Source organism: Bufo gargarizans, chromosome 3, assembly GCF_014858855.1.
Source record: "Bufo gargarizans isolate SCDJY-AF-19 chromosome 3, ASM1485885v1, whole genome shotgun sequence".
Taxonomy (NCBI): Eukaryota; Metazoa; Chordata; class Amphibia; order Anura; family Bufonidae; genus Bufo; species Bufo gargarizans.
In genome coordinates, this window is record NC_058082.1 from 236,040,774 (window position 1) to 236,112,862 (window position 72,089).

A 72,089-nucleotide genomic window follows, 5' to 3' on the forward strand; every position below is an offset into this window, starting at 1 on the left:
TCCTGGAGAACCGTAAGACGCCCCACCACTCTGGCGAGGGGAAACCCGCTAACCCAGAAACTGGTGAATGCAAGTGACGGTTTTAAGGGATAATACTAGCAGACAGTTTAGAAGGAAGTTGAGCATAGACATATGTCCCCTCTACCCAGTTGACAGGAATTGTCGGAGCCTTTACGGTTCAGTACAGCCAATCCTGGGGAGAGTTCTGCTCTGCCTCCGTCTCAATTAAGTTATAAGAAATGGGTGCAATGCAAGGAAAGGTCCCTCCACCCCTCCGTATGTAGGAGAAACATGTAAGGATTATGTAGCCCGGTGTCTGTGGAACTGATTATTATTTAGTTACTCCCTGGGTGGATAATATGGCAGGATGGACAGAGGGGATGAAGAGTATAAATTCGTTCCCTCGGGAAGGAGCTAATGACACCTTCCATATGGACATGGTAAAAGAGTTATGTTTGGGTGACACTGAAGCTTACCCATATTATGGTCCAGACCCCCAGTGGAACATGCAGTATATGAAGTTGGGAGGGGAAAATTGGCTTACTTATGCACCATATTGGTATGACAGACCAAATAAAAAGGTTAAGAAACAGAAGGCAGAGAACCAGGAGGGATATAAAAAGAAACATGAGTTAGAAAAATAATGCACAAGGGTGTTCACTTCAGAAGCCCCCTCCTCCCTATTTAGGAAATATCCCACAGATATATCCATCCCTTTCAAAAGATGACTTAGATTTACTGGCTGGATATACTGCTACCAACATCCAACCACCTACAGCTCCCCAAGCCACCTCCGCAGTTGCCCAAACCTATGCCTGATCAGAGTGGTCAGGATCCAGCGGCTGGTGCTGTTGGTGATGGGGATGTCATATCTCCCATGCGCCTTAGATCACAAAAGTATTTTCCCAAACCTGAACATATACCTCATCCTGATGAGGACAGTGACCTTGAGGAACAGTTCCCTTTTATGACTGTAGGGGACACCTTGTTAAAGAAACCTATTGAAGTAGATGATATTAATAAGATTGTTAAACACTACCCTAAAACCTCTTCATCTTCATCTGGGACATTTCATTATTTGAAGAGAGCTTGTAAAGGGAGATGTCTGACTCAGGAGGATATGCACCTTATAATAGATGGGAAAGTTGGGCACAATTTCCCCTGGGATTGGAGTAAGGTCCCCTCTAGCACTGTAGAGCCCCCGAATACGCCGGCTGGAAATTATAAATTAAATGCTGAGGCAGGCATAGACACAATGTGGGAAGAAATTAAGTGTGAAATGGAGAGGTGTTTTCAGACTAGGTCCTCGTTGCCGACTGCTGTAGCCTGACTGTAAAATAAATATCAGGAGAGTCTGTTATAGACTTTTGGAAGAGGTTTAATGAAGTTTGGACTCTGGAGGCAGGAATTAGTATTCAGGATAATATGCATTCTATGCTCATTCAGACTTTTCTTACCAATCTACAGCCACATCTTCAGCTTACTGTTAAACAAATGATCTCTGAATGGCCTAGTCTTAATAAAGATCAATTCCAAAATAAGTTAATGAAGAAAGATGCGGCGGGTTGTTTTGAAATGGTAAGACCTAAAGGGGCCCATTACCAAACTCAGGCTAGGAATTGTCCCTCGAATCAGCCCAATAGGGGAAGTGGCAGAAGAAGGGGTAGAGGGCCATGCTCTGGGAGAGGGGGGAATAATAGAAATCATCGTCCTGCAGGTTGCTGGTTTAATTGTGGTAAGACTAACCACTGGATCAGTCGATGCCCTTACCCACTCAGGCAACATGCCCTAAATGATACCCAAGCTCAAGGCACCCAACCATATCCACAAGCTCAGATCCGAGATCTCCCCCCCCCCCACTGCCACAGCCCCAGAATAATACCCCTCGTTTTCCCGTAGCCTGGGGGCAGCAGACATCACAATGAGGATGCCCGAGGGACAGTATTCCCAGCATTCACTCTTATAACAAACCCACTATAAGTAATCACCACTGATTGTGTTAACAATGGAGGGATGTCCTCTCCCTTTTCTTGTGGATTCTGGTGCTACTGGTAGTACTATATGTGAGGATTATTATAGTGGTCCAAGAGAGAATGCTGAGCCCTCTGTGGGAATTAATAGGCTACTAACCAGATCTTATAAAACTCCTCCCCTCTCGATCCAACATCCATACAAGCACCAGTCAATGTTCATACACAGTTTTAGGATCATTCCAAATTGTCCTGTGAATTTATTAGGGAGAGATTTGTTTGTTCTGTTAAGGTTGCAGTTGGGGATTAGCAAGACTGGACACCTACATGTCACATCCTCAGTTATGCCCATTCATGTACCAAAGGGAAATTGTTTTTATATTTGGAATGCAAACCTCAGGATCCGCTACTTGATCCGGTTCCTCCTGAGGTTTGGGCAAATACTGACAAAGATGTTGGCCTTATCTCCTGTACACCATATAAGGCAAGGCTTAAGCCCGGCGCTGCACCTGTTTATATTAAACAATACCCCCTTTCCCCAGAAAAAGAAAAGGGGATTGAGTCTATGTTGATGGAATTCCTAGAGGCAGGGGTTATTGAGGAAATTATTTCCCCCTATAATACACCTATTAACCTAGTGAGAAAGGCTGATAATACCTTTTAAGTTTGTCCAGGGTCTTAGAGCGGTAAATGCACAGATCATACCCATAGCCCCTGTGGTTCAAGACGTACCATCTCTGCTATCGGCTATTCCTGCCCATACAGAGTTTTTCTCTGTTATTGATTTAAAGAATGCATTTTTTTCTGTCCCAGTTGACCAGGAGACACGGCTACTCTTTGCCTTCACATTTAAATTTCGCCAGTATACTTGGTGTAGAATTCCTCAGAGTTATGTAGACTCCTCAGTAGTCTACTCCATTGTCCTCCAAGTTACACTACGCCCTTGGACTGCCCCTCATGGTTCTGTCCTTCTACAATATGTGGACGATCTCCTCATATGTAGTTCTACTCGGGAGGCCTGCCAGTTAGACTGTGTTAGTTTATTACTGTGGTTATGTGAATGTGGTCACAAAGTTTCTAGGAAGAAATTACAATAGTGTATGGAAAGTGTTGAGTATTTAGGCTTTGTTCTCTGTAAAGGTGAGAGGAAAATCAGCCATGCCAGAATTACCGCAGTACTGGGTCTGCCCCACCCACAAACCAAGAAAGACATGTTGACCTTTCTTGGCATGATTGGTTACTGCCGCCAATGGATTGCTGATTGCTCCTACTATGATAATATTCTGAGACAAGCCACTAATACTGATATGCCTGACTTCCTTAAATAGTCTGATGAAATGTTACAAGCTTTTAGTCATTTGAAATGTGCAATGGTTTCAAGTCCTGGTTTGGGCCTACCCGACTATGGCGTGATGTTTCACTTATTTGCCAGGGACAATTGCAAAACCATGGCAGGAGTCCCCGTCCTGTCCCCGCCCTAATGACAACACTTATCATGCAGGATACGCTGTGGTTGAACTCCCTGATGTTATTCTAGAATCGAATCCTTTACTTTTTCAGTCAGCCCAAGCAGCTGAACTGATTGCCCTCACTAGAGCTTGTTGTCTTTCTGAGGGGAGAGATGTAAATGTATACACCGATTCCAAATATGCCTTTTGGGGTTGTACATGATCATGGGATAATCTGGCAGAGGAGAGGCTTCATAGCTGCAGATGGGAGGCAAATCTCCTGGCCACCATCCAATTACCAAGCAAAGTTGCTTGGGGAGCAAAGGCAAACACTGACCTCATTCGGAGAGATTTTTTTATACCAAGTCTTAGATCAAAGGTACAATCTTATATGTCACGGTGTATTATATGTCTCAGAAACAACCCAAATAATTCAAAGGCCCAACACCAGCATCTGAATTATCCGACTTCGCCATTCACTCACTTACAAATTGACTTCACCCATATCCCAAAGACTGGAAGAAAGCAGGAGTATTCCCTTGTAATTGTGGATATGTTCTCTAGATGGCCGGAGGTTTTTCCTACTACCATTGAAACAACACAAATTGTGGTAAAAGTTTTGTTATAAGAGATCATCCCCAGATGGGGGTGTCCTGTTCAAATTGACTCAGATAATGGCCCAGCTTTTGCGTCCAGGGTATGTAAGGAGCTTTCCAAAGCCCTTAGGATTGACTAGAAGTTCCACCTCCCTTATCACCCACAGAGTTCCGGGGTAGTAGAAAGGATGAATAGAACAATTAAAGAAAAAATAAGGAAAATTACTGGAGGCATGTTCACTAATTGGAAAAAGTTCTTGCCTATAGCCCTAGCAGAAATTAGGATGCAGCCTAATAAGAATACTGGTCACTCACCATTTGAGGTCCTAATGGGAAGACCCTTCCCCAACCCTTGGGGTCCAAAGGCCCCCGTGATAGAAAAAGGGGATCTAGAAGTAGTACAGGCAGAATATGTGAGGAAACTTGTAGAAATTTTTGATCAAATTGAACGAGATGTTGCTCGTGCCTCTCCTTTCTCTCCACAGGAACCTACGCATCCTTTCCAACCAGGAGACGTGGTGATAGTCCAGTGCCTGGCAAAAAGACGAAAACAGACTGAGTTCCCGTTTGGACCACCCACCCGAGTGGTAGCAGTCACCAGAACAGCAATTCTCACAGAAGAGGCTCCAATCTGGATTCGCTGAATAAAGAGGGGAGCTCAGAAGAAGTTTCCCTGAAAAGTGCCTTGCCATAGGCTGAAGATGATGACCCCACACTATTCTGGGAGATTTGTTTGTCTGCTGATAATTATTAATCTTTGTGTTTTTCTTGCCAGTCTGGCATATTACTACATGTATTTATCACCCAGAGGAGATGAGTTTCTTCTGCGGTGCACCAAATAATCAGTCAGTATATAAAAGAGCTTCTCCCGTCCCCTTTTATTCTGAACAGAATAGTATAGTCAGGATGGCAAATGCCCTAAATGTTAGTTCATTGTGCCTTAAAGACTTACAGAGCCCATGGGATCTTATACAAACATGTGCTATTGCTGTGCCTACACCCGATGAATCCCTCCTTGGGTGAAGTCTAGTCGATGGCTAACAATGCACAATCTTTTATTCCCTTGTATGACTTCTGTGGGGAGTGTCAGAAATTAGGAAATAGCAGTGATAATATTAGAATAATTACTATTGATGTGACTACAGCAGAGGCTTGTTTTACCTAAATCTCTGAATCATACCTCTATCGCCTTATCAGACATGCTTTTTTTTTGGTACAACATGCCGATTATATATATGTGCATTGTCAATATACCTGGATACATGGTGTCTTTGTTATTCATGACAATTGTATTTTCTAAACAATAATGTACCACTTTTCCAATTTTCTGCCTTCTTTAAAAGAAAAAATCAATAAAAAGAGAATTGAAAAGAAAGAAAAGACATGCTTTTAGATCTACAAGGTGTAAGAGGAGCAGTGCTAGATACTAGATGTCAAGATTTTAAAGGACTGTGTTTAACCACCTCCCGACCGCTGTACGCGTATATGCGTCCGGGAGGTGGTTGCTTTACTCCTCCTGGACGCATATACGCGTCTTCTCGCGAGACGCGAGATTTCCTGTGAACGCGCGCGCACAGGCGCGCGCGCTCACAGGAACGGAAGGTAAGCGAGTGGATCTCCAGCCTGCCAGCGGCGATCGCTCGCTGGCAGGCTGGAGATCCGAATTTTTTAACCCCTACCAGGTATATTAGACGCTGTTTTCATAACAGCGTCTAATATACCTCCTACCTGGTCCTCTGGTGGTCCCTTTTGTTAGGATCGACCACCAGAGGACTCAGGTAGGTCAGTACAGTCCCACCAAACACCACACTACACTACACTACACCCCCCCCCGTCACTTATTAACCCCTTATAAACCCCTGATCACCCATGATCACCCCATATAAACTCCCTGATCACCCCCCTGTCATTGATCACCGCCCTGTCATTGATCACCCCCCTGTCAGGCTCCGTTCAGACGTCCGTATGATTTTTACGGATCCACGGATACATGGATCGGATCCGCAAAAAGCATACGGACGTCTGAATGGAGCCTTACAGGGGGGTGATCAATGACAGGCGGGTGATCACCCATATACACTCCCTGATCACCCCCTGTCATTGATCACCCCCCTGTCATTGATCACCCCCCTGTAAGGCTCCATTTAGACGTCCGCATGATTTTTACGGATCCGATCCATGTATCCATGTATCCGTAAAAATCATGCGGACGTCTGAATGGAGCCTTACAGGGGGGGTGATCAGTGACAGGGGGGTGATCACCCTGATTACCCTGATCACCCCCTGTCATTGATAACCCCCCTGTAAGGCTCCATTCAGACGTCCGCATGCGTTCTGTGGATCCGATCCATGTATCCATGGATCCGTAAAAAATCATGCGGATGTCTGAATGGAGCCTTACAGGGGGGGTGATCAGTGACAGGGGGGTGATCACCCTGATTACCCTGATCACCCCCTGTCATTGATAACCCCCCTGTAAGGCTCCATTCAGACGTCCGCATGCGTTCTGTGGATCCGATCCATGTATCCATGGATCCGTAAAAATCATGCGGACGTCTGAATGGAGCCTTACAGGGGGGGTGATCAGTGACAGGGGGGTGATCACCCTGATTACCCTGATCACCCCCTGTCATTGATAACCCCCCTGTAAGGCTCCATTCAGACGTCCGCATGCGTTCTGTGGATCCGATCCATGTATCCATGGATCCGTAAAAATCATGCGGACATCTGAATGGAGCCTTACAGGGGGGGTGATCAGTGACAGGGGGGTGATCACCCTGATTACCCTGATCACCCCCTGTCATTGATAACCCCCCTGTAAGGCTCCATTCAGACGTCCGCATGCGTTCTGTGGATCCGATCCATGTATCCATGGATCCGTAAAAAATCATGCGGATGTCTGAATGGAGCCTTACAGGGGGGGTGATCAGTGACAGGGGGGTGATCACCCTGATTACCCTGATCACCCCCTGTCATTGATAACCCCCCTGTAAGGCTCCATTCAGACGTCCGCATGCGTTCTGTGGATCCGATCCATGTATCCATGGATCCGTAAAAATCATGCGGACGTCTGAATGGAGCCTTACAGGGGGGGTGATCAGTGACAGGGGGGTGATCACCCTGATTACCCTGATCACCCCCTGTCATTGATAACCCCCCTGTAAGGCTCCATTCAGACGTCCGCATGCGTTCTGTGGATCCGATCCATGTATCCATGGATCCGTAAAAATCATGCGGACATCTGAATGGAGCCTTACAGGGGGGGTGATCAGTGACAGGGGGGTGATCACCCTGATCACCCCCTGTCATTGATAACCCCCCTGTAAGGCTCCATTCAGACGTCCGCATGCGTTCTGTGGATCCGATCCATGTATCCATGGATCCGTAAAAAATCATGCGGATGTCTGAATGGAGCCTTACAGGGGGGGTGATCAGTGACAGGGGGGTGATCACCCTGATTACCCTGATCACCCCCTGTCATTGATAACCCCCCTGTAAGGCTCCATTCAGACGTCCGCATGCGTTCTGTGGATCCGATCCATGTATCCATGGATCCGTAAAAAATCATGCGGATGTCTGAATGGAGCCTTACAGGGGGGGGTGATCAGTGACAGGGGGGTGATCACCCTGATTACCCTGATCACCCCCTGTCATTGATAACCCCCCTGTAAGGCTCCATTCAGACGTCCGCATGCGTTCTGTGGATCCGATCCATGGATCCGTAAAAAATCATGCGGATGTCTGAATGGAGCCTTACAGGGGGGGTGATCAATGACAGGGGGGTGATCAGGGAGTCTATATGGGTGATCACCCCCCTGTCATTGATCACCCCCCTGTCATTGATCACCCCCCCCTGGTAAGGCTCCATTCAGACATTTTTTTTGGCACAAGTTAGCGGAAATTTTTTGTTTGTTTTTGTTTTTTCTTACAAAGTCTCATATTCCACTAACTTGTGTGAAAAAATAAAATCTCACATGGACGCACCATACCCCTCACGGAATCCAAATGCGTAAACATTTTTAGACATTTATATTCCAGACTTCTTCTCACGCTTTAGGGCCCCTAAAAAGCCAGGGCAGTATAAATACCCCACATGTGACCCCATTTCGGAAAGAAGACACCCCAAGGTATTCCGTGAGGGGCATATTGAGTCCATGAAAGATTGAAATTTTTGTCCTAAGTTAGCGGAAAGTGAGACTTTGTGAGAAAAAAACAAAAAAAAAAATCAATATCCGCTAACTTATGCAACTTATGTCTTCTTTCCAAAGTGGGGTCACATGTGGGGTATTTATACTGCCCTGGCTTTTTAGGGGCCCGAAAGTGTGAGAAGAAGTCTGGGATCCAAATGTCTAAAAATGCCCTCCTAAAAGGAATTTGGGCCCCTTTGCGCATCTAGGCTGCAAAAAGGTGTCACACATGTGGTATCGCCGTACTCAGGAGAAGTTGGGGAATGTGTTTTGGGGTGTCATTTTACATATACCCATGCTGGGTGAGAGAAATATCTTGGTCAAATGCCAACTTTGTATAAAAAAATGGGAAAAGTTGTCTTTTGCCAAGATATTTCTCTCACCCAGCATGGGTATATGTAAAATGACCCCCCAAAACACATTGCCCAACTTCTCCTGAGTACGGCGATACCACATGTGTGACACTTTTTTGCAGCCAAGGTGGGCAAAGGGGCACCTTTCGGATTTCGCAGGCCATTTTTTACACATTTTGATTGCAAGGTACTTCTTACACATTTGGGCCCCTAAATTGCCAGGGCAGTATAACTACGCCACAAGTGACCCCATTTTGGAAAGAAGACACCCCAAGGTATTCCGTGGGGGGCACGGCGAGTTCCTAGAATTTTTTATTTTTTGTCACAATTTAGCGGAAAATGATGATTTTTCTTTTTTTTTCTTTTTTCCTTACAAAGTCTCATATTCCACTAACTTGCGACAAAAAATAAAAAATTCTAGGAACTCGCCATGCCCCTCACGGAATACCTTGGGGTGTCTTCTTTCCAAAATGGGGTCACTTGTGGGGTAGTTATACTGCCCTGGCAATTTAGGGGCCCAAATGTGTGAGAAGAACTTTGCAATCAAAATGTGTAAAAAATGCCCTGCAAAATCCGAAAGGTGCACTTTGGAATATGTGCCCCTTTGCCCACCTTGGCAGCAAAAAAGTGTGACACATCTGGTATCGCCGTACTCAGGAGAAGTTGGGCAATGTGTTTTGGGGTGTCATTTTACATATACCCATGCTGGGTGAGAAAAATATCTTGGTCAAATGCCAACTTTGTATAAAAAAATGGGAAAAGTTGTCTTTTGCCAAGATATTTCTCTCACCCAGCATGGGTATATGTAAAATGACACCCCAAATCACATTCCCCAACTTCTCCTGAGTACGGTGATACCAGATGTGTCACACTTTTTTGATGCCAAGGTGGGCAAAGGGGCACATATTCCAAAGTGCACCTTTCGGATTTCACCGGTCATTTTTTACAGATTTTGATTGCAAAGTACTTCTCACACATATGGGCCCCTAAATTGCCAGGGCAGTATAACTACGCCACAAGTGACCCCATTTTGGAAAGAAGACACCCCAGGGTATTCCGTGAGGGGCATGGCGAGTTCCTAGAATTTTTTATTTTTTGTCGCAAGTTAGTGGAATATGAGACTTTGTAAGGAAAAAAGAGGAAAAAAAAAAATCATCATTTTCCGCTAACTTGTGACAAAAAATAAAAAATTCTAGGAACTCGCCATGCCCCTCACGGAATACCTTGGGGTGTCTTCTTTCCAAAATGGGGTCACTTGTGGCGTAGTTATACTGCCCTGGCAATTTAGGGGCCCAAATGTGTGAGAAGTACCTTGCAATCAAAATGTGTAAAAAATGGCCTGCAAAATCCGAAAGGTGCACTTTGGAATGTGTGCCCCTTTGCCCACCTTGGCTGCAAAAAAGTGTGACACATCTGGTATCGCCGTACTCAGGAGAAGTTGGGGAATGTGTTTTGGGGTGTCATTTTACATATACCCATGCTGGATGAGAGAAATATCTTGGCAAAAGACAACTTTTCCCATTTTTTTATACAAAGTTGGCATTTGACCAAGATATTTTTCTCACCCAGCATGGGTATATGTAAAATGACACCCCAAAACACATTCCCCAACTTCTCCTGAGTATGGCGATACCAGATGTGTCACACTTTTTTGCTGCCAAGGTGGGCAAAGGGGCGCATATTCCAAAGTGCACCTTTTGGATTTCACCGGTCATTTTTTACACATTTTGATTGCAAAGTTCTTCTCACACATTTGGGCCCCTAAATTGCCAGGGCAGTATAACTACCCCACAAGTGACCCCATTTTGGAAAGAAGACACCCCAAGGTATTCTGTGAGGGGCATGGTGAGTTCCTAGAATTTTTTATTTTTTGTCGCAAGTTAGTGGAATATGAGACTTTGTAAGAAAAAATAAAAAAAATAAAATCATCATCATTTTCCGCTAACTTGTGACAAAAAATAAAAAGTTCTATGAACTCACTATGCCCATCAGTGAATACCTTAGGGTGTCTACTTTCCGAAATGGGGTCATTTGTGGGGTTTTTCTACTGTTTGGGCATTGTAGAACCTCAGGAAACATGACAGGTGCTCAGAAAGTCAGAGCTGTTTCAAAAAGCGGAAATTCACATTTTTGTACCATAGTTTGTAAATGCTATAACTTTTACCCAAACCATTTTTTTTTGCCCAAACATTTTTTTTTTATCAAAGACATGTAGAACAATAAATTTGGCGAAAAATTTATATATGGATGTCGTTTTTTTTGCAAAATTTTACAGCTGAAAGTGAAAAATGTCATTTTTTTGCAAAAAAATCGTTACATTTTGATTAATAACAAAAAAAGTAAAAATGCCAGCAGCAATGAAATACCACCAAATGAAAGCTCCATTAGTGAGAAGAAAAGGAGGTAAAATTCATTTGGGTGGTAAGTTGCATGACCGAGCGATAAACGGTGAAAGTAGTGTAGTGCCGAAGTGTAAAAAGTGCTCTGGTCATGAAGGGGGTTTCACCTAGCGGGGCTGAAGTGGTTAATTTGTCTGACCATTCCAGATCGATCCATCCCATATTCAAGCATTACATGAAACTGCCAATAATATCAATAAGGATGTTGATTCATCCTCTTGGTGGGACTGGTTATTGAGCTGGCTGCCGGATTTGAGTTGGTTAAGAACATTATTTATCAGTACTATAATTATAATTGCTTCCTTGATTATCATATGTTATTGTATCCAATGTATCCCTTCCCTGATACCGATTTTTTGTGTAATGTGTCCAAAACCCACAAATCCTGGACAATCATATGCAACTTACCTGTCCATGAGAGAAAGAAGATAAGTCATATTCATGACTTAAGAGGGGATTGAAAGGTTAAATATAATAAGCTATATGATCTGTATGAATGAGAGGATGTTGGGCAACATCATACTAGAGGGTGAATGTATTTACATTAGCCTTATTTCCATATAAGTAATTGTTTTTACTCAGCACCATTGTATATGTGAACCCTGTTTCCTGTATGTATGTATGTATGTATGTATGTATAAAAGGCCAAATTGTCAAGATAAAATCAGAGCTGTTTCTAGGACAATACTGTGTGTGTGTGTGTCATTGACATAGCCCTTCAGGAGCCTGTCATTGGGGATGAAGGAGGAATCAGGGTGCATGCAGAAGATTCCTTTCACATACAACTGTCTTTTTTTGAAAGGGTATATACAGTGCTGCCCATAATTATTCATACCCCTGGCAAATTTTGACTTAAAGTTACTTTTATTCAACCAGCAAGTCATTTTTTTACGGGAAATGAGATAGGTGTCTCCCTAAAGATAATAAGACGAAGTACAAGAGGCATTATTGTGAAGAAAATAATAATAATTCTCAGCTTTTATTTACATTTGAGCAAAAAATACAAGATGTTCCACACTGTGGAAAATCTCAGAGGGCTAAGTCGGAAGCCAAAAGTGACACCTGTGCTGGCCAGGAGGATAGTTAGAGAGGGGAAAAAGAACCCAAGGATGACCACCAAGGCCATCCTGGTGAATCTAGGCTCTGCTGGTGGCAATGTCTCAAGGCAGACAATTCAACGGACACTGCACAATGCAGACCAAGGAGGATGCCACTTCTCCAGATACGGCACACAAAAGCTTGCTTGGCCTTTGCAAAAGCTCATCTGGACAAAGAAGTAGACTTCTGGTCTTCTGTGTTATGGTCAGATGAAACAAAAAAATTTTGTTTGGTCACAATGATCTTTCCTTCATTTGGCATAAAAAAGGAGAAGCCTTCAACCCAAAGAACACCATCCTCACTGCCAAACATGGTGGTGGGAACCTAATGCTTTGGGGGTGTTTTTCAGCAAATGGACCAGGGAACCTAATCACAGTAAACGGCACCATGAAAAAAGAGCAATACATGAGGATTCTCAACGACAACATCAGGCAGTCTGCAGAGAAACTTGGCCTTGGGCATCAGTGGACATTTCAGCATGACAATGACCCAAAACACACAGCAAAAGTGGTAAAGAAATGGTTAGCAGACAACAACATTAACGAGTCCAGACTTGAATCCAATTGAGAATCTGTGGAGGGAGCTAAAGATCAGGGTGATGGCAAGAAGACCCTCCAACCTGAAAGATTTGGAGCTCATTGCTAAAGATGCATGGGCAAAAATACCTGTGGAGACCAGCAAAAAGCTGGTCTGCAATTATAGGAAGTGTTTGATTGCTGTAATAGCCAATAAAGGCTTTTCTATTGATTATTGAGAAGGGTATGAATAATTTTGGACTGGACACTTTTTGCTCAAATGTAAAGAAAAGCTGAGAATTTTTTTCCCCCCTACAATAATGCCTCTTGTACATCGTCTTATTATCTTTTGGGAGACACCTATGTAATTTCCCGTCAAAAAATTACTGGTTGAATAAAAGTAACTTTAAGTCAAAAATTTTCAGGGGTATGAATAATTATGGGCAGCAATGTAAGCCCCATCTGGACTACAATAAAGTTGATTCTGATTCTACGAGCTGCTTGTATATACATTGTTGTTTAATTTCAAATGGAGGTTACATAGAGGGGCTGGATTTGCCCACATATGAGCCCTTAGTTGAGTTGATTTCAATAACTATTATTTATTGAACTTTTAAGTCAGTTTATGGTTTATGTATTTAATTAGCAGATGCCACTCTAATAGATCTTGATTTTAAGGATACACCACAGGTTCTCAATAAGATTGAGATCAGGAGATGATGGGTGCCAAACCATGATTTTATCTCCTTTTATACTTCTAGCAACCAAGGAGTCAATTATGTTTTTTGTAACATGGGATGGTACATTGTCCTTCATAAAAATTATTTTATTTCAGGAATATACTGACATACTTAGGAAACCTAAATGGACCTACCAAATCATCACTCTGTCATCTCCTTGCTGTCATCGGAGTCTTGTAGGAGCAGGGTGGCTGTTCACCAGTGTATCATAAGGACATTTTACATAATTAAGTACGGATTGGTTCTGCCCCCTTTTAATTATGTATTTGTAATTCCTTGTAATATAGTGAGTTATTGACAGTTAGATAACATATACAAAGACCCACATGAGAAGGCTGCATTCCTGAGTGATTATCTCAGAGATGTGTACTGCACACTGGAGATCCTTAAGAAGAGGGGATGAAAGCTATAAACCTTTGTGCACAAATACAAATAACTGGAACTCCCCTGAGAACATCATTCGGCTAGGATGTTGTAGGTCACTATCTCTCTCTTGTATCACCATGGGGTGCTGGCCATGGTGACAGGAGTCCCCCCCTCCCCCCCATTTTGTATTGAGTAGGCAGGTGATTATTCTTAATTCTGTATGTGATATGTCTGTTTTACCTAATATTTAGTTACAACTAGTAAATATTTTATAACGTGTAGCATGGTATTCATTGGTGAATAAAACATTGAACATTTGGCTTTATATACAGCCAGGTCCATAAATATTGGAACACCGTTCTAATATGTTTGGACTATACACCACCACAATGGATTTAAAATGAAATAAACAATATGTGCTTTAACTGCAGACTGTCAGCTTTAATTTGAGGGTATTTATATCCAAATCAGGTAAATGGTGTAGGAATTACAACAGTTTTCATATGTGCCTCCCACTTGTTAAGGGTCCAAAAGTAATGAGACAGAATAATCATAAATCAAACTTTAACTTTTTAATACTTGGTTGCAAATCCTTTGCAGTCAATTACGCATAGACATCACCAGACGCTGGGTTTCATCCCTGGTGATGCTCTGCCAGGCCTCTACTGCAACTGTCTTCAGTTCCTGCTTGTTCTTGGGGCATTTTCCCTTCAGTTTTGTCTTCAGCAAGTGAAATACATGCTCAATCGGATTCAGGTCAGGTGATACACTTGGCCATTGCATAACATTCCACTTCTTTCCCTTAAAAAAACTCTTTGGTTGATTTTGCTGTATGTTTTGGTTCATTGTCCATCTGCACTGTGAAGCGCCGTCCATTGAGTTCTGAAGCATTTGGCTAAATATGAGCAGATATTGCCCGAAACACTTCAGAATTCATCCAGCTGCTTTTGTCAGCATTCACATCCTCAATAAATACAAGAAAACCAGTTCCATTGGCAGCCATACATGCCCACGCCATGACACTACCACCACATGCTTCACTGGTGAGGGGGTATGCCTAGGATCATGAGCAGTTCCTTTCCTTCTCCATACTCTTTTCTTCCCATCACTCTGGTACAAGTTGATCTTGGTTTCATCTGTCCATAGGCTGTTGTTCCAGAACTGTGAAGGCTTTTTTAGATGTCATTTGGCAAACTCTAATCTGGCCTTCCTGTTTTTGAAAACCAACAAAGGATGATGGGTCACTTGAGGTACATAGACACATGTAAAACCAAAGTAATCACAAAATGACATAATTTTTATTGAAGATCACATAAAGACATGATTGACACAAGCCACAACACATTTGTGGTAGTGTGCGGTGTACAAACTTGGTTGGTCCGTACTTGATATGTGCCTACTATATTTTGTTGCTTCTCTGCTTTAGTCACTTTTTGTGGTGTGTATCATAACCCGCATGATCAAGTGTGTGTTATATATTTGCAGATGAATTTTGTTATTATGTATTATTGAGCCATAGTAGTTTGGTTTTACTGACCAACCACGATTACTGCACTTGCACTTTTTTCAATATACATCGACGGCCCACCATCGGTCCTCTTGGTTTTTAATATTTTAAATGTGTTGTGGCAATCATGTCTTTATCTGATTTTTCAATAAAAATTATGTCATTTTGTGATTACTTTGGTTTTACATGTGTCTATGTACCTTAAGTGACCCATCATGTTGTTGGTTTTCATGATATGGTCAGGTGTGGGTCCTGAATTTAGATTTTGGGCTATATATATAGGTTTCTTATCACTTCCTGTTTTTGAGGCTCACCAATGGTTTACATCTTGCGGTGAACCCTCTGTATTCACTCTGTACTTGTTTGTTGACTTTGACACACATACACCTACCTCCTGGAGAGTGTTCTGGATGTGAAGGGTGTTTTCTTCACCAGGGAAAGAATTCTTCGGTCATCTACCACAGTTGTTTTCCATGGTCTTTTGGTGTTGCTGAGTTCACCGATGCGTTCCTTCTTTTTACAAATGTTCCAAACAGTTGTTTTGGCCACGCCTACTGTTTTTGCTATGTCTCTGATGGGTTTTTGTTTTTTGAGTGTAATGATGGCTTGCTTCACTGATAGTGACAGCTCTTTTGATCTCATCTTGAGAGTTGACAACAACAGATTCCAAATGCAAATAGCACACTTGAAATGAACTCTGGACCTTTTAATTGGGATAATGAGGGAATAACACACACTTGGCCATGGAACAGCTTAAAAGCCAGTAGTCCCATTACTTTTGGTCCCTTAAAGGGAACCTGTCACCAGGATTTGGGGTATAGAGCTGAGGACATGGGTTGCTAGATGTCCGCTAGCACATCCGCAATACCCAGTCCCCATAGCTCTGTGTGCTTTTATTGTGTTAAAAAAAACAAAACAATTTGATTCATATGCAAATTAACCTGAAATGAGTCAGAGCTTGAAAATATGACTCTTCTCTGGTCACACAAGTAAGATATGACTCTTATGTTAATTTGCATATGTATCAAACAGTTTTTTTTACTCAATAAAAGCACACAGAGCTATGGGGATTGAGTATTGCGGATGTACTAGTGGCCATCCAGCAACCCATGTCCTCAGCTCTATACCCAAAATCCCGGTGACAGGTTCCCTTTAACAAGGGGGAGGCACATATGCAAACTATTGTAATTCCTACACCGTTCACCTGATTTGGATGTAAATACCCTCAAATTAAAGCTGACCAACTGCTGTTAAAGCACATCTTGTTCGTTTCATTTGAAATCCATTATGGTGTTGTATAGAGCCAAAAATGTTAGAATTGTGTCGATGTCCCAATATTTATGGACCTGACTGTATTTCTCTGCCTACTGTGCTTTTCTTTGTGAGCTTTGATTAGGGGTGCTCGAACCACAACTTACAGCCTATAGAGTATCCTGCAGGAAGAGGTTCACGACACTTCAGAGATACCAGCAGTTTCAAATACCTGTTTGCTGCTCAGCAGTGGCATTTTTACATTGATCCTAACAATAATATTAATTTGAAAGAAACTTTCCTTTATAAGCCTTTAAATGAGATAGTATTTGTATGTGCTGTGCATCACATTTTTCACAGTTTGATGATCTCTCTTCAGTTTTTTGTGAAATATCAATTGTTTTTATGCCTTTGTAAGACATTGAACTATTTCATGCTCTTCATCTTCAGAAAAGGTCTTTCTTCCTATCCATATTACGTGAGAACTGTGACTTTCTTAATAATGTTAAACAATCTCTTTTAAAGACTCTCTTTCTGAAGATCGCCTGGCTATCTAATTAACAAACCTGTATGAAACATTTAAAAAGCTATAAGTAAGAAACATCTAAAAAGATATAAGTAATACAAACACTATTTTAAAAACTAAAACCTAAATGCTCATTTTACTAAAATCCTATTAGTAATTAATTTACATAGTCATTTGGATCACAGTATACATGTAGGTTTATAATACTGGTATGCTGAGAATAGTTTCAATTCAAGACACAAACATCTGTAATGCATATTAATCTAAAACATTTATTAAGCACATTTTGACACTATATGGGTGATAGCTGGAGTAATGTAACAATGAATTTGGTGGCCGTGGGTTTGCGATACCCCTCGGTCACCAGCTCATTGTTCCTGGCTGTTATTATTACATCCAAGTATGTCTTAATGTAGGATTACGTTTTAAAAAACGTGTTTTGTAACACTTTATGTAATGCCAACCCCAGTGTGATGTCATGTGTAAGCGCCGTCTCATGACGCTGCTGGTGAGGTCACGCAGACGACGTATGGGACCCGACATTTAAACATTGGCGCTGTTCATGTTACTGGCCCAAAGAAGCACGGAGGTGCAAAACGGAGGGCACCGTACATCCTCACACTGCACCGTATTTCAGTCCGCCTCGAGCTATTTATGTACCCAGCCCTGGAGGAAATAAAGGAAGTTTGCACAGAATGGCGAGTGCCGCCTGTATAAATCTCTTTATATAGTTTATTATTTATGTATTATTTTTTTTATTCTAAGGAAAGGGTGATTTAAATTTTTATATATTTTTTACATTTTTGTAGCCACTCTAGTAGGCTACAATGTCCATTACTTTGCTCTTTTTTTTTTTATTATAGAATATTACTATACTCCCATAGTATAAACCTGGCACCTCTGCAGGCACCATGTTTAAAGACTGCTACAGCACCATACATGTATGGTGCAGGTAGCGAAAGGAGTAATAAAAAAAAAATTAAGAAAGGGAGAACATCTTTTCCTAAAAAATCAGCAACCTAAGAGACTAGAGGGCATTGTATACCAATCTTCTGGGCAATTAGAGCAAATTTAATTTGTGTACAATCGAATCTGACATTTATTTTTTTCAAAATTTGTCAAACGGACAAAACTAATTTCAAGAAATTGATCATCTTTAGCGTATGTATTTGCACTGTATACATATGGAAAAGTCTAATGAGACGAAAAAGAAAAAACAAACTCCCTTCAGTAAATCCACAGAATATTCCAGTGTGTTTTGCTAAAATAACTTGGTCATTTGCATAACTACACAAGCCATAGCCAAGCTGGTCATCAAAAACATGAGGTAAAAATGACATGCTCTGCAGGACCTATGAAAGCACAGTGATGTTTTTTGAACCAATTCTGGAGACCTAGTTATTTACAAATGAGTAAGAAGTCTTCTTAAGCCTGAGGAGTAAGAGCCAGCAGGCCCCAGTTCTGTGCATATCTGCCTATGCAGATACCTCTAACATATAAAGTATTAGTTTTTCCTGCCAATCCCTTTAGAATATAATGGTTTTGCATTGCCTTACTAGAAACCTAATTTACCCAGGTCCAAATAAGGAAAGATCTAAAGTTGAGGATAAGGGGTCATGCACACGAACATATTTTCTTTCCGTGTCCGTTGCTGTTTTTTTTGCTGACCGTATGCGGAACCATTAACTTCAATGGCTCCGCAAAAAAAGAAAATACGGAAGTTACTCAGTGTGCATTACGTTTCCGTATATCCGTATTTCTGTTCCGCAAAAAAATAGAACATGTCCTATTATTGTCCGCATTAAGGACAAGGATAGTACTGTTCTATGAAGGGCCAGCCGTTCCATTCCAAAAAATACAGAATGCACACGGATGTCATCCGTATTTTTGTGCAGACCACAAAATACATACGGTTGTGTGCATGAGCCCTAACTGTGAAAGTGTTTTCACCAGGCAAATCAAATTATTGGGATGAATAAAATAAAAACATCAAAGATAAATTACTTGGGTAATTTAGCAGTTTCCAAGGGTGTTCTGAAGACAGCACTAAAGTACATACACTAATGGAAAATGAAAAAATAAAAATAAATACAACTTTATTTGGATTCTGTAGCAGGGTATGTGTTAAGGCAAGGTTACATTAATATTGGGTGGCATCTCCTCTTGCTGCAATACAGGCTGTCACTCTGGCATGGTAACAATCATACAAATGCTGGATATCCTCCCGTGGTATTTCATTCCAAGCTTTTTCAACTTGGACCCAAAGTTCAGCAAAGGTCGTTAATGACTTCTGCGCATGGAAGATCCATACCCCATCTATTCTCTCTGGGGGAGCGGATCTTGCAATCAAGCTGCCCAGGGCAACTGCTATATACCCGAAAAGCACATTATATGGCTCAGATGTTATCTTGTTGGAACATCACATCTCCTGATTTAAAAAAAAGCAGGACTGGTTCCACAATGTCCTGGACATACCAAGGCCGGTAAGTAACAGCCATGGTAACGTCACAGTGAAAACATTGTGGATGACAGATATTGATCTGGATAGGCCATGAGCTAGTACCATACCTCCTCCTGCTCACAACATGAAGCCTGCAGAGGTCAGCACTGAGACAATATTCTTCTATACTTTTTTTGATCTCCTGCTGTGCCACCAGAACATTGTAGAGCCCTCTTACACAAAGTATTGTTGGCAGAACCCATTGTTTTCAGCATGACCAATGCGCCATACATATTAAAATAGTATGGGGAGCTCCCGACTGTCCCCCAACAGATCATGATTGTAATGTGTGTAAGCATAAGAATCATTTGCTGATTGATGGGAAATTGATTCTTGGGATCATTACAGGTCACAAGAATAAAGGAGTTTTATTATCGTTTAATATACTCTCTATTAATCGCGCAATCAATAGTGAGGCACTGTACAGAGTACCAGCGCACAGACCCCAGTAAATGCTGCAACACAACACATGAACAGAGCATCGAGTAAAGAATATGAAAAAGTTGACGTGCCCCATAGAGAGTTCCCAAAGTTTATTATCAATTGGTGCAAAAGAAAGGCGGGGTGCTCCTTGTGAAATTCAACAGTCAGCAATTTGTCATATTTGACCAATATTACTATTAGCTGCCACATGGGTAGTCCCTTTTAAAAAAAAAAAAAAGTTAGTTGTTGGGTCTTACAGCCTCATTTAGCCCAAGTACTGCCTTACCAATTAAACTCTCTTGGGGTGTGATTCCTCCTTGTGGACACCAACAGCTGGCGTAGGGAGTCTTAGGCTACTTTCACACTAGCATTTTACTTTCCTGGTATTGAGATCCGTCATAGGGGCTCAATACCGTAAAAAAACGCTTCAGTTTTGTCCCAATTCATTGTCAATGTGGACAAAACTGAACTGAACAGAATGCTCCAAAATGCATTCCGTTCCCATACCGGAGATCAAACTGCAACATGTAGTTTGTCTCAGTCCTCGGATGCGGAACAAGACGGATCTGGCATGACCTCAAATGCAAGTCAATGGAGAAGGATCCGTTTTCTGTGCTACAATAGAAAACGGATCCTTCCCACTTTGACTTTTATTGGAGTTCATGATGCACCCATCTTGGCAATGTTAAAGATAATACAACCGGATCCATTTATACCAGATGCAGATGATTGTATTATCAGTAACGGAAGCGTTTTTGCTGAACCCTGTCGGGTCCAGTAAAACCGCTATAGTGAAAGTAGTCTTACCGACAATGCTCCAGCACACCTGGTAGTAACATATACACTGCAAAGCTTGTGACATTTTGCAATAACATAGTCGTATTTATTTTTATGTTTTGTCAAACCTTGAAAATAAAAAAATATATTTAAATGGAACCAAAAGAGAACTAAGTTAAATATAGTTTATTTCTTGCCAGTTGTTGAAAAATGTGTGCTGCAAACACCAGTGACATCTGCACCTTCAACGATTTAATGGAAAGCATTTCAATCACTTGCAAAGATCTTTCCCAAAATAAAAGAATCTTACAGGCAAACAATGGATACTTAAAAATGCATTACTGCATTTCAAGGTGCATGTCCGTCTCGAAGACTTTCAAGACCAGAATAAAAAATAAAATAAATCTGCATGGAGAGAGGTTCTTTTCACCAGAATGTCTGTAGTGCTTTAAAAAGGACATATTTATGGGGGTGTCAATCACATGTGCAAAATACGACATTTGACTGTAATGTCTTTACTTGGAACAAAATACAATAACTCTAGCTGAACAACATAGCGCATTCTGTTCATTTTACTCCACTGCACAAAAATAAAGGGTTAAAAATTATAGATTGAATTGGGAATTTAGGCAGAGCAGAAATGGGAAAGAAAACAAATCTTGTAGGTAAGGAAACATAACATAACATATCTAAACGTGCTAAAATTTGTTACAGCCCAGTGTCCTTCTTCAAAAGCAGCCAATGGGGGGTGGGGGGTGGGGGGAGATTTTTTTGTGTGACATAACACATCCTATTCTGAGCCACAAGAAAGCACTTCTCTGGGATAGTTCATTGTACACATTTTACACTGTGGAGCAAATACAATGAACCTCAGCTCAAATACGATAATTGTAAACCAGAAAACAAATGTACGGTACATTCACACAGCTTCTCACTCTCACAAAAGAAAACTATTCTACCAAACATAAGATGATGCTAGGTTTAGCAGAGTATGGGTGGTTCTTTTTTAATGACCATATGCAATATTGATTTTTCTGCCCTCAAATTGTAAATCCATTGAAATTGTTTCGAACAAAATTAAGCAGGTAATTTGCATTTGTGTGCAGTTGCCCATGCAAATACTTGTGTCAGACCTAAATGAAACGGCGTATCTTCAGCACCTTGTCACGTCAACATTCACTTCACAATGGCCTGTCAGCATCAAGTTTAAAAAATAAAAATAAAGAAAAAATCTTATTAACTTCAGTCAAATTGTTACGCTAAATAGAAACAAGCCAATAACATAGTGAGAACCACGTCAAAAATATTGAGGTCCGTAATCAATGGGAAGCATACCGAAAAACCTGGCTCCCTCAACTGGGTGCAACATGGCTTAATTTCCCAAAACATGACTGTCCCATGTTCAAAGTCTTCATCTTCTGTATTTAGTTACTTCCTCATCCTTTTGGGGGTAATGCAGATGGGTTAGAATTTTTGTTTTGTCAGAAACACAATGGGATGGATGTCAGTCAGCTTCGTAAATGTAAGTGCCCCTTGCTGTCCAGTTCAGGAAGAATGCTTGCAGTAGTTGAGGTTGCCACTTCATGCATGGTCTTACCTTTATCTTGTAGGAATAGAGTCCTGTTGCAATCTACATCGTTCACGTGGTGGAACATGATTGCTGTGTCAGCTGTAGAAATGAATGCCACAAATTACCTTTTCAGTAATTCTCCACACTACAGATCAAGATGGGTTGTCCATACAGTAATCATGTTTCAGATGCAGTCCTCTTGCAAAGCTTTTCTTTGGGTAAACACATGGAAAAAAATTAAAACTTTTATTTAAACCTTTGAGGCTAAAATAGTCATGTCTACCTAAATTACATAAAACCTCTATTGTATATTGCACGCAGAACAGCAAGGGTCATCTTTATCTGGCTGGGCTGCATAGTTCATTTGCCTCACAATTTCTGCAAAGAGCTCATCCACCATAGTTTTACTTTTTGCTGATGTTTCCATGAAAGGACATCCCCAGTCTTCAGCCAAGGCACGTCCTTCGCTGGATGATACCTCACGTTCACTTTCTAAGTCAACTTTGTTGCCAACCAAGATTACTGGCACCTTTTCATATCTGTAAGGAAACAGAAATTACATTGAATGAATATATATAACACTAGAAACACAAATGAGGCATAATGCTCCACTAAGAGCCTGATGTCCAATGTGATGAACACATCTCAAAGATTATTGGCAATATAAGTTGGTAGCAGTGTTGTGACTGGAATAACAGGATACGTTTTTTTCTACTGGTGGTTATTGAAGACTGATGTATCATGGGTCCACCAGAGAAACTTTTACTCATGACTTGGGATCACCTAACACAAGCAGATAAATTGTCCATAACAATGATATATCAATTGGCACTCGTTTACTTTAATCGGGAGGGGACTGAATGAACGATTGCTCTCCAGATTGCTAATTCAAGCTCCTCCTCTCAGTCACATTATATAGGCATAACATCCCATATTCACAAGAGGAGGTGTACCGCACCAAATTTTATGTTAGCATGTGATCAAGGACAAACAAGCCGTTCCCCCTTGTTGGCTAATGGCTGGGTGTGTTTACATGGGTCAATGATCGGAAACAAATGTATAAGCCTCGGCCTATGTAAAAGGGCTTTACTTTCTAGAACAAATGCATTTATAATTTCATTAAAAACTCTTATCATTGCACACAGAACTAATAAACCACAAATGCAAATAATATGCACCATCGTCAGCTCTGTTATCCACTACAGATGTCCAGTACTGTTGAGCCTGGGCCCAATTTTTCAAGAAGGGTTCCACAATAGGATCTTGTGGTAGAACAACATTTTTCAGCGGTTCGTGCACAGTAATAAAGGTTGGGAATAACCTTCATAGCACATTAAATACTTTGCATAGTCCAGCATATCTGGCAGATTGGATTTGACAAAAAGCCATGTAAATACAAAATAAAGTGTCGAGTTAAATGAAATGTCTTTTTTTTTTTTGCCAGTTAAAACCAGATAGAAACACTTCCTTCTTTTCTAAACATGATTATGGGGGCAGCCATCTTCCCCAAGTTGGTATTAACAGCACTTAGAGAATTGCTTTACAGCAGCCTCATGAGCCATAGACTCAATGGACAGGGGGGGGGGGGGACTTCAAATGACTTCTATGGGGGAGTTTTCTGACATGCTTTGTAACCTGGGCATAGGTTAGGAGGGAGCTGAGAAGCTTTGACAATCACCCATTGTGAATGTTGGATCCTGCGTTCTCTGTTTACATAGGTGATGTCATTCTAATCCTGCCTGTAATGATAAGCAGGTAACTGCAGTAAAGTGATCTGTGGCGCCTATTATTAGGCATAGTGGCCAGTGTGAAAACTGCAGGATTTTATTTATAGAAATAGTGTAAAATTAAAAATACCATCACATTCTTTAAAAAAAATATTTTATATAAAAAGGTCATTTTCTAAATATTTCCAGAGCTCGTTCCAATCTGAACAGTGCTGGCAGTCAAATACAGAACTACTAAATTCATTGCGAGCAATTTCTAATCTATTTTGTCAAATGTTATAAGTTGTCAAGAGAATAGCTGTATTTAAAAATTTTTTTAAAAAAAAGTTATTAACCTTTAATTATCCTTTAGTCTCACTAGGGGACGTATTTAGAATGCATTAGTATACCTTGTATATCTGTGCATTATAGTCTATTACTCTCCCTAGATGCTCCAGTCAGTGGTATCTAAGGGATTAAGCAGACAGGATAGGCTTCATCTCAGTGATGCTGTTGGGCTCTGTTCAGTCCCTGCTGCCCACACCAGGATTAATGGTGCAGGCGCCAAGGACTTAACAGACTACGCAGATACAGTGCTCCAGACAAAATAAAAGTGCCTCTGTGTCTCCTGTAGAAATTCACAGCCGTTACACACTGAAATCTGCACGAGTTGGTGTGGAATTTGAACACAAATCATGGGCACCACCGCGTGCAAAAATGCCTGTACTATTAAAATACAGAAATATTTATCCCATACGAAAAAGCTATGAGCAGTTGTCAGAACTTTCTATACTTTTATTCCCCCTCCCTAGTGTCTACTAAGCTATTAGGGGTGTTCATTAGACAGGGCTAGATTTTTGTTTAATATGGTTTTGTTAGTCCTTGGGTAATGTACACGCGATTAGTTTTTAGCTGTGAACAGAGTTTTCTTAAGGTTGGTTTGCTGGCTTCTGCTTAACTGCAGAAACATTGTGCCTGCCTCTGGCCCACCATGCTTGCCAGCGAAGTGTGGCACCTCAGCCAGGCCATAGCCTAGAGTAGGTATCAGCAACCTCCGGCACTCCAGCTGTGGTAAAACCATGACTCCCAAGATGTACACTTGCTTGGCTGTTCTCAGAACTCCATAGAAATTAGTAGATCATGCTGGGAGTCGTAGTTTACCACAGCTGGAATGTCGATCTACTCATTTCTATGGAGTTCTGAGAACAGTCAAGCAAGTGTACATCTTTGGAGTCATGGTTTTACCACAGCTGGGAGTGCCAGAGCTTAGCCATCACAGGCCTAGAGCCTTTGTGCTTACTGGGTGTTAGATCATCTGGCTGCCTGAAAGCTTACATAGAAAACAGTCTACCCTATATCACAGAAATTTTCTAAAAAAACAAAAACCAGTTCTAGCAAAGGTTGGTCATCTTTTTCTGAGGGAAGTCTTTCTGCAGGCATTAAAGGGGTTGTCTCATCTTTGACAATGGGGGCATATCGCTAGGATATGCCCCCATTGTCTTATAGGTGCAGGTCCAACCGCTGGGACCCGCACCTATATCTTGAACGGAGCCCCACAAGGTGGTGTCTGGAGGACTCCGGTCCGGCCACCACCAAGCCACCTCCTCATAAGTGAAAAGGAGCATACCGCGCATGCTCAGCTATTATCGCTGGCGCCATAGAGAATGAACGGAGGGAGGCTGCGCATGTGCCCTCCCTTACTTGCGGGGCTCCATTCTCGATATAGGTGCAGGTCCAAGCGGGACCCGCGCCTATAAGAATGTGGGCATATCCTAGCGATATGCCCCCACTGTCCATGATGAGACAACCCCTTTAAAACGATCTAGGTAATGCCCATCTCCTGGTTGAAAATCTTCTGTTGTAAGAGAGGTATGCAGTATTGGAGGATATTTTACCTTGTCTACTTTGAGTGTTACCACCCACTTCAGTTTAGGTCCCTCCCTAAATTTTATTCAGTGGCATATCTCAGGGATGATATCATGGAGAGGACTAGGAAAACATGCAATTACACTTACTAGTAACTGGGTTTCCTGGAAGTCTCCACAACAGCATATTTCAGGAAACCCAGTTACTGGTAAGCATAACTAAGAGTTATTCACCTCATGTAAGCAGTCTAAATGTTAATGGATGATTTGCCTACATCTATAAAATACAATAGAAATGTATTACCTACATTCTTTTACTAATTAAAAATATATATATTTGTAATTTCTGATTGTAGATTGTTTTTTAAATTTTCTGTCTATGGAGGCAGCCACCTTGTCTGAGGGCATAAAGTAGTGTCAGACATGCAGATTTCAGGTGACACTTTTCAGCTAATATAGACCAGCAGTGCTTAATGCTGGCTGTACACATCAGAGAAAACTCAGGAGCTTCCCGAGTCTCGCTTATTTATGAGTCCATGAGACCTCATAAATATAAAATAACTTTTCCAAGAAAATATTTATTGTGTGCAGTGGACGCCATAATGAAAAAATAAAAATAAAATCTAAATGCCCCCTGCCTGCCCATTTCACCCACACAAATAACTTTTCCCTGTTTTCCCAACACAAGATATGGCAAATTACATGGCGTCATTACAAAATACAACTGCAAAAATGATAATTGACCCAGTTTTGAAAGAGTTAAGGGCTCATGCACATGAACGTATTTTCTTTCAGTGTCTGTTCCGTTTTTTTTTGCAAACCGTTTGTGGAACCATTCAGTTCAATGGATCCACACAAAAAAAACAAAAAACAGAAGTTACTCTGTGTGCATTTTGCTTCCGTATGTCCGTTCCGCAAAAACATAGAACATATCCCATTATTGTCCGCATTACGGACAAGGACTGTACTGTTCTATTAGGGGCCAGCCGTTCCGTAAAATACGGAATGCACACGGACGGCTTCCGTGTTTTTTGTGGACCGCAAAATACATACGCTCGGGTGCATGAGCCCTAAGAGTGTGTCAAGCACCTCTTCCCAGTGATCTTGTGGTGGTGGGGAGATAAAAAATATTATCATATATATATATATATATATATATATATATACACACACACATATACATACATACATACATACATACACACACACACACACACACACACAACCAGGGCATCTTTCTCATGTGGATTCAGCTATGCATTTATCTTCTAGGTTCAAAACTTGTTGATGTAAGATGAATACGGTAGTTTTCTTTGCACTTCTTTTCATGCATGGATCAATGGCCCCAAGTCCATCATGTACCAGTAAGGTAAAGCTAACAAAATATTGCTCAGGGCACGCGTTTGAAAGGATAAACCACATTTTCTTCTCGTTCGCTTTTATTCTGATGCAAAATACATACATGGGATGAAAATCTCCCACATTACTTCATATATATTGTAGCTGACACTAGCACTATATAGGTTGCCGTACAGGCCAACGTACAGCATTTGGGCTATAAGTTTCAATTGAGCCCAAGAAACATCTATATGGAGCTTTATATGTCATCCTATATGTTTATATCGCTTTTTACTTCAACTAAAATCGGGGTCCATGTTCCTTCATTTGAATGAAGTGGGGGGGACTTGCTAGTGTTCTGCCATTCCATTCACCTCTATGGGGCTACTCACAATATAGAACAAAGGACCGGCACTTCACTGATGAACGAATCTGTAGCTTTATTGAAGCATGGAGGAAAACAGCGCTGATGCGACACGTGTTTCGGCTCAAGTGTGAGCCTTTGTCAAGGCTCACACTTGAGCCGAAACACGTGTCGCATCAGCGCTGTTTTCCTCCATGCTTCAATAAAGCTACAGATTCGTTCATCAGTGAAGTGCCGGTCCTTTGTTCTATATTGTGAGTGGGCTTTCATACCCTGGACGCGAGCACCACGACTCTGCTAGAGGAGTGCCGACCGTCTTCAATTTTGCATTCATCTATGGGGCTACTGAGTGCTTGTACTTGGCCATCTAAGGCAGCCCCATAGAATTGGGCCAATACTCCATTCAAAAAAGGTAAACACAGGCACCCATTGGTTGGAAGCCCACAGATCATACACTTATTTCCTATCATGTGGAATAAGTCGCTTTCATGGGCCCCCTCCCCCCCCCCCACACATCATTGGTGGCAGAAGCAGTGCTCCCCCCCCCCCAGTATTGATTATTGGTGGCAGGGGCCCCCTTCCCCCCACATCATTGGTGGCAGCAGCAGTTCCGATCGGAGTCCCAGCAATGTAATGCTGGCGCTCCCATCGGTTACCATGGCAGCCAGGAGTCACGCTACTGAAGTCCTGGCTGCCATGATATGTCAGTGAGCAGCATTATACTCATGTGCGCCGTGGCCGCCAGGCTCTCCTTCTCATAGGTCTGTGCGGCGCATTGCTAATGCTATAGGCATTAGCAATGCGCCGCACAGACAGAAGAAGGAGCGTCCGGAGTATAATGCTGCTCACTGACATATCATGGCAGCCAGGACTTCAGTAGCGTGACTCCTGGCTGCCATGGTAACCGATGGGAGCGCCAGCATTACATTGCTGGGACTCCGATCAGAACTGCCGCTCTGTGGTCATATCGCGGTCCAGCAATATGCACAAAATCCATAACGTGACACAAATTTATATCGCATATCGCCTATACCGCCCACCCCTAGCTGGGTCTACTACTGTCCAACACTCAAATAATGCTGTGAGCACAGGAAAGCAGATCCATGCTGGACTCAGAGCATTATTGATTCCCAGGATGCATTGAGTTCAGGTCAAATGAGCAGCAGTTGGTTGAAGAAATGAGGCTGGCACACAAACCGTGTTTTACAGACTATTTAAAGCCATCTGAAACCTCAGGAGATAGAGGTCCTCATTTAAAGCGATTGCACAGACACCTTGTTGCAAAGCATTTAGTTTTTCGAAAAATTCCTAGCACCTAGCTGTACCAAGGGGATGTGGCTTAGTGGAAACAGAGCATGGCTTAAGACTACACAGCGACGTGTCATGTGACATTTGACCCAATGACTGTCAAGCTGTTATAAAGTGTCACACAACATGCATTTACTGCAAACACTTCTAAAAAATCCAGACCTGATAGATTTTGCGTCTCAGATCACACGCGTCGTTCACTCCACTGACTTTAATGTAAGGTGTGTGCAACACACAACTCGCCTATGACTTGGCCGTCTTTGTACAGCTAAATCACAGTTCTAAAATAGCTGCCCGACAGCAAGTTGCACAACTTTTCTGCGATGCGTCACCATGTAGTCCTAGCCTAACATACATAATTTTTAATCAAAATTATGGCAATAAATTCTGTAGCAAAGTAAGCCAACAAATAGGTGGTATAAAGTTGGGCCAAAGTGTTCTGCCATATACCAAACTTACCATTCAGCATGCCTAAGCTGCAGTGTCTACAGGATTAGTAACTCCGTCCCAGAATGTGTCACTGAGCATTAATGAAAATATATAAATAGCTGGCAACAGTTTAGTCAGCTGAACCTGCGGTGATCAGCTGCTGTTTCTAGTCCTAGCCAATCATTTTACTCGCCCCCTCCCCCAAAGCCATAAACTTTGTTTTTTACGTCATATAGCTGTATGAGGAGTTTTTTTGCAGAACCAGTTGTATTTTTTTTTAAGAAGCATTTCCTAAACATAATTTAAGCAGCTGCCATCCATCTTGCCTAAGCTGGTTTTTATATAATTTAGAGATCTGCTTTACAGCATCCACCATGAGCCATAGACACAATAATCTGGGGGGACCTCATTCACTTCTATGGGTGAGTTTTCTGGGCATGCTCTGTGATCTGTGCAGAGGTCATTGTACAAGGAAAGAATAGATTAGCTTTGACAATCACCTATCGCAAATGGTGAATCCTGTGTTATATGATAAATGTCATTCAAATCTTACAGACCAAGAAGAGGTACCTATTAGGTTCAGTGCCCAGTGCAAAAACCACAGGATTTTTAACATTTTCATAAAAATAGTGTAAGAAGGTACCCAAAATCATCGGGGATGGAAGGTATGTGTCACTGAGGTATTTTATGTGTCAGCAGCAGCTATTGCTAATTGACACCTTGAGATTTAGCATGGCTGTCATAGCTGATCCTGGACTGCTCTTACTGGGAGTAGTCAAAGTGCTGGGTGGGTGACTACTCCCCATGTTCTAGGTCGGGTTTTGCCAGGCATAAAAACCAGCCAGCACTGCCAGGTGTGTGGATTTACCTCCCCTCTCAGGAGTCTGTGTGCTGTGAACTGAGGGCTGTGCTGGGATTTGAGGTTTGAGCCGGGCTGGAGGACCCAGGCCCTCTAAAGGCGAGCAGGCTGCCTATGGACTTGATGAGGCTGAACTGCTAACAGGGTGTGAATTAACACCCAGGAGAAAAGGTGACTTATTGTTTATGGACTTTCCTTGTGTGTGAACAAACACCAAGCCACCTGCGTTTTGTGATACACCTATGTGTGAATAAACACTGCTGTTTGATTCAAGAACTGTGCACTTTGTCTCTATACTGCACCCACTAGTCCTAACTACCAGAGTGAATGCCCATGATAGATACACAGAAAATTAAAAATATCACCAAAAACTCTTCAAAAAATATGTTTAACAAACAGGAATTAAACAATAACTCTTTTTCTAAAGACACATTTCCTCTATCATTCCATATAATGTACTGCAAAACTGTAAAAAACTACTTTTTTGGGTGGAATAGAAAAAATAATTGCCTTCATTATACCATTAAATAATATGGTCTTATTCTGTGGGTCAGTAAAATTACCGTAATCCATTTTTATAGTTTTTTAATGGCACTTTTCAATGACGGAATTCACCGTGTGAGATAAACATGTCTTAATGTTTGGACATTTTCAGATGCGGCAAAAGAAATTTCTTTTTTGTATAATACATGGGAAAATGGCTTTTTAACATGTGCTTTTTTTAATATTCTTTTAAAAAAAAGTTAACTTATTTAGATTATTTTAGTCCCACACTAGGGGACTTGTGTACAAGCGATCAAATGATTGCACATTCTACACCGTAATACTTCTGCATTGCATTGTATTGGCATCATATGAATCCTAACATAGCAGGCTGGATGGGGAGAGGTTGGGGGGGAACAGAGGGGACCCCCTCCCCTCTAACTGCTCAGATGCAATAGACTGTTAAATGTGAGAAATTAGCCTCTCAACTTCTGAGCTCTATACCATAGATACATTGAGGTGCGCAGAGGGGTAAAAACTAAGGGCCAGATTTAAACAGAGTAAACTTAGTCACTAAACATGTATGATAGAAAGGCTTACACTTGCTGTGTATGGGATTGCATACCAGGAGATTGGTCTGTGTGCTCATGCTGACCTCTGTCCACTGCTGAAAGCCCCTGCAATGACTACAAAGCTAGCTGTTCATTCAGTTTGCTGGCCTGCAAACTGGGGGGGGGGGGGGGGGGGGGGGGGGAATCATGTCTTTTGCACGGAGGTTGCAATAATACTTCTAGGACATACATATTTCTACACACAAGACTATCACTTGTTGGGCAAGAGCACCGATGTACTTTCACACTAGCGTTTGTTTTCCGGTATCGAGTTCTGTCCTGGGGAGCAATCCGTTCAGTATGCATCAGTTCAGTCCCTCTTATGTTTGCTGCAGTTTCGTCTCCGGCCAAAAATCCTGAACACTTGCCGGTATGCCGGATCCAGACCCAAGTGTTCCAGCAAAACGGATCCGCTTTTGCGGTCTGCGCATACCTTTAAAAATAAGAAAATAAATACCAGATCCGGTTTTCCGGATGAAAACCGGAAAGACTGATTGGGTATCACAATGCAATTGTGAGACGGATCTGCATTCGTCTCACAAATGCATCCATTTGCGTTCAGATTACCGAATCCGGCAGGCAGTTCCGGCGCCACCCTTTATTCAGTCTGACAAATGCTCATGTTAGATGAATCCCACGCCAAGCAGTGAATGAGCCTAGAAATGTGCTGCTAGTAGGTGCTCCAAAGCGAGTGTGAAAATATAGGCAAGGCTCAATAAGGACTTCACTAAGAACCTTACAATGGCAGGACTGGGAGCCTTCATAAGCATCCCAGCAACCTTAACCAAAGGCCTCGTTCATTCAGTCTTTGCAGGGTTCCTCTTCTAAATGACCTCTCAGATGCTGTGGTCACAATTGACCACAGTATGAGGGGTTAAATGTCCCTGATCAGAGTCATCTCCCATCATGGGCACAACTGTGAAAGGGTCAACTCCTGAGCCAGCACCATAAACTCCATAGATTCTCTGTACTTGTACAGCGGATGTCAGGAAGGGGTTACAGGGGTCATCTGTCATTTCCTCCAAACCAGCAATTGTGATAAAATAAAGGAATATATACCTGCGGTTTTCATCCCCTGATGCAGCTCCGATCCCCCCCGCTGGAGTTTGGCTGCAGTAGTGACGTGCCTGTATACTCCATGTGATCACTGCAGTCATTCAGTGGTCTCTGCGGTGCTGTATATTGCTGAGGCCAGTGACTGGATGCAGTAGTGTCCGGCAACCCTTTTAAAGGGGTTGTGCGCCTTTTAGGTATTCAGGATAGGTAATCAATATCAGATCAGTGGGGGGGCCCAACATCTGACAAACCCCATGATCAGATGGACGCAGCCACCGCAGGAAACATAACAGTGGACAGAGCCGGGAAGCAGAAGGCTACTGAGCAGTGTCCGTGCGGAATTACTGCCGCTCACATTTACATTATTAATATAATTCTAAAATATTTTCTATTTCAATGGTTCATTTCCAAGATCTGATTAATGGCAGCAGAGAGTTTGCTACAATTGTATCAGTTCTCAGAACTGCCTAGACTGAAAACTACAGAAAAAATTAATAAAATCAAGTTGGCAAATAGGGTTGTACCAGTTTTTGGTCTACAGATGTAAATAAGAATGTTTCCATTCACTGACTGCAAGCACACCTTTGAATGTCGAGGAAGTGAAACAAGTTATATGTTTTGCATTATACAATGAAGTCTGGACTGTAAGCTTAGTGCCCCCCCCCCCCAGGCTGCATCTTCCGCTAGCAGCAGTCTGTGGTGACGCAGAGATGTGACACAACAGTGGTCAAGGGAGCGCTAAAACCACCAGAGGGGGATCAAAGTCAGGCTACGTGCACACGGTGTGGGCTGTCTTGCAGAAATTCTGCATGGATTTCTGTTTCTGCACCAGAAAGCACACGTGTTGCTTGCGTATTTTGGCACAGATTTGCCTCAGGTCTCTCTCTTGCACTGAAAAAGCGTTAAATCCTCAAAGAATTGACATGCTGAGGATTTCAAAATCCCCATAGCTAAAAAAGCAGAGTGCACCTGAGCTTGGTCTCATTACTGGCACTATATTAGGCACTGCGTCTTCCAATCTGCAACGTGTGCGGGCATCCAAAAGGCGAGAGGTATTCTGCAGATTTCACATCAACAGGCTGCACCCATCTGCAGAAAACCCCTTTAACTGTGACATTTCCTTAAATGTTTCTTGACATTCCATCATCATAGAGAAGCCAAACCACAGCAGCCATGTAAATATCCACAGCTGATCGGAGGAGAAGAGGTCCTCCATGGCATCTACTACCCTGCAGGACATGCTCAGAAGGTAACAAAGACCCATCCGGAGGCCGATACATGGAGGACAGGCCCAGGGCCCGGACAATGGGGCTGCCAGCTGCAGAGCCCCAATCCCACTGCTGGCACACAGCACCACGCCCTGCACAATGACTGGGCTCCCCAATACCCCGGGACCCCCACCTTTTGACGCGGATGATCTGGTCCCTCATGGGCTTGATGTCCTGGAAGCTCTGCTGGTTCACCAGGCTGTACACCAGGATGAAGCCTTGCCCGTTCTTGATGTACAGATCCCGCATAGATGCGAACTGCTCGGTACCGGCCGTGTCAAGGATCTCCAGCACGGAGGGGGACGAGTCCACCTCGATCTCCTTACGATAGAAGTCCTCAATCGTCGGGTCGTACTTCTCGATGAATGTTCCGGTCACGAACTGCACGGTCAGAGCCGACTTACCGACCCCGCCGCTCCCTAGGACCACCACCTTATACTCGCGCATCGTCCCCCTCCGCTCCCCGGCGGCATGCAACGCTCCTCACACCACGCCGCTTCTCCGCCTCCTCCTCCGTCGTCGCCGCCGCCCCTCTGCAGCGGCTTCCCGAGGCATGGGAAAGAGGCCGGGCTGCTTGGCCCGGTACCCGGAGACCTGCCCCCCCTCCGCCTCTTGCGCCCACTGAGCGGTGCTTATCCGCTAGCCGCCCCCGGCGTATCGCGCCGGCCTTGCAACACCCCTCCTCGCTGAGCTCCGAAGCCTCGCCTCCGGCGCGTCACCTCACACCTGCTATGGCTATTGGCTGCCATGTCTATTTCCATAGCAACTGTGTGTCCTCCCGAACACAAGGAGGGGCCGGCTGACAGGACCAATCCTCGCTTCCTCTTCACGGGAAGATACGACCAGAATAAGAGGTATCCACGGCCGTAGCCAATCGCTGCGTCAGGTTCACCGTCCATTCACAGCGAGCCCCGCCCAGTGACGTCACAACGTCGCTTAGACAAGAGGAAGATGTTGCTGGCTGGGGGCGGTCTCCTTGTGTACACTACTATTGTAATAAACTCTTGCGGGTGGGATGCATGGACATTGGACAAGATGAGGGAGGCTGAGTGATGTCTGCAGAGATCCATCAAGAATGAACCTATCATTCTGCAGTGTGGTGTTTCTGAGTGTATTGGGGTTTTCACTGATCCAATAGACTGCAAGAGGCCTCATGGGTGAAAACATAAATCTAAAAATATCAGACCGGATACTCTAGTGTACATTATGCCATTGGAATACATTGGTTCTATTTCTATCCAAGTGATATCAGTTATAAAAACGGATGCCACTTGGAAAAAAAAATGAGTCGTGTGCTAGGGGATCTTACTGTATGGGAAACCATGCTGCTTTTTTTGTATACAGTAAAAAACACATACTGCAGTATATTTTTCCTAACAGTGGGAGGTAATGGCTGACCCATTGAACTGTATATCTACCCTCTGGCATTCATTGCAACCTTCCATCAAAGGTGTATGTCCCAATCTTTACCTCCAATGGAAGAAAAAAACTAGACATGAACTGAATTATTGAACCCAGTCCACCACCAAGCAGCCATATTACTCTTTCAGGTGGGCAGTCCTAAGTGGTCACTGTCAATAGAATGTCACCTCACCTGGGGACCTCTCCCCATAACAGGTCACTGCTACCAGGTACCAATACAATGATAGGTTCAATAGTGACTGAATAGGAGATTCTAGAAGAAAAAGGAAACCAGCGTCAGAGTGATGATGCTGCTGTGAAGGTATGCATCTGGTCGCGCTTCTGTGAGGGTGTGACAGGTCCTTTACAGTTTATCTGCACGTCATCTCCAGTGTAGCAGCGGTGCAGTGTAATTATAACTACTCATTCTATTCACTTAAATGGAAAATTAACGTGTTTCCTAACCCTAGGAATAAATGTCCACTTTGAGGCCAGAAATCATGGTAACAGTCTCTCCAGACAGGGTCTTTCTCCTCAGAAGGCCCCTTCTCTAGTTCACACTTTGCACCTAACTAGCCCAGTAAGGAGCTGGTCTTGTGTTATAAAGAAATATTTTACTGGCTAGGAAGGGAATGATAGGCCCCACTACCAACCTGCCCACCATTCCATAAAAATCCTGACCTAAAAACAGGACTTACTAAGGCCCCTAGCAAACTACTTATTAGAGATACTCAGCTTTGCTGGATTCCTTATATCTCACCCAGCTTTCCCTGGAAGAGATATATACTTCCTGTAGCCTGGTGCACATACAGTGGATATAAAAAGTCTACACACCCCTGTTAAAATATCAGATTTCTGTGATGTAAAAAAATGAGACAAAGATAAATAATTTCAGAACTTTTTCCACCTTTAAAGGGGTTCTGCACTTTGTTTAAACTGATGATCTATCTTCTGGATAGATCATCAGCTTCTGATCGGCAGGGGTCCGACACCCAGGACGCCCGCTGATAAGCTGTTTGAGAAGGCACCGGCGCTCCAGCAGCGCCACGGCCTTCTCACTGTTTACCGCAGGCCCAGTGACGTCACGACTAGTATCACTGGCCTGTGCGCGGCTAAGCTCCGTTCCCTTGAATGGAGCTGAGCCCGGCCAAGACCAGTTGATGCAAGTCGTGACGTCACAGGGCCTGCGGTAAACAGTGAGAAGGCCTCGGCGCTGCTGGAGCGCCGCTGCCTTCTCAAACAGCTGATCGGCGGGGGTCCCTGGTGTCGGACTCCCGCCGATCAGAAGCTGGAGATCTATCCAGAGGATAGATCATCAGTTTAAACAAAGTGCAGAACCCCTTGAACGTGACCTATAAACTGTACAACTCAATTGAAAAAAAACTGAAATCTTTTAGGTAGAGGGAAGAAAAAATATAAAAATAAAATAATATGGTTGCACACCCTTAAACTAATACTTTGTTGAAGCACCTTTTGATTTTATTACAGCACTCAGTCTTTTTGGGTATGAGTCTATCAGCTTGGCACATTTTGACTTGGCAAGATTTGCCCACTCTTCTTTTCTGTCAGATTGTGAGCATAGGCGTGCGCAGCCTATTGCATTAGGGTGTGCACCCTAAAGCACAAAAACACACGCCCCGCGCACGTGTGTATTTGTGTATTTATGTATGTATGTATATATATGTGTGTGTGTGTGTGTGTATATATATATATATACACACACACACACACACACTGTATATATATAATTATATACACACACACATATACACACAGGCTGGGCCTCACCCTAGCATTGCCGTGACTCCGCCTCTGCGCCTAGGAACAATATATAGGGGGGGGGGGGGGGGAGGGCACATAATATACCACAGTCAAAAATGGGGGCGGGGGGCACTAATAATTTCCACCATATAATCATACTACTGAAAAAAACTAAATAAGTATATATAAATAAGATTACAAAATAGGAGAGTATTGCGGTATGCAGGGGTACCTTTTTATTGTACTATCCTAATACTTAAAAGACAAGCTTTCAAGAGTTTTCCTTTCTTCCTCGGTATTGCTTCATACCTGAGAAAGAGAGAAACACTCTCCAAAACTTTTCTTTAGAGTTTAAAGCAGTTTCAGCACTATAATAAAATAATTTACTTACAAAAGAAGCCATTCAGTCGTCTGCTGTGCCGTCCTCTGCTTGCTTCCGCGGATCTTCCCCTCCTTTCAGTCTCTCCATAGTGCGCAGGTGCCCTGTTATGGGGGATATGTGGATGACACAGTGTTATGGGGGATCTGTGTATGACACACTTATGGGGGATCTGTGGATGACACATTGTTTTGGGGGATCTGTGGATGACACTTTTATGGGGGATCTGTGAATGACACATTTTTATGGGAGATCTGTGAATGACACATTTTTATGGGGGATCTGTGAATGACACACTGTTATGGGGGACCTATGGATGACACACTGTTATGGGGGACCTGTGGATGACACACTGTTATGGGGGACCTGTGGATGACACACTGTTATGGGGGACCTGTGGATGACACACTGTTATGGGGGACCTGTGGATGACACACTGTTATGGGGGATCTGTGTATGACACACTGTTATGGGGGATCTGTGTATGACACACTTATGGGGGATCTGTGGATGACACATTGTTTTGGGGGATCTGTGGATGACACTTTTATGGGGGATCTGTGAATGACACATTTTTATGGGAGATCTGTGAATGACACATTTTTATGGGTGATCTGTGAATGACACACTGTTATGGGGGACCTATGGATGACACACTGTTATGGGGGACCTGTGGATGACACACTGTTATGGGGGACCTGTGGATGACACACTGTTATGGGGGATCTGTGGATGACATATGACTGAGGAGGGCTATCAGGGGACTTTATACAGGGGTAATATAACTGAGGGGTATCAGGGTAAATTATACAGGGGGTAATATAACTAAGGGGTATCAGGGTACACTATACAGGGGTAATATAACTGAGGAGGGCTATCAAGGACATTATACAGGGGTAATATAAGTTATATTTCCTCTGTATAATGTCCCCTGATAGCCCTCCTAAGTTATATTACCCCTGTATAATAATGTCCCCTGATACCCCTTAGTTATATTACCCCTGTATAATAATGTACACTGATACCCCTTAGTTATATTACCCCGCCCTGTATAATTTAACCTGATACCCCTCAGTTATATTATATAACTGAGGGGTATCAGGGTACATTATACAGGGGGTAATATAACTAAGGGGTATCTATCAGGGTACATTATACAGGGGTAATACAAGTGAGCAGGGCTATCAGGGACATAATACAGGGGTGAGGGGTAAGATAAGTTATATTACCCCTGTATAATGTCTGATAGTAGCCTAGCCCTCCTCAGTTATATTGCCCCTCATGTACCCTGATACCCCTAGTTATATTATCCCCTGTATGATTTACCCTGATACCCCTCAGATATATTATATATCTGAGGGGTATCAGGATAATACAGGCGACAAAAGAGGATTCGTAGCACTGTGGGACGGGGGGGGTACATACTACTTTTTTTATATGCCCAGCCCTCACCTCACCAGCTAGCAGACGGCCAGGCGCGCAGGCAGGGTAATAGTATTCAGATGCAGCGTGACGTGACGTCAACTCAGCCTGCGCCGCACAGCACGCACTCCCTCTCTGCCTCTGCCGGGTCCGGGACTCCGCCCCCTATTTGAATACTAGCCACCGCCCTGCCGGCAGCCCACAGCCAGATATTGTAAATGAATCGACAGGGAAATAGGCTGGGGGGCAGTCCGCATGGAGGTGACGAACCTATTAGAGTGTGCCCAGGCACACCCGGCACACCCCGTGCGCACGCCTATGATTGTGAGGGCATCTCCTGTGCACAGCCCTCTTCAGATCACCCCACAGATTTTCAATCGTTTTCAGGTCTGGGCTCTGGCTGGGCCATTCTAAAACTTTAATCTTCTTTTGGTGAAGTCATTCCTTTGTTGATTTGGATGTATGCTTTGGGTCATTGTCATGCTGAAAGATGAAGTTCCTCTTCATGTTCAGCTTTCTAGCAGAAGCCTGAATGTTTTGTGCCAATATTGACTGGTATTTGGAACTGTTCATAATTCCCTCTAGCTTAACTAAGGCTATGTTCACATCTGCGTTCAAGCTCTCAGTTCCTGTAGTCCGTCCGGAAGTTGGAAAAAAAAAATCGAAAAACTTATCTGTTCAACCTCCCATAGAAACTAATTGACAATGTATGCATACGTTTGACTCCGTTAGTTGGTAATACATTCGGAATCCGTTTTTTCAGACGGAAAACAAAATCCTGCTTGCAGGATTTTTTTCTACGTTCAGAAAAGCAGATTCTTGACGGAGCGTCCATTCACGTTCATTGTAGTCAATGAGAAACGGATTGTTAAATTCTTCTTTCGCGGACATAATGTTCCTATAGTACGTTTTTCTTTGTTTCTGAACATGCGCAGAACAAACAGGAACTTCCAAACGAAGACAGGAAAACAAGGGAGTCTCATGTGACAGTCATGTGAGCGCTACTCCTCACCATTTCTGAAAGCTGATGTGCAAGTTGGAGAAAGTGTCAAGAAAAGGGTATGAATTGATGCAATTGAAAAGTATTTACTTTGATCATCTACTGGGGCATGCTATTTGGCTACTGGGGGCTAAAATCTTGAAACTGTGGTTGCTATTAGGCATATGGGGGATGTTATTAGCCTTTTGTGAGATGCTATTACGCTACTGGAGCATGTTATTTGTCTACTGGGGGCAAATATTTTGAAACTGTGGATGCTATAAGGCTACTGGGGAATGCTATAAGGCTACTGGGGAATGCTATAAGGCTACTGGGGGATGCTATAAGGCTACTGGGGGATGCTATAAGGCTACTGGGGGATGCTATAAGGCTACTGGGGAATGCTATAAGGCTACTGGGGGATGCTATAAGGCTACTGGGGAATGCTATAAGGCTACTGGGGAAGGCTATTGGAGGATGCTATTACGCTATTGGGGGATGCTATTTGGCTACTGAGGGGGGTGCTACTAGGCTACTATTTTCTAACTGTCGATGCTATTAGGATACAGTGGAATACAGTTTGGCTACTGGGGGAAGCTATTAGTCTAACCTGGGCTGGATGAGAGTCATGAGGAGCTAATCTGCCGTCTGATTTTGTGTGGGTCATTCACATTGTAGAGTGATCTGAGTTGTGGTCTGGTCTGTTGATGTTGACAAAAGTCGAATTGCAATTGGGGATTGATATAATTTTAAGGACCAGAGGAGCAATTTTGTGTTTTGACTAATCCCTGTTTTAACCCTTGTTGTATCTTCTGCCAATGTGTATGTTGAAATATGTCTATAAGCTCTTGTCTATAATGGTTCTGTAACGTTTTCAGATGTCTTCGCCATCTCCTTCAGTCGAAGTACTCCATCCTTTCAGATGCCGGTAAAAATCTTTAAATAAAAATAAATTATTAATGTTAAAAATAATAAATATGTCTGAACCACAATACATATTTAGATATTTCAGGAACACTCCGACACTGAATCCTCTGCTGGCGAGGAATTGCGTTTTTCTCCTGAACCAATGGAGTCAGTAAGTGTGGAATGTTATATTTAGTTTTTTTGGTTTCTACACATCCATAATTGGCACAATGGATATAAACTCAAAAGGTACATGATTTTCCAACACTGCAAAAGGATAGATAGGCCAATGTATTGGCAACAAGATTTGAAAGAGTGTATATGGGTGATGCATTTTGGTTGCTGCATGGCAGGCAGACGGCAATTTTCAGTGAATCCAAAACTGGGTTTGTTTTTCAGACACAGGAGGGTACACATTCCTTTGAAAATGCGCGAAGTAGACGTCATAACAACGACGATGTGAGTATCTATACTTAGGTTCTCTAAAGTAATCAATTGTCTTTTGTGATAACTATAATATTATTTATTAGGACACAAACAGGCAAAGTGACACTCCATCACCTGTTCAAACAAGAACTTTCAGGCGTGGTGGTCGCGGACAACGTGGGCGTGGCAGTCGTCGTGGATGTGTAGGCCGTGTGAGTAGGCACATGTGCTGTGATGTGAGCTGTCCACACCGCCCCCAGTATACAGTATCTTATATCACCTATAAGATAATGTGGCCCCAAAAAAAAATATTAGAACAAATGACCATGAGGATTGAATACATTACATTGGTTTTACCCAAACAAAAATTTAAGTGTTGCTTATCCCATAATGAACATACCATGCACAGGGGCTACTCTCATATTAAATTAAAAGAAACGACCCGCTCGCAAAGTCTATATCTTTATAGCCCTTCACACCAAAAGACCAAATACAAGGAAACCTTTTTTCAATTTTTTTATTAAAAACAAAGGATGCAGTGGGCAGTGGTGGCACATGCAAAATATTCGTTATACAATTTTTAACAAAAACACTTAAGTGTAGTTGGAATTGCAGGTAGCTTTTTAAGGCAATGATAACATTTGTTTTAAACCAAATAGGGTAGACAGCAAGAATTAGACAAGGAAGATAGGCAATTTCACCCAATCATAAACTGTGAGCTGCTAATAAAGCTAGTAGAAGCAAGGCCAGCTCTATGGGACCAAACAGACCCCAAATACTCGGACCACAACACGACTCTTCGACAATGGCAAGAGATCTATGCCAATGTGGTTCCCACATGGAACGATTTGAGCCGTCAGGCTCAAAATAATTGTGGTATATTAATTTCATTCCTTTTGTTAATTCATTTGGTTTTAGAAGATTTGATAGTGATGTTTCTAATTGGAAAATTATTATAATTGATCTTTATTTTCTAGCTGAAATCATATCAACACGCTGGAGGTCAAAGGTAGGTTTATGCGTGACCTCAATCGTGATCGAACGGCGCCAAGTGGTTCGGGTGCTTCTCGGAGGAAACCTTACCAATATGCACCACATCTTCAATTTCTTCAACGTTGTTTTCAGCTGCGCACGTGAGTTAAATATCCTAAAGGGAAGCAAAAAACAATAATGAATATAGAAATTATACCTTTATTTTCCATATCTATTTTAGGACTCATTCAAGCACACTCCCTCCTGAAGCAGAACCTCTTGAACATGAGGAATCAACCGAACAATTGTCTGGACGATCTACCGATCAAACTTCGTTACCATCTCAGTCACAGGATTCTGCTCTGGAGTCGCGCCGCCGCCAAACTGAGACATGTGCTCAGATTGAAGATACTCGACAGTTCATTTCTTCTGCCTTTGAAAGAGTTTTAAGTAGGCCGAGACCACTTCGAAGACCACATAGAGTCTTTGAGGATCTTGCACTGATCTTTCAAGATTGTTTATTAAAAATAGAGGAGGAGCAAACTCAGTATAAGCAAGAGTTAACTACCATGATCAAGCATGTCGAGGTAGTCCAGAACCCCTTAACCATAATCAGCAGTTTCTCTTAACGTTAAGTCATTGGATGGACAACATGACTCCAGAGCAGAATTGTGATTGTCGAGTGACATTGATCAAAACTGTTTGGAATATTAAACACCCACCACCCTCTCATTTTGGTCCTCTGGCTCAGTCGTATCCCCCAGCCACCTCCTACCCAACATCCATGACTTCTCCACCTGCTCACTCATACTCTGAGCCACATATCGCTCCCCAGTCAAAAAACTTTCAACAGTCACAACATTTTCAACAGTCACAAAACTTACCCCTATCAAAAAACTTTCAACAATCACAAAACTTTCCCCATTCACAAAACTTTAGCCATTCACAAAACTTTCCCCCATCCAACACTTTACCTCCGTACCACAACTTCCCACAGGCCCAGAACTTAGGCACTGCACAAAACTTTCCAGCTTTCCACAACTTTCCATCAACATCCCACAACTTTATTCCATGCCAAAGCCATCCACCGTACCAAAGACAACCTACGTCCCACCAATACCCAACGTCTCACACATTTCCACCTTCTCAAAGCCATAGCACATTCCTCAGCTATCAACCTGCATCAACCTTTCAAGAGACTTTAAGCCAATCTAAATCACAGCTACCTTCCTATGTCTCTGCACAAACACAGTTCTCAAACACGTCTACAGACACCTAGTCCTGATGTGATTTCTATGTCAACTTCAAATAGAATCTCCAAAAACGATGGTGTTTCTACCTCCGTTTTTCCCACTCCCACCGCTTTTAATACCCCTTTCTCAAGCAAATCTGTTCCATACCAATCTGGTACTGATTCCTATTCCCTTCATACTCCACAACATCAACAACAGGGTGAATATGTCAGACCGCAACAGTCGTTCATGCAATCACTCCTAGACCAAAGTGCAGAAGATGATGGGTCCCCAACTGCAGCCCCAGAAAAGGCTCCATTCACTCAACCACCACCCTAGTTAACACAATATATAATATGTTTTCTTGAAGTTAATAAATAAGTACCTCAACAGGTTTTTATATTGACCACTGTGTCAATTTTTATATTGACCACTGTGTTAATTTTTGCACTTTTTAATGATGTTGAACTTGAAAATTTTTCTATGTTTTAAACTTATAGTTTTAGATTACTTTTAAGGATGTTGCAGATATGTGTGTAGTTATTGTGAACTTGTCATCAGCTTTCAGAAGCCCATAGAAGCTGGTAAATATAGTCAGGTGGTTTGATTTCCTCGTTCGGACATTGTCACGAGGGTGTCAAGAGCCACGCCTGACTCCGTTGTACCCGGGGTCAGGAGGTCGCAGCGGTTGGCTGCACGCTGTATGTCAGATAGGGAAGTTTCCTTATTGTAGCTTTCTGGGTTTGCTTTACAAACCCTTTTGGCTCACTCAGGGATCCGTAGCTCCTTCTCTCAGCTGTTCCTTGTCCAGCACTCCCAATCCTCCTTATATTCCCCTCTCACACTTCTCTGGTTGCCAGATATAGAGCTTCCTGCCTGGACATCTATTCTGACCCACTGGAGCTGTGTTGCTGCATTCTCTGAGTGTTGCCTTAGAACGCTACCCTCCGGATCCCTGTTGGACCTTTGTGGACAATTGTTGCCGTCCACCTGGGTGTTTGTGTTTGTCTGTGTTCGTCTGTCCTCTCCCTGGTGTTTCCCTCTTAGTGCAGTGGTGAGGACTAGCGATCCCACCGGCCCGTTCATTATCTAGGGCTCATTTCAGGGAAAGCCAGGGTTTAGGCACGTGATCGCCGCACGGGTGAGGAACCCGTCTAGGGACGTCAGGGCAGTCAGGTGCCAGCTGCAAGGTGAGTTAGGGGTCACCACCTTTCCCTCTCCCTTGGGCAGGGCTTTCCCTGTTTTCCTCCCTGTGCGTGTTGCCGGTCATTACATTATATCTGGCCCTTATTTTTGTGTAGGTAAAAAAAAAAAAAACATTTTTTACCTACTTAGAATCCAGTATGGATCCAATTGCTGCTCTGTCCGAACAATTTCATGGCCTGTCTTTGGAGGTGGCAGGATTGAAGGCGTCGGTCCTCCAGCAACAGCAGCAATTACAACAGACCGCAAGCCCAGCGGTTGCTACTGGTAACCAGGTTGTTGCGGAACCCAAGGTCCCTCTCCCTGACAGATTTTCTGGGGGAAGGGACAAGTTTTTGACTTTTCGTGAGGCCTGTAAACTATACTTTAAACTGCGTCCTTACTCCTCTGGTAATGAAGAACAGCGGGTGGGTGTTGTTATTTCCCTGCTGCAGGGGGACCCGCAGTCCTGGGCGTTCTCTTTACCTACTGATTCCCAGGCTCTTCGGTCAGTGGATGAGTTTTTCGGGGCCTTGGGTCTCATATATGACGACCCTGACCGAGTCGCACTGGCTGAATCAAAATTACGGAGACTCCTACAAGGAGAGCGGCCGGTAGAGGAGTATTGCTCTGACTTCCGTAGGTGGGCTACGGATACCCAATGGAACAACCCGGCTCTCAGGAGTCAGTTCTGCTCTGGGTTATCCGAAAGGGTTAAGGATGCGCTTGCATTGTATGAGACCCCCTTTTCCCTTGATGCAGTTATGTCCCTTTCTATCCGTATAGATAGACGCCTTAGGGACAGGTTGAAAAAACCGGAGCCATTGGTAACCCCTCCCAAGCAGCAGTTAGTCTGTACGGACTTAGACGAGCCTATGCAGCTAGGAGGAACTACTCGTCAGGTCCGTCCTCCTGAGGTTCGCCGTAGGCGTGGGGGTTGTTTTTTTTGTGGGGAGAGGGGTCATTTCATTAATGTCTGTCCTTCTTTCCTCAGAAACAAAAAAACGTCGGAAAACTACTAACCCCAGGCTGTGTGGAGGATGTCAGCCGGGGGGTATACGTTTCCTCCATACGTACATCGCAATTTGTGTTGCCAGCGGTTATTGTTTTTGGTGATAAGACAGAGACTATTTCTTTCTTTCTAGACAGTGGAGCAGGGGTAAATTTGATAGATGCCCATTTTGCCCGCACTATGGGTTTGTCTCTCTGTACACTACAGAGACCTATTCCCATATTTGCTATAGATTCTGCTCCTCTGTCTCAGAGATATCTCACCCACATCGTTCATAATTTACACCTTCGGGTAGGGGACCACCATAACGAGATGCTCTCATGTTTTGTTCTGGAGGGGCTTCCCGCTCCGGTAGTGCTGGGTCTTCCCTGGTTGGTAGCGCACAATCCAGTGGTGGATTGGCAGGCCAGGGAGATATTGGAGTGGAGTGAGCCGTGCAGAGAAAATTGCTTAAATAGCAATTGCTTAGTCGCCTCCATAGCTACCCTACCTACATTTGTTTCGGACTTTGAGGACGTTTTTTCTGAAAAGGGTTGTCAGAAGTTACCACCTCATCGTCCTTATGATTGCCCGGTTAACCTTATTCCCGGCGCAAAATTACCCAAGACCAGGTTATATAATCTTTCAGGTCCAGAGAGACAAGCCATGAAGGATTATATCTCCGAGAGTTTGGCTAAGGGACACATCAGACCCTCTTCTTCACCCGTGGCTGCAGGGTTTTTCTTTGTTAAAAAGAAAGATGGGGGCCTGCGTCCTTGCCTAGATTTTCGTGAATTAAATCGGATAACCATCCGAGACCCATACCCTCTTCCTCTCATTCCTGACCTGTTTAACCAGATTGCGGGTGCTAGGTGGTTCTCCAAACTCGATCTTAGGGGGGCCTACAATCTGATTCGTATTAAAGAGGGGGATGAGTGGAAAACAGCTTTTAACACCCCTGAGGGGCATTATGAAAATCTAGTTATGCCTTTCGGCCTGACCAATGCTCCTGCCGTCTTTCAACATTTCGTTAATTACATTTTTAGTAATCTAATCGGCAGGTTTGTGGTAATATACCTAGATGATATCTTAATTTATTCGTCTGATCTGAGAACACATGAGGAGCATGTCAGACAAGTACTACAGGTCCTACAGACGAATGAATTATATGCTAAAATTGAAAAATGTGTTTTTGCCGTTCAGGAGATACAATTCCTAGGTTATTATTTATCTGCGTCAGGTTTCCGTATGGATCCTAGGAAGGTCCAGGCAATTTTGGATTGGGATCTTCCTGAGAACCTCAAAGCACTACAACGGTTCTTGGGCTTCGCGAATTTCTATAGGAAATTCATAAAAAATTATTCGGTGATCGTAAAACCCCTTACTGACATGACTAGGAAGGGGACTGATTTTTCTAAATGGTCTGACGCCGCTAAAGTTGCTTTTTCCTCTCTAAAAGAGAGGTTTACCTCAGCACCTGTACTAGTCCAACCTGATGTCTCTCAGCCTTTTATTGTTGAAGTCGATGCATCAGAGGTGGGAGTGGGGGCTGTACTGTCTCAGGGTCCGTCTCCTGGCAAATGGCGTCCTTGTGCTTTCTTTTCTAAAAAACTATCTGCAGCAGAACAGAACTACGATATTGGCAATAGGGAACTGTTAGCTATTAAACTTGCGTTTGAGGAGTGGCGTCACTTTTTAGAGGGGGCAGTCCACCCCGTCACTGTGTTTACGGACCACAAAAATCTGCTGTACCTCGAATCAGCTAAGCGTCTCACCCCTAGACAGGCTAGGTGGTCGCTATTTTTTACCAGGTTTAACTTTGTGATTACCTATCGTCCTGGGGTAAAGAATACTAAGGCAGACGCACTCGTTGTTTCCCTGGAGGGGGTAATGTGAGTGATCCGGTACCCATTCTACAAAGAGGAGTGGTTGTCTCTGCGGTACACTCTGCTTTGGAGGGGAAGGTGTTAGAGGCCCAGGGGGACGCCCCGGTCTCTTGCCCCTCAGAGAAATTGTTTGTACCGTTGAACCTACGTCTCGAATTATTAAAGGAACATCATAATTCGGCACTTGCTGGGCACCCGGGTAGTAAAGCAACCTTAGAGCTATTGTCTCGTCGTTTTTGGTGGCCAAGGTTGCGTCAGGATGTATTGGATTTTGTGTCTTCTTGTTCTACCTGTGCGCGCGCAAAAGTTTCACATACACGTCCTGCAGGGTCTCTATTACCACTCGTCATTCCCAATAGACCATGGACACATCTGTCTATGGATTTTATCACTGACTTACCTTTGTCTGCGGGTAAAACAGTGATTTTGGTAGTAGTGGACAGGTTTAGCAAAATGGCACACTTTATTGCGTTACCCGCACTACCTAATGCTAAAACTCTTGCTCAGGTATTCGCCAGTGAGATCGTGAAGCTTCACGGGGTCCCCTCCGATGTTGTTTCGGATCGGGGAACCCAGTTTATTTCTAAATTTTGGAAAGCTTTTTGTTCCCGTTTGGGGGTTCACTTGTCCTTTTCCTCAGCTTTCCATCCTCAGTCGAATGGACAGACTGAGCGTACCAACCAAAACCTGGAGACATATCTAAGATGTTTTGTGTCTGAAAACCAAGAGTTGTGGTCGTCATATTTACCGTTAGCTGAGTTTGCCATAAATAATCGCCGTCAGGAATCCACTGGCAAGTCACCATTTCTTGGTGCATATGGTTTTCATCCCCAATTCTGTACTTTCAAAGAGGGGGGGTCTTCTGGGGTTCCCGAAGAGGAACGGTTTTCGTCATCTCTTTCATCAGTATGGCAGAAGGTGCAAGCTAACTTGAAAAATATGGGAGGTAAATACAAATGCATGGCTGATAAGAGACGGTCGCCAGGTCCGGACCTAGGAGTGAATGACTATGTGTGGTTGTCTACTAGGAATATCAAGTTGAAGGTTCCCTCTTGGAAACTGGGTCCTAGGTTTATTGGTCCTTACAAGATTGTAGCCATCATCAACCCCGTGGCTTTTCGCCTGGAGTTACCTCAGACTTTTAAAATCCATAATGTCTTTCATAAGTCGTTACTCAAAAAATATGTTCCACCTCTAGAACCGTCACCGCTGCCACCCCCTCCTGTTGTCGTGGATGGTAGTTTGGAATTTCAGATATCCAAAATTATTGATTCTCGTCGGGTCCGCCGCTCTCTCCAATATCTGGTGCACTGGAGAGGTTACGGTCCCGAGGAAAGAATGTGGGTTCCTGCGTCTGAGGTAAACGCCGACAGGCTAGTTCAGATTTTTCATGCCTCTCATACTGAGAGACCTGGTCCTGAGTGTCCGGAGGCCCCTCGTAGAGAGGGGGGTACTGTCACGAGGGTGTCAAGAGCCACGCCTGACTCCGTTGTACCCGGGGTCAGGAGGTCGCAGCGGTTGGCTGCACGCTCTATGTCAGATAGGGAAGTTTCCTTATTGTAGCTTTCTGGGTTTGCTTTACAAACCCTTTTGGCTCACTCAGGGATCCGTAGCTCCTTCTCTCAGCTGTTCCTTGTCCAGCACTCCCAATCCTCCTTATATTCCCCTCTCACACTTCTCTGGTTGCCAGATATAGAGCTTCCTGCCTGGACATCTATTCTGACCCACTGGAGCTGTGTTGCTGCGTTCTCTGAGTGTTGCCTTAGAACGCTACCCTCCGGATCCCTGTTGGACCTTTGTGGACAATTGTTGCCGTCCACCTGGGTGTTTGTGTTTGTCTGTGTTCGTCTGTCCTCTCCCTGGTGTTTCCCTCTTAGTGCAGTGGTGAGGACTAGCGATCCCACTGGCCCGTTCATTATCTAGGGCTCATTTCAGGGAAAGCCAGGGTTTAGGCACGTGATCGCCGCACGGGTGAGGAACCCGTCTAGGGACGTCAGGGCAGTCAGGTGCCAGCTGCAAGGTGAGTTAGGGGTCACCACCTTTCCCTCTCCCTTGGGCAGGGCTTTCCCTGTTTTCCTCCCTGTGCGTGTTGCCGGTCATTACAGACATTTAGATTTTAAAGAACTAACATCATATTCATAGCAGATTGGACCCTGAAAAGAGTAATTGACCTTATTATTCATGATTACTTTATCTCCAGGCCAAGGTGCTGATGACTGACAGTTTTCCAGCTAGTCTTTTTTGCTTATATTAAGGAGTTAAATGCCATTCATCAGCACATGGGTCAGAGACACAGAGATTGGCAACCATGACTAGACTCAGGTTGGTTCAACTCTTTTACGGTAATGGACTGCAATGATTATGATGATAGTTCTTGTTTAACACTTTTGAGTGAGTGACACAGTACGCAAATCCATATTCTGTCACTTATTCAGCGCCTTGCATGGTCTGCACAAAGCTGGTGACTTTTTCAGTCTTCCACCTGTTGTTGTTCCATTGCTATTGTCTCGCTATCGTGATCCTCCATTGTACACTTGCTTGAAAAAGTAGCAATTACAAGACTAGAAATGGCATATGTCATTTCTATTTTCTTTTATATAATGTCTCATGCACAAGACTGAACACACTCAGAGACATGGGGTTTGTCAACGAACAATTGTACCTGCTGATGTAATTTAAAGGGGTACTGGAGGAGACACCATCAGTGATTACACTGATTCTTTGCATGTTGTGCCACCCACATGGCTAGAGTCAAGCACTTTTTACTTCATATTGATGATGCACAGTAGCCCTGTGTTTGGCAAGACATGCATAGCAGCATTGAAATAACTGATAATGTGCACTTCCATTTGCATGTTCTATGTCACCATATAACTTCTGGCCCGCTCAAGGAACACATGTCTCGTGGTGCATACTGTAGTGTGATGATTCTGAACTTGGTATGAAGATGCTAGCACATAGCATGTGCAATCATGAGAATGGTGTACACTTGCATCATGTACTAAGGAGGATTACAGTCACAGATAGAACAACATTTTCACAATGGACATTTTGGTATTGCTACATGTTATGGTAGAGATTATCTTATCCTTTTCTAATGTGAATTCTACTTCCATTGTGTTGAGCTATGTGCTTTTATGGAAGTTTATTTGTAAACTTATGCAAATGATTATTAAAGTATAAAAATATATTTTAAAAAAAGTCTTTATCTAAATAAATACTTTTATTATTTCAAAGATACTTTGTCAGTGGTTTTAATAAAGTCAAGACTCAAAACGACAAACAAGGGATATGCAGATGGTTGGAGAGGCATAGCTTACCTTCTGCTAAATTAAGGCAATAAATGTAGGTAGACCGATGCATCATGGTTGACTCAACAATAAACAATAATATATTAAGAACAAACAATAAAATAAACTATTAGTACATAACAAATTACAACGTTAAACTATACATATTTAACAAACAAACAGTAACAAACAATAGAGAATTTATTTTTGAAGAACAACGCTGGAATATATAAGTTCAAATATGTTCATCCTGCCAAGGCACAGATCCAGCTGAAGAAATGAAATATTCTGCAAATTGATCGCGCATGCGACTCACAGCAACTGTTGTTCTTGGGCCAGTTTCTATGTGATCTCCTGGTGGATTTAATGACACTGTCTCCGTAGGCAAAGTCTCTTTGATCAGAACATAATTGTGCAACACAACACATGCTTTTATGACATCATCCACAGTATCTGTTTTTAATTGTATTGCACAAGTGAATATTCGCCATTTTGCAGTCAATATGCCAAAAGCACACTCGACCATTCTTCTTGCGCGAGTCAGTCTGTAATTGAACACTCTTTTGCGATAGTCTAGACCACGGCTGGCATATGGCTTCAGTAAATTTCCACACATTTGGAAAGCTTCATCTCCGACTAGAACAAATGGAAGAGCAGGGTTTGTAGTACCTGGTAAAGGCCTGGGCTCTGGTATACCAAAGTTTCCAGAGTACAGCCTTCTTCCCATATTAGAATTTTTAAAAACACGTGAGTCATTTGTTTGTCCAAAAGTTCCAATATCAACAGCCACAAATTTGTAATGTGCATCAACAATTGCCATTAGGCTTACAGAAAAATACTTTTTATAGTTAAAAAACGAGGATCCAATACGTGGGGGCTTCAAGACCCTCACATGCTTCCCATCCACTGCACTAATACAATTGGGAAACTGTGTCACCTCATAAAACTTGTCGGCTATGCTGATCCACTGTTGGCAAGTAGGATGGGGAAGAAATTCTTCACACAGAGGATTCCAAATTCCCTGGCAGGTATCTTTAACAATGTAAGATATTGTAGATTTTTCTAGTCGAAATTGAAAATGAAGACTGGAAAAACTTTCACCAGTAGCCAGAAACCAACAAAAAATTACAATAAAATGTAACATAATTTTTACACAAATACTATTCGCAAGAAATACACTGCAGCAAAACAACATTTCGGATTGTCCCACAAGCATTAATTCAAGATCATTCACAGCAAACAGATCATTATTACCTAGTGGTTGAACGGAAAATGGTATAACATTTTTATGCATTTACATATTTTAGGTAACTACTATATATAGAAAGTTGTCTCTTGAGATTAATCACATACTATCAATAATAATCAAATCAAAAAGGCTCTGAAACACAGTAGAAGCAATAATGGAAAATTGTACCATACATACCGCAGAGTGACCATGAGTCGTTCTTCTGGAGTTACACTTCGACGAAATTTCGTATCCTTCCGTCTCAATCGGCGGTGTAAACGTTGGGAAAGGTCATCAAAGCTTGCGACACTGACACAGAGATATTCTGAAAATTTGACAGGGTGTTTTCTGAGTTCTTGATAAAGGGTCGAAAAAACACCTCGTCTCATTCGGCATGATGTAATGGGATGCACCCAATATCGCTGTCTCCTTTTCATGGATCACATTCGCATGTTTAGAAGTTTCCATATCATATAGTCGACAGAAAAAAGGACATGAGCGGGCAGCATTGTTCCTCTTCCAGCAATTGGATGTCACAATATAGCACCATTTTTATATAGCATGCAGATAGGGGAGGGACAACTGAAAAAAAAAAAAAGAGAGGAAACGGATCTGTTACCTGAGTAACTGAACGGATTGAACGGACATTTAACGGACATTTTTAATCCGTTTATTAACATATCCGTTAGATGGTATCCGTTTTAAAACGTAGCAAAATATGTCCATTATGTTCCGTTATGAATGAATGAGACGGACGCAAGTCATAACGGAAAGCCGAACGGAGGACTAAACACTGATGTGAACAAGCCCTTAGGCCCCAGTTCCAGCTAAAGAAAAACAGCCCCAAAGCATGATGCGTCCACCATCATGCTTCACTGTGGGTATGGTGGTCTTTTGGTGATGTGCAGTGTTGTTTTTACGCCAAACATATCTTTTGGAATTATGGTCAAAAAGTTCAACCTTGGTTTCATCAGACCATAACACCTTTTCCCACATGCTTTTGGGAGACTTCAGATGTGTTTTTGCAAAATGTAGCCTGGCTTGGATGTTTTTCTTCGTAAGAAAAGGCTTTCGTCTTGTCACTCTACCCCATAGCCCAGACATATGAAGAATACGGGAGATTGTTGTCACATGTACCACACAGTCAGTACTTTCCAGATATCCCTGCAGCTCCTTTAATGTTGCTGTAGGTCTCTTGGTAGCCTCCCAGACCAGTTTTCTTCTAGTCTTTTCATCAATTTTGGAGTGACGTCCAGTTCTTGGTAATGTCACTGCTTTGCCATATTTTCTCCACTTGATGATGACTGTCTTCGCTGTGTTCCATGGTATATCTAATGCCATGGAAATTCTTTTGTACCCTTCTCCTGACTGATACCGTTTAACAATGAGATCCTTCTGATGTCTTGGAAGCTCTCTGTGTACCATGGCTTTTGCTGTGGGATAGGACTAAGGACATTTCAGGAAAGAACAACTAGAGCAGCTGAACTTTATTTGGAATGTGATTGCTTAATTCTGAACACAGCTACATCCCCAGTTATGAGGGTTTTATTTTAGTTTTTTTTTTCTTCCCTCTACCTAAAAGATTTCAGTTTGTTTTTCAATTGAGTGGTACAGTTTATAGGTCACATTAAAGGTGGAAAAAGTTCTGAAATTATTTATCTTTGTCTCATTTTTTTGTGTAGACTTTTTATATCCACTGTATGTGAGAAATCTTGGGAAATATAATGATCCCCGATAACTTTTCCTGTCACTGTGTCATGTAACCTGCCCCTTTGTTCGACCCGGTGGGTTTAGCCATCAAGCAGTGTGTTCTGAAACAGGGCACCTGCTTTCCCTTGCAGCTTTCCTGACCACCGAAAATATAACATTTTGTAATGTGAGAAAGCGTTTCTCTCTTTTACATGACTCATCAAAGTAAGAAGGGAATGGTCTGTAACCAACCAAGCAGGGCCGGCTCTATCATAAGGCAGCCCAAGCGGCTGCTTGAGGGCGCAGAGAAGGGGGGTGGAAAACAATTAACTTTCTAACTTACACTTGCCCCGCTGAGCCTTTCTCAGTCACAGAGCGAGCGGCACGCAGCTGACAGGCTGAGGCAGCAGCCGCAGCAACACAAAACCCACTGTGAGCTACTAGACCCTGGTGTATTTAAATCTCATTTAACATGTCTTTCAGAAAAGTTTCTCCTGGGATTTTTTTTTTAAGTAACTGGCTGTACAGCTCTCAAAGCTGTGTGGGTAAGTGTCTCTGATGCAGATGGTCATGGGTTCGAATCCCAGCATAAACTTTTCTGAAAGACAGGCTAAATAAGAACACGAGCACCAAATCTTCAACACTAGAGGCTGGTGGGAACACAGGCCGGAAGAGGCCTGCATGGCATCGCTGACATGGAGGTAAGTATAAAAGTGTTTTATTTTTTTTTAAATACCGGACTGTTACTTTACTGCCACGGGGGAGGGGGGGGGGGGCTATTGGCACCATGATATTGGCACATGGAGGGGGTAGGAGAGAGGCACTTGATACTGGCACATTAGGGGGCAGGGGGAGAGGATGGCACTATGATATTAGCACATGGGGGGGAAGAAATGGACATGAATCATGAGGGGCAGAAATGTGAAATGATGGGGGGGGGGGGGCAAAAAATGGACATGAATCATGAGGGGCAGAAATGTGAACAAGTAACTGCCAACAAGTATACCTTGGTGATTCCAGGGATCCTTGATTTCCAAACATTCACATTCGACAATGCTGTAGTTTTTAGTGGCATAAGCTTCCTGCTCAGATATGTGACAGGGTGTTCTTCTCTTTCCAGGCTGGTATAATTTACTTCTCCCACTTTCTCAATAATCTCATATGGCCCTAGCTACTTAGCCAAGAATTTACTCTGTACAGTTGGTATGAGCACCAACACTAGGTCACCGGGTTTAAATGTTCTCACTTTAGCAGACCTGTTGTGCACATGGCTTTGAGCCTCTTGAGCCTACTTTAAATGCTTCTTGACTATCGGCATGGCTGCAGCCATTCTGTCTTGCATGAGAGTACTATGCTCTAACACACTTCTATAGTGAGTGTGCTCCTGTTCTCCAGTCTCCTTAGCAATGTCCAGGAGTCCATGTGGTGCGTGCCATACACAAGCTCAAATTGGAAATACCATAGGACTGTAAACATTAAATAAGGCAAAAAATAATCCCAATCCTTCCCATCCTTGCTAACCACTCGTTTTAACATGCCCTTCAGAGTCTTCCTGAATCTTTCAACCAGACCATTGGAGAAGATAATGTGTTGCAAAGTCTGCCACAACCAGGATATACTGATGCCACCTAGCAGACTTGGCCACAGGTCCAACCAATTCCATTGCTACCCTTTGAAATGGTACCTCTGTAATGAGCCATGGCTACCAAAGGAGCAGTTAGCTGTCACTCGTTATGATTCACAGTACACCTCCCTAACAACTGTGGACCAAAAAAGACACTGCAGGATCCACTGCTATGTCTTTTTGCACCCCAGGTGCCCCCCTATCACATACTTATGGGCCAAATCTAAGAGAACTCTGTGTTAAGCTTGGGGCACTGGCCGTTGATAAACAATTTCTCTACATATTTTGTCATAATACAGTAGATCCCGATTAAAAGCCATGTAATGAAACTCCTTGTCAGTGCCTGGATAATATGGTACACCATTTATCACCTTCACATTCTCTTTAGCTTCAACAATATGGGATCTCCAAGCTGAGCTGTCCCACAATTATCACAACACCTCTAATTTAGACAAATCAGGAACTGCCTCTTGCTCTTCAGTACATTAGAAACTTCAACCCAATTTCTCACTTAAAAATTCTTGATCCCCAGCCAGCAACCTCAAAATATACTGAACCAAAAAAAAAACATCATGGCATCGCCACGTGTGAAAATGCCCATACAATTAAAATATAACAATATGAATGGCATACAGCAAATGTTGGGAAAAAAATAAAAACAGCCATTTTGTCAAATTTGCCATTTTTTGTAGTTATATGTAAGGTACTGTGTGAGGGCTCAATCATATTCTGACCACTATAACTTTTGTGTAGTTATATGTAAGGGACTGTGTGAGGGCTCATTTTTTGCAGGACAATCTGTTCTTTTCAGTGATACCAATTTGAAGTGTGTGCGACATTTTGATCACTTTTTTTTTTTAAAGTGAAAAACTAAAAGGGTTAACACTCCACACTCTGCGGACACTCACTTTGAAGATTTGGAGAGTCTAATCAACGAGCTTGAAAAAGCCCCAATCCCCTGACAAGTCCGTCCAAAATCCACTTTTTACCTAATAGAGAATAGAGGCCCACATCTTGAAACCTTCTATACCATGGTTCTTACCTACACAGGCTCACAGAAACCAAAAACAAGTCCCAATATCAGTCACATAATCTCACTTGATCCCAAGAAAAAAGCTATAAAAACCCTTAGCATGAATAAGAACATTGATATTAAAACCGCCGTCAAAAGAAGGGGATTGTTATTCTCGCCTCTCATACAATAATGAGGCGACTAGAATTCTCTCCCACAAGAATTATTATGAAAAATTAAAAGCAGACCCCATGGATGAATACAAAAAAAATCACTTTTCGAACTCATCAATAGGGGCTCAAAGGATAAAATACTGACAAAATATGAGACCAGATTTCTCCAAATACCACATCCATCAACACTATATTTTTACTACCTTCCAAAGAAAGATAAGTCCCTTACCGACCCTCTGGGTCGTTCCATTATTTCCGGCCTTGACACTTACAACCTATCAGCATACATTGACACTATATTACAAAAATATGTGGTACATTTGACACATATTTAATAGCTATTTCTTCAGAAACGAGGTACAGCAATGGGGACGAAATTCGCCCCCTGCTATGCAAACCTGTTTATGTTTTTTTTTTTTAGATGTAGGACTATTGAACCATATGACTATCAATTTTCACAAAACATATATATATATATATATATATATATATATATATATTATATATATATATATATACAGACAAAAATAACTGGCAGCACCACCTTGAAAGCAATAGCTAGTGGGTGCAAAGTCCAAGTACGGCAACTGGATCTTACCCACTTCAATATAATGAAAAAATTGGACTGCACTCCAGATGGTTCCTTATGGTAAAACGAGTGAAGTTTATTCACACATGTGATAGCAGCAAAAAAGCGACGTTTCGGCTCAACATGAGCCTTTCTCAGCATGCTTGAGAAAGGCTCATGTTGAGCCGAAACGTCGCTTTTTTGCTGCTATCACATGTGTGAATAAACTTCACTCGTTTTACCATAAGGAACCGTCTGGAGTGCAGTCCAATTTTTTCATTATATATATATATATATATATATATGACATTATTTTCATATGGCAAGGGGACATAGATGCCCTAAAAATATTTGTGCAAGGGCTTAACTCAAACAAATGGAACCTCACCTTCACGGTCCATATCAACCGTGAGTAAGCTATATTATTAGATGTTGAATTATCAAGCAAGGACAATCATATTGTCACTAGCACACACTTTAAGGCCTCATGCACATGACCGTTACGTTTTTGTGGTCCGCAAATTGTGGATCCGCAAAACACATAAGCCGCCCGTGTGCCTTCCGCAATTTGTGGAGCGGAAAAGGCGGCCCATTGTACAAATGCCTATTCTTGTCCGCAAAATGGACAAGAATAGGACATGTTATATTTTTTTGGAGCGGAACGGAACGGAACGGAACAAACGGATGCGGACAGCACACTTATAGTTGTATAATAAAATGAAGTAGTAAATAATCTGTAAATTAATAATACAAAAATAAATAATAGATGACTCGGCTTATATCTGTACTATATGTAGAATATGTGGTGACGCACGGGATCTTATAATCAACATTGGTTGTTTTGGATTTGGGTTTAGGAAGTTCCTCACATGTGTACTTCTTTGTATTGTTCAAATGTCGTTTGAGTAATGTTGTCGGGAAGCCTCTCGACATAAAATTTATTGGACATTTTAGTTAGCTTTGTTTCAGAGGTTATAGGGTCAGATACAATTCTCCTGACCCTCATCAATTGTGATAATGGAAGGGAGTCAATCAGGCCAGGGGGATGACAGCTATGATAGCGGAGTAGACTATTCCTATCTGTTGGTTTCATATAAAGGTCAAATTCTAGTGTGTAGTCCCTTACCTTGAGTCAGACATCCAGGAAGGGGATTTCAGTTTGGCTTGTTTCTAAGGCGAAGGCAATGGATTCAGCACCAGAGTTGATGTTGGTGTGGAATTTTTTGAGATCGGTGATGTTGCCCTGCGACAGACAAAAAATATCATCAATGTATCTTAACCATAATTTTACTCTTAACCATAATTAAACGCTATTAAACTAATTCTAAAAAAAACACTGGCCAATTTTTACATAACCTATCATTGGCAAGGACCTACCTAGGCTGCCCAGTATGATGTACCATAGATCCCCCAAGAGCCTCCTGGCCCCATCTTGCCCCAAAATTCACAAAGTCTGACTCGTTCCACCCACAGAGATAATAGCCTTGGTTTGATTATCCTAGAATTCCATCCCTTATTGTTTGGAACACTATAATAATTTATTATAAGTAATATGAACGCCCACCGATTGTATATTATTTAAATGCTCAAAAGATTCTATATCCCTTCTAACTCTCCAACTTATTAATGAATTCCTTTTGTATATTCCACAATATAATAACATAATATCGCCCGCTAAACATTCATTTGTACATAGCCCCCAGACTGCCTATTATAAACAATAGATATAGCATTCTCTAGAATCACCCATACATTTATTTCTCAGATGACTAATGCCTTCCAGGTTGGAATGCAGCAATGGGAGCTTTCTCCTGCCCTCCCCTTCAGCTATGTGTTCCAGGTTGGAATGCGCCATTCTCTCTTCTAGCCCTGGTGGTCTGACCAACCCAACTTCCGCCTAGGACGTATGGTGTTCCAAGCTGGAACACTCTATACTCCCGCTCGTTCCCAGTGGACATCTTTAACAAGCCATTTGCATCTATCCTCATCACATTGACTTGTGCTTTCAACCCTGGAACGCAAACTCCGGCGCCGGCTCTGGTAAGCAACACAAGCATCCCTTCACCATCAGAATGCATAGACCTCCCACTTCCGGTCCAGAAGTCACGTGACCGGAAGTTGCAGCCAGCACCATTGCCACATGGAACCCACCAAACAACTACTGTGTATTTGTATAAGGCTTCATGCACACAACCGTTTTTTTTTTAAGGTCCGCAAAAACGGTGTCCCTAGGTCCGTGATCCGTGACCTTTTTTTCGTCTGTGGGTCTTCCTTGATTTTTGGAGGATCCACGGACATGAACAAAAAAATGTTGTTTTGGTGTCCGTCTGGCCGTGCGGAGCCAAACGGATCCGTCCTGAATTACAATGCAAGTCAATGGGGACAGATCCGTTTGACGTTGACACAATATGGTGCAATTGCAAACGGATCCGTCCCCCATTGACTTTCAATGCAAAGTCAGGAGTCCCTTTTATACCATCGGATCGGAGTTTTCTCCAATCCGATGGTATATTTTAACTTGAAGCGTCCCCATCACCATGGGAACACCTCTATGTTAGAATATACCATCGGATTTGAGTTAGATCCGACAGTATATTCTAACACAGAGGCGTTCCCATGGTGATGGGGATGCTTCAAGTTAGAACATACTAAAAGAACTGTGTACATGACTGCCCCCTGCTGCCTGGCAGGTGCTGCCAGGCAGCAGGGGGCAGACCCCCCTCGCCCCCCCTGTATTTAACTCATTGGTGGCCAGTGCGGCCCCCCTCCCTCCCCTGTAGTTAACACATTGGTGGCCAGTGGGCCCCCCCTCCCTCCCCCTCCTAATTAAAATCTCCCCCCCATCATTGGCGGCAGCGGAGAGTACCGATCAGAGTCCCAGTTTAATCGCTGGGGCTCCGATCGGTAACCATGGCAACCAGGACGCTAGTGCAGTCCTGGTTGCCATGGTTACTTAGCAACTTTTAGAAGCATTATACTTACCTGCGAGCTGCGATGTCTGTGACAGGCCGGGAGCTCCTCCTACTGTTAAGTGAAAGGTCTGTGCGGCGCATTGCCTATAGCACAGACCTGTCACTTACCAGTAGGAGGATCTCCCGGCCGGTCACAGACATCGCAGCTCGCAGGTAAGTATAATGCCTCTAAAAAGCCCACTGGCCACCAATGAATCTACAGTACTACAGGGGAGGGAGGGGGGGGCGGCCGCACTGGCCATCAATGTATTAAATACAAGGGAGGGAGGGGGGGCCCACTGGCCACCAATGAATTTAAAACTGGGGAGGGAGGGGGTGCCCCCTCCTGCCTGGCAACACATGATCTCTAACAGCGGGCTATGATGCGCACAATTAACCCCTCAAGTGCAGCACCTGAGGGGTTAATTGTGCGGATCACAGCCCCCTGTAAGAGATCGGGTGATGCCAGGCAGCAGGGGGCAGTCATGTACACAGTTCAAAGTATATTCTAACTAGAAGCGTCCCCATCACTATGGGAAAGCCTCTGTGTTAGAATATACTGTCGGATCTGAGTTTTCACTAAGTGAAAACTCAGCTCTGAAAAAGCTTTTATGCAGACGGATCTGCGGATCCGTCTGTGTGAAAGTAGCCTACGGCCATGGACCACGGACGCAGATGCCAATCTTGTGTGCATCCGTGTTTTTTCATGGACCCGTTGACTTGAATGGGTCCGTGAACCGTTCTCCGTAAAAAAAATAGGACAGGTCCTATTTTATTGACAGACAGGAAACACGGATGCGGCTACAAAACTGTGCATTTTCCGATTTTTCCACGGACCAATTGAAAGTCAATGGGTCAGCGAAAAAAAAAATACGGAAAACGGCACAATGGCCACGGATGCCCACAACGGTCGTGTGCATGAGGCCTAAAACTGTGAGTCTTCTGCATGTTTGTACTGTACACTACGTGCAGAATTATTAGGCAAATGAGTATTTTGACCACATCATCCTCTTTATGCATGTTGTCTTACTCCAAGCTGTATAGGCTCGAAAGCCTACTACCAATTAAGCATATTAGGTGATGTGCATCTCTGTAATGAGAAGGGGTGTGGTCTAATGACATCAACACCCTATATCAGGCGTGCATAATTATTAGGCAACTTCCTTTCCTTTGGCAAAATGGGTCAAATGAAGGACTTGACAGGCTCAGAAAAGTCAAAAATAGTGAGATATCTTGCAGAGGGATGCAGCACTCTTAAAATTGCAAAGCTTCTGAAGCGTGATCATCGAACAATCAAGCGTTTCATTCAAAATAGTCAACAGGGTCGCAAGAAGCGTGTGGAAAAACCAAGGCGCAAAACAACTGCCCATGAACTGAGAAAAGTCAAGCGTGCAGCTGCCAAGATGCCACTTGCCACCAGTTTGGCCATATTTCAGAGCTGCAACATCACTGGAGTGCCCAAAAGCACAAGGTGTGCAATACTCAGAGACATGGCCAAGGTAAGAAAGGCTGAAAGACAACCACCACTTAACAAGACACACAAGCTGAAACGTCAAGACTGGGCCAAGAAATATCTCAAGACTGATTTTTCTAAGGTTTTATGGACTGATGAAATGAGAGTGAGTCTTGATGGGCCAGATGGCTGGATTGGTAAAGGGCAGAGAGCTCCAGTCCGACTCAGACGCCAGCAAGGTGGAGGTGGAGTACTGGTTTGGGCTGGTATCATCAAAGATGAGCTTGTGGGGCCTTTTTGGGTTGAGGATGGAGTCAAGCTCAACTCCCAGTCCTACTGCCAGTTTCTGGAAGACACCTTCTTCAAGCAGTGGTACAGGAAGAAGTCTGCAAGGTAAGAAAAACATGATTTTCATGCAGGACAATGCTCCATCACACGCGTCCAAGTACTCCACAACGTGGCTGGCAAGAAAGGGTATAAAAGAAGAAAATCTAATGACATGGCCTCCTTGTTCACCTGATCTGAACCCCATTGAGAACCTGTGGTTCATCATCAAATGTGAGATTTACAAGGAGGGAAAACAGTACACCTCTCTGAACAGTGTCTGGGAGGCTGTGGTTGCTGCTGCACGCAATGTTGATGGTGAACAGATCAAAACACTGACAGAATCCATGGATGGCAGGCTTTTGAGTGTCCTTGCAAAGAAAGGTGGCTATATTGGTCACTGATTTGTTTTTGTTTTGTTTTTGAATGTCAGAAATGTATATTTGTGAATGTTGAGATGTTATATTGGTTTCACTGGTAAAAATAAATAATTGAAATGGGTATATATTTGTTTTTTGTTAAGTTGCCTAATAATTATGTACAGTAATAGTCACCTGCACACACAGATATCCCCCTAAAATAGCTAAAACTAAAAACAAACTAAAAACTACTTCCAAAAATATTCAGCTTTGATATTAATGAGTTTTTTGGGTTCATTGAGAACATGGTTGTTGTTCAATAATAAAATTAATCCTCAAAAATACAACTTGCCTAATAATTCTGCACTCCCTGTATATGCTCCTGATGAAGGGGATTTTATGATTTTACACCCTGAAACGCGTCAAGCTATTCCTAAAAAAAATCCCTAATTATTGAAGTCCTCCGGCACATCTTCGACAAGGACGGGGTGTCTACATCTTTACAGGCAATCTCGGTGAGGGAGGTAAGGGTGACAAGTGTCTTGATCTTATCTTGCTCACCCTCCTCCCTGGTAAGGTAAGTCTCTTGCTACCACGCTGTCATAATTTATTATTTATTTTTGTATTATTAATTTACTGATTATTTACTACCTAATTTTATTATACAACTATAAGTACTTCACCATACTCTTTGGTTTTATGAGTATTGATTACTTCTATGTATTACCATCCAAATTCTACATTTGGTACTGTCATTGTTTACTTTTCTGACATTTACACATTTATACGTGTACTTCTTGGGATCTCATTCACGTCCCTGATATTATCCAGGACTGGAGCCCTACACACCCATTACCGTTCTTTAGTATCGCCAGCTAGCACTGCAAGAGGAAATTCAATTTCATTATTGGTCACCTCTACTACTAGCACCTGGGTCAAATGGTTTAGGACTAGCCTCAAGGCATACATTTTCATCAGACACTTTTAGTACCAGCCCAGCCAGAATAAGGCTTATATAACACTGCAGGTTATGCAGGTGATTGTCGGGAAGGAAGCGTTCCCAACAATTACCTGGTCATCAGCAGAAAAGACCGCTGCTATTACATACAGCGATCTCCTTCTCAGTATGAGAAGGAGGGATCACTAATGCCATCGCTTGTTCCCATACTGAAACATAGGCTACTTTCACATCTGAGTTTTCCTTTCCGGTATTATGATCCTCATAGGATCTCAAAACTGGAGTAAAACGTTAAAGTTTTGTCCCCATTCACTGTCAATTGGGACAAAACTGAATGGAACGGAGTGCACCAGAATGCATTCCTTTCCCATGCTGCACACAAAAACGCATTTTTGTGTGCGTCATGGGATACTGATCAACATGGATCCGACATGAAACACAAGTAAGTCAATGGTGCTGGATCCATTTTCTCGAACACAATCTTGATCATTTTAGAGATAATACAACTGGAACCATTCAGAATAAATGCAGCTGGTTGTATTATTATAATGGAAGCGTTTTTTGCTGATCCCTGCCGGATCCAGCAAAAATGCTGATATGAAAGTAGCGACAATCTGCCAGTGGCGTAGCGTTGGTAGCCAGCACCCGGGGCAAGCCAGTATTGCCCCCTCACCTGTGACCACGCCCCTTTTTTTAAACAAATAATGTAGTAGATGTCACCTGCAGTCCTATGTAACACCATAGATAACACGGTGATAACGCTGAGTTCAGATAATGTAGTAGATGTCTCCTGCAGTCCTATGTAACACCACAGATAACACAGTGATAGCTCTCTGAGTACAGATAATGTAGTAGATGGGTGTGAGGCCCCAGAATTCAGAACACACAGTGTGACCTCAAGTCTGGGGCTGGGCTGAGGCAGTGTGGGCCAAATTCTATATACCCCCTCCCCCCTACCCTACTGTGAAACAGATATGTGATGGACATAACATACATTGCTATGAAATATACAGGAGAATACAGCACCATACCTGTTACATCCAGTGACGTCTCCTGTGATATAGACTTTCCTCAACGTCTTCATTCGGAGATAGGACCGTCATGACACCTTTTTTCAGCCGCGTCTCGTCTCGGCAAAGTTTCACAGAAAATGTTTTAGATTCCTCACTTTACTATCATCCTCAGATAACAGACCTCCCCTTCCCCCGTAGTGCCCATAAGTATAATGCTCTCTGTATAATTATAATATATAATGGCCCCATCTGTATTATTATTATTATTATAATGACCACCTCTGTAGTATTATAGTAATAATTATGGCCCCCTTCAGCCCCTCCGGCATACAGTCCCGTGTAAGATACATCACTCTCCCTTCAGCTCCTCCAGCATACAGTCCCATGTAAGATACATCACTGCCCTGCCTTCAGCTCCTCCAGCATACAGTCCCATGTAAAATACATCACTCTCCCTTTAGCTCCTCCAGCATACAGTCCCATGTTAGATACAACCCCCAGAGGATGCCATCTGACCATCTCTCCTGTCCCTATACCAGGCCTACCAGTATTACCCCTTCAAATACCGCCTGGTCACCCCACACCTAACAGTCTGAGTCACTTGTCTCCCTGAGTGTTAGGTGGGGTGACCAGGCGGGCAGGGGGTATATCAAGGGGTAATGCTGGTAGACCTGGTATATGGACAGCAGAGATGGGCAGATGGCATCCTCTGGGCAGTACTGTCTCTCTGGTCTTCCTTCACCAGCACCCTGACTGCCACGGTCCTGCTTGGCCTGGCTCTCATGGCACATCACTGCCTGGTGCTTGGCTATCAGCACTGAGTGACTCAGTCAGTGTCGCAGTGTGACTGTCACTCAGCGCTGATAGCTGAGCACCAGGCAGTGAAGTGCCATGAGAGCCAGGCCAAGCAGGACCGTGGCAGTCGGGGTGCTGGTGAAGGAAGACTGGAGAGACAGTACTGCTCAGAGGATGCCATCTGCCCATCTCTGCTGTACATATACCAGGGTAGGCCTGGTATATGGACAGCAGAGATGGGCAGATGGCATCCCAGAGAGGCAGTACTGTCTCAGTGTCCCTGGTCATCCTTTACCAGCACTCTGACTGCAGTGCCATGTGCCATCTGCTTGGCAGCCTTGGCCTGGCTCTCATGACACTGACTGGCACAGTGGCACTTAACTCATATTATCATATATTACCCCTAAAGCCTGCCCTCCCTTAGCCCATGCCAACACAGTACACTAGTCACTACTGACCTAATTACACACTCAGGGTGGGACTTTGGGACTCTGGGACAGTGACACTGACTGTCACTCACTCTGTCTCAGGGTCGCTTGAATCACTGTCTCTAGGCTGGACTACAGTCTACTACTGATTCAGCTGCAGCCATCTTCTGCTTCTTCTTGCTCCGGCTCCTGGCTCTGCAGTCTGCACTGTCTTTCCTGCCTGGAAGGTGGGCGGAGCCTATCAGGAACTGCCGTGCATGCCCCGCCCCCTCTCGCCTCCTCACTCTGCTCTGCAGCCGGGCGCTGTGTGAAAAAAAACAAAAAACACAGCGTCGCCGATTTAACTTGTGCCAGCCCAGCGGACAGCACTCCCCTGCAGTGTGGCGCCCGGCCCCCCCACGCTACGCCCCTGCGATCTGCACCATTATCTGTGCATCTAATATAAGCTTAAAGGAAAGTCTCTTTCCCGTAGTGAACTGTGCATTAGTGACTTAACCATGCCCACTACATGAGTTGCTACCCCACAGTGAGACTCTATTGTGACCATAGCAGTAGAGTACTGTCTGGTGTCTCCATGCGCAAACAGTACCCCAAAGATATGTCCACTGTATGTCCCAGGGTCTATTAGAGAGCCATGTAACAAGGCTACTAATCTCCCACAGTCCAGCAGTGTGATGACTGCACAATCTCCTGCTGACACCATACAAATGTGAGGTTCTGACTCTGACATTGTCTCTGCAGAATAAATGGGTCGTGCAAACAGGGAGACTATCCTGGATTTTTGCACTCCATTGGTACAGCGGCCCGCCCTTTAACAGTAACTTCCACAGCAGTGGATGCCATTAACAGTGACCTCTACAACTCCCCTCCCCCTTAACTGTGACCTCTACAGCTCCCTCTTAACTGTGACCTCCACAGCACATTGCCCCCTTAACTGTGACCTCCACAGCACATTGCCCCCTTAACTGTGACCTCCAGAGAGAAAGAGCAAAAAATTGATCAGAGCACTGAATCAATTCAGGCTATGCAGACACTCCAAAGTGACAAGCAGACAATGGGCCCCTATAGCAGGAGGGGGGAGTATACTTATTTAAAATATAACTTTTATTGAGATTGAAGGCAAATGTGACTCCATGTTGTCTTCCCTATGATGTACAGAATTGTTATAATATCTCACCTACGCACTTCACATCCTCCCCCACTGTGAGTTAGGTTCACTTATCTGTCTCAGGACAGATTCTGGGAATCTCCCAGAATTAGAACAAATGTTCTAATTCACTTAGGGTCATTCGGCACAACTGCGTACGTTCTTATATGTGACGTATTACATACCCATAAAAGGGATGTTCCAGTGGTATCTGTATGGGTGTCAATGTTTATCATCTATGATTGGTTTAACGCTGTTGTTGTACAAACGTTTCTGTTGCCTATATGAGGCCAAGCAATAGCATAATAAAATTAGAGTGTTTCTCAGTGATGTGTGTGTCTATTATTGCCAACTGAGAAACATCTCTCCTGACGTCAGTGTCTCAAACCAAGGTTGTCGTAGAGGTCCAGAAAGGTCCAAATCCTTTCAGTTTGGGGGCTACGTCCGGGTTAGAGAAGGCCATCCTCGTGTCCGGTAAGAGAGACATCCCTTTTGTCCACTGCCCGGTCCGAGGGCACTGGCCACATCTCTACCCGTGAGTTTTTATTATGTATCCGGGATACATTGTTAAGCCTTAAAAATAAACTCCGGGAGTTTATAATGAGTACTTGGAGTACTTTCATGAATAAGGCCGGCACTTGGAGTGCCACGCACGGAAAAAAATCTCCGGGAGATTTGTTTTGTGTCAGGGACACATCATAGGATCACATGATCCATTCCGTAAGTTGTGTGTCAGGGACACACTATAGATTCTCCGGGAGAATCTATTTACTTTATCTGTCGACAGAGAATTTTTTTTGTACCAGAAGTACATGTAAGAGAACAGTCTCCGGGAGACTGACCTACCTTGGTTTGACGCATACCTATATTTAGAGTATAAGATACATAGAGTGTTAAGATTAATCTGTTTGTGTGAGAGCTATTGTTCTGGTGGTAAGTGTAAGAACATATCTCACTGTAATATTATCACTTTGTCATTTGATGCATTTTTCTTACTGTGGGTGGAGGAAAATCTAAGCGCGAGTTTCCCCCTCCCAACCAGGGACTGCAAGGCTGCAAATAGTGACAGTCTCCTTCCTAATCTCATGTTGATTGTAAAGCAACGCGTTTTTTCATGGACCTCAGACAAAATACAAGACTTTGAGTAACAGTTATATGAGAAGGAGGTAGCGGGATGCTGTGAGATCAGGAAGATTCAGACCCCCACACATAGTTTCAAAAGTTTAGGAGCAAAACCGTGAGTAAACAGCCGAGACATTCATCAGTTGCTCTCAGCCATCTCCTGCAGAAGCTGTCTGTTTCAGCGTGATAGACTTGAAAAATGCTTTCTTCTCTATTCCGGTTGATAAGTGGACCAGACTAATTTTGTTTTTTCCTTTGAGGGACGTAAACTCACCTTGTGCAGGATGCACCAGGAATATGCTGATTCACCTGTAGTGTACAGCATTGTCCTCCAAGTCAGTTTAAAACACTGGCACCCCCCCCAGGGTTCTGTGCTCTTGCAATACGTGGATTATTTGTTATTTGTGCAGTATGTCAGAGGAGGCCAATGTAACAGATGGTTTATCTTTGTTGAAATGGTTGTCTGAATGTGGACACAAGGTGTCACGCAAGAAAATGCAATGATGTAAAAAGCAAGTTGAATACTTGGGCTTTGTTCTCACAAAAGGGAGAAAGGAGAATCAGCACAGAAAGAGTCCAGTCTGGTAGCGGGCCTGGTCACCCCACACACCAAGAAAGAAATGTTATCTTTCCTTGGTATGATAACTACTGCAGACAATGGATTCTTGATTGCTCCTACTATGACAATGTAATGAGACAAGCCACTCTGGCAAGCATGCCAGATCTCATCAGGTGGTCTGAGGAAATGTTTAATGTATTTGATTATTTGAAATGTTATTTAATGACAAGTCCAGGTTTGGGCCTCCCTGACTACAAACTCACGTTCCACGTATATGCTCGACAAAATTGTAAAACCATGGCGGGTGTGCTGACATAGTATCACGGAGGCAAGTTACGTCCTTGTGCTTTTTTCTCAAAGGTGGTTCTGGCATCCATCCAAGGAATGCCGGCCTGTCTGAGATCTCTTGCAGCCTGTGCTATGATTGCTGAGCTTGCAACGCCACTCACAATGGGACATGAGACTATCCTGTACACCACACATGATGTAGTAGGCCTTCTTAAAGGCATGCACACACAGCACATGTCTGCACAAAGACTATCTGGATGGGAGATTCTACTCCTCAGCAATCCCTCCCTCCAAATATGCAACACACACCTTAGGTCCAGCACCTATCTTGAATACCCTATTAGGACTTAAAGGACCTGAGGATCACTTGACAGAGGCACATGATTGTATACACGCCATACAACATGACACAGATATTGTCCTGAAAGCCAGACCCATCACATACCAATCTGCACAAGCGGCAGAATTAATTGCACTCACGAGAGCATGCATACTACATGAAGGCAAGCTAGTCACCATTTACACTGACAGCAGGTACACACATGAAGTGGTCTGGGACCACGGGGTCATTTGGCAAAGGAGATGATTCATTGCAGCTGATGGTAAGCACATCTCACATTCACAACTTGTCATACAACTTTTAGAAGCCATAATATTTCCCTGACAGATTGCAATTGTCCACTGCAGGGCGCATACTGGTGGTAAAGATCATGTGTCCCAAGGCAATGCCCTGGCAGACGCAGAGGCCAAGAAGGCTGCACTGATGGCCCCGGCCACATTGCAGATGGTGAAATTAGTACCTCCTTCACTTGAGTTAACTCAGATGCTTGTGGATTTCCAGTCCTCAGCTACTGACGATGAAATGGCCAATTGGTGTTATCCAATCTTGCAGAAGAATCCTAGGACAGGATTATTCTGCAAAGAGGGGGAAACATGCATACCACAGCACAGCTCCGCTCTGTTCATTGCACATTTTCATGGAGTAGGACACAACAGCATTCAAACAACACACATGCTGCTAGCGCAGAATTTCTATATTACAGGCATTAAACAGTTAGTGTCAGATTATGTGGGAAGGTGTATTACATGTTTGAGGAACAACCCAAACACCATTGTAACCAGATTGATTAAAACCCTAAGTGAAATTGAGGAAAAAGTTGCTTGTAAATCTCCTTGTCTTCCACAGGAACCAACTCACCCATTCCAAGTGGGAGATATCGTGATTATAAAGAAAGGAAAATTTTCAGGAGACTTCCCCTACGGACCACCGACTACAGTGGTAGCCGCAACCCGCACAGCAGTACTCACGGAAGAAGCACCTACTTGGATCCACGCCACCAGAGTGAAACTGGTAAAGGAGGCACCCCAAAAGGAGGTGATAACGGGGACAGACAGTCCTGACCTCGAAAAAGGACAAAGTAAGGTACTAACGGGGACAGACAGTCCTGACCTCGAAGAAGGACAAAGTAAGGTACTAACGGGAGCAGACAGCTCTGACCTCGAAAAAGGACAAAGTGAGGTGCTAACGGGAGCAGACAGCTCTGACCTCCACCAGGATGCACTCCCTCAATTCTGGAAGATAGCACAGATGGTCCACTTGGACTGTGGGATTACTGACGATCCTAATGACTCTGCCGGAGTATAACAAAGATGAAGTTGCTATAACTCAGAAAGGTGGAATCACTACCTTCTGGTACAATTCCTCCAGTACTCACGTTGCAACTTACTCCTTCTGTTTATGCAGCATAATGAAGTGCAGTCCTTCCACGAGATACTGCAACCACTATAAGAATGGACATACCCTCATAAACAAACAAACCCCCTCAAACCTCATATCTTAACTTTTAACAATATGAGAACAATATCTGACCCAACATATGAAGAGGCTCTTGCAGCAGAAACTGGGTTCTCTGATGCCAACCTATGGTTAGAATTGATGAAGTGCAGCGCTGCTTCAGTAAATAAAAGTAATTGTTATATATGTGGGACAGCTAAGCCTCCCCTAGGTACTGTGCCCTTATTATTGCCCTCTAGTGTTGAGGAATGTTGTTTGCAATTATTCTCAAATTTATCTAGTAACCAGTCTGCATGTGAAGAATGGAAGCAAAAATACCCACTCCTCATAAAAGCTCTCCACCCTGGTGCAGGTATACATATCTATCCTGGTAACTATACCTGCCACAGAGGGGGGGGGGGATCAAGGAAGATCCCTGGGTAATTTCACTGAAGGATACTTTGCAACTTACAGTGAAACAGATACCTCCCTCACACAGAATCAAGTATACTCGATTGGAGATGTATATTGGATCTGTGGGGATGGAAAGATAAGATCTAGACTAGAGGGTTCCTGGAAAGGAGAATGCGCCCTTGCTAAAGCCATCATGAACATACACATCTTCACTGAAAATCAAAAAGACACCAACACACATATACGCAACCGTCGTGCCCTCCCAAAAGGTAGCTTCGACCCACACGTATATATTGATGCAATCGGGGTCCCAAGAGGGGTCCCTGATGAATTCAAGGCCAGAGGTCAGGTGGCAGCAGGATTTGAATCCATAATTCCCCACATAACAATTAACAAAAATGTAAACTGGATCAACTATATTTACTATAATCAACAAAGGTTTGTAAACTACACCAGGGATGCGTTACAGGGTGTAGGAGAACAGCTACAGGCAGATTCCATTATGACATTTCAAAAGCGCATGGTGCTCGATATGATACTTGTAGAAAGAGGTGGTGTCTGTAAAGTATTGACAGACCCCTCATCCTGCTGCACGTTCATACCCAACAACACCGGCCCTAATGGTATGGTCACACTGGCAATAAAGAAACTCAAGGATTTATCAATCGAGCTCAAAAGAAACTCAGGTATCAATAACCCATGGGCTCAGTATTTTGGCTGGTTCACTACCTGGAAACAGGCACTTGTACAGTTGGGAATCATTATCCTGATAATTATTATAGTAATAGCATTAGTTGCAACATGTATCATACCATGTGTACGGAAACTGATAATTAAAGGAGTATCAAATATGTCATTTTATGAAACTATGCTACCTAATCCTGAAGACAACTCACATGAAGGATATAGAAAATATCTGGTGGTATACAGGGAAAAGGGCAAGGGTAAGAACCATATTATCTAAGAAATTTGGTTCTAAAGAGGGGATTGAAGGCAAATGTGACTCCATGTTGTCTTCCCTATGATGTACAGAATTGTTATAATATCTCACCTACGCACTTCACATCCTCCCCCACTGTGAGTTAGGTTCACTTATCTGTCTCAGGACAGATTCTGGGAATCTCCCAGAATTAGAACAAATGTTCTAATTCACTCAGGGTCATTCGGCACAACTGCGTACGTTCTTATATGTGACGTATTACATACCCATAAAAGGGATGTTCCAGTGGTATCTGTATGGGTGTCAATGTTTATCATCTATGATTGGTTTAACGCTGTTGTTGTACAAACGTTTCTGTTGCCTATATGAGGCCAAGCAATAGCATAATAAAATTAGAGTGTTTCTCAGTGATGTGTGTGTCTATTATTGCCAACTGAGAAACATCTCTCCTGACGTCAGTGTCTCAAACCAAGGTTGTCGTAGAGGTCCAGAAAGGTCCAAATCCTTTCAGAGATCTAAAGATATCAGAATAATAAAACTCACTACACATAGTAGACATACATACACATAAGCGACCAACTAAATGGTGCCTTGCTGGTATAGACAAAAAATCTGTTCCGTCCGGGAAGACGCGAACAGTCTTACCAGACCCTTTGTAGGTAGTGGGAGAGGTCCTTGGATACAGGAGACAGGAGACACTTGGATCATGCCGTGCGGGAATGGGTGCATTCAATGTGGGACCGAGTAGACGGAGCAATGGAGTTAATCCTGTGTAACCCTACCAAGGTGAAGGGGGCTATTATGCTACTACCTATCTACACGGAGCACTCGCCTTGGAAAAGGTGACCCCGTCCGGTAGCCTGTCCCTATATTGGACCTAACCCTAAAACTACAGAAGTTATGCCAGTGAGATGAAGGTAGAGTTGCTTC

General features: G+C 43.2%; 1 protein-coding gene and 1 long non-coding RNA gene across 2 annotated transcripts in view; one reads left to right on the top strand and one right to left on the bottom strand.

Moving 5' to 3' along the window:
• LOC122931286 overlaps positions 1-4,599 on the top strand; it is a 32,021-nt gene extending 27,422 nt beyond the window's left edge. The window contains exon 3 of the long non-coding RNA XR_006388228.1: positions 4,500-4,599. This is a non-coding gene — a long non-coding RNA (uncharacterized LOC122931286). The remainder of the gene's footprint in view (positions 1-4,499) is intronic.
• A 16,840-nt stretch (positions 4,600-21,439) lies between these two features.
• On the bottom strand, positions 21,440-34,206 carry RAP2A (RAP2A, member of RAS oncogene family). The gene is made up of 2 exons (XM_044285361.1): positions 33,647-34,206; positions 21,440-22,765 (listed from the first exon to the last, which is right to left on the bottom strand). The coding sequence occupies exons 1-2, from the start codon at positions 33,958-33,960 to the stop codon at positions 22,528-22,530; spliced, it is 552 nt and encodes a 183-aa protein (XP_044141296.1). The 5' UTR covers positions 33,961-34,206; the 3' UTR covers positions 21,440-22,527.
• Positions 34,207-72,089: the final 37,883 nt, after the last annotated feature.

What these genes read in the sequence shown, in the direction of transcription:
- RAP2A (XM_044285361.1), bottom strand. Translation starts at nt 33,960, where the DNA reads ATGCGCGAGTATAAGGTGGTGGTCCTAGGGAGCGGCGGGGTCGGTAAG. An exon ending in CAGATCATCCGCGTCAAAAG is followed by an intron (nt 22,766 to 33,646) that starts GTGGGGGTCCCG and finishes GTTTCCTTACAG; the next exon opens with ATATGAAAAGGTGCCAGTAA.